This window comes from Helianthus annuus, chromosome 6, assembly GCF_002127325.2.
Source record: "Helianthus annuus cultivar XRQ/B chromosome 6, HanXRQr2.0-SUNRISE, whole genome shotgun sequence".
Lineage (NCBI taxonomy): Eukaryota > Viridiplantae > Streptophyta > Magnoliopsida > Asterales > Asteraceae > Helianthus > Helianthus annuus.
The window spans coordinates 104,030,976-104,103,064 of record NC_035438.2 but is presented as its reverse complement, the minus strand read 5'-3'; the positions used below and the strand labels follow the sequence as shown (position 1 = coordinate 104,103,064).

General features: G+C 39.8%; 2 protein-coding genes across 5 annotated transcripts; one reads left to right on the top strand and one right to left on the bottom strand.

Annotated features, from left to right (window-relative positions):
• The first annotated feature begins 38,535 nt into the window (after positions 1 to 38,535).
• Positions 38,536 to 47,054, top strand: LOC110865832. 4 transcript variants are annotated; one of them, XR_002551006.2, is made up of 4 exons: positions 38,539 to 39,801; positions 39,955 to 40,332; positions 40,876 to 40,961; positions 46,843 to 47,054. XR_002551006.2 is itself a non-coding variant. In XM_022115158.2 (3 exons), coding segments are annotated over exons 1-3 (1,611 nt in total). In that variant the 5' UTR covers positions 38,536 to 38,570; the 3' UTR covers positions 40,878 to 41,193. The 4 variants fall into 4 exon arrangements, 1 of the variants encoding a protein (XP_021970850.1); XR_002551007.2 differs by lacking the exon at positions 46,843 to 47,054 and adding an exon at positions 46,601 to 46,810; XR_004861000.1 differs by lacking the exon at positions 46,843 to 47,054 and adding an exon at positions 41,666 to 41,958.
• On the bottom strand, positions 42,434 to 49,184 carry LOC110944993. The gene is made up of 5 exons (XM_022186633.1): positions 49,053 to 49,184; positions 48,468 to 48,518; positions 43,474 to 45,333; positions 42,619 to 42,822; positions 42,434 to 42,439 (listed from the first exon to the last, which is right to left on the bottom strand). Exons 1-5 carry the CDS (start codon positions 49,182 to 49,184, stop codon positions 42,434 to 42,436), a joined length of 2,253 nt encoding a protein of 750 aa, XP_022042325.1.
• Between the last annotated feature and the right edge of the window lie 22,905 nt (positions 49,185 to 72,089).

The window sequence follows — 72,089 nt, the reverse complement described above, 5'->3', positions numbered from 1 at the left end:
AGAGAGGGGAAGTCGTCTAGGGTTTTAGTGTGTGTAGGTGTTTAGTAACAAATGAGAAACGACCCCCTCTAAGGTTGTGTGTATGTTGTACGTATAAGAGAAGTGGGCCGGCCCTTGCTTGGGCTGCCCCTTCTGGTCCGATATCAAGCTTTACAGCCCAAAGGGCTTGTGTGATTCGTGGGTGTTGTGCGGTTCAAGTATCATGCACGCCAGCATTTAATTCGCAACATATAACACATAACATTAAGTCAAATAATGTAGCACACATAAGCATGTAACGTTACAAGACAAGTCTAAAGTACGAGTTGTCACATTATCCCCAACTAAAAAGAAATTTCGTCCCAAAATTTGGTACGCACTCACTGAGGAAGCTAGGTAAGTTCAATCATTCACTGGTTTTCCTGGGGTGTCACATCCTCCCCCCGTTGATCTGGAATTTCGTCCCGAAATTCCGAAGTAGTAGCTTCAGCCTCAGTAGTAGTTGCATTGGTTCCGAATAACTGGGGGTACTTTTCTGTCATCCTGTCTTCGCGTTCCCAGGTGTACTCTGGGCCACGTTTGGAGTTCCAACGTACTCGAACAAGAGGGATTCTCTTGTTTTTGAGGACCTTCACATCCCGGTCCGTGATTTCAACTTGTTCCTCGACGAACTGCAACCGCTCATCGATAGTGAGTTCCTTAAAAGGAATGATAAGGGTCTCATCTGATAGGCACTTCTTCAGATTCGACACGTGAAAGACATTGTGAACTGCACCAAGTTCAGCTGGTAGGTTTAGCTTGTAGGCTACATTGCCTATTTTCTCTATGATCTCGAGCGGTCCGACATACCGCGGATTGAGTTTGCCCCGTTTGCCAAAATAAAACCCGGTCCCCGACCTGAAATTCCAAAGGCTTTCTACGCTTGTCCGCGTAGGCTTTCTGACGGTCGCGTGCTGCCGCCATGCGTTGTCGTATCTGTGAAATCTTTTCTGTGGCGTCCACTACAATATCTGGACCCGTAATCTGACTATCCCCCACCTCCGCCCAACAGAGAGGTGACCGGCATTTACGTCCGTACAATGCCTCGAATGGAGCGGCTTGTATGCTGGTGTGATAACTGTTATTGTATGAGAACTCCACTAAAGGGAGGTGCTTTTCCCAGCCGTTGCCGAAATCAATTACGCATGCCCTAAGCATGCCTTCAAGAGTTTGGATCGTTCGCTCAGACTGCCCATCCGTCTGAGGATGATACGCTGTGCTCATGTCTAAACGTGAGCCGAAAGATTTGTGCATCGCTTGCCATAGCTCTGACGTGAACCGTGCATCGTGATCCGAAATGATGGATGTGGGCACCCCGTGCCTCGATACAACTTCTTTGAGGTAGATGTCTGCGAGAGTGGAGAACTTATCCGTTTCCTTTATAGCTAGGAAGTGTGCAGACTTGGTGAGTCGATCCACGATCACCCATATAGTATCATTTCCCCGCTGGGATCTAGGTAGGCCTGTAACAAAATCCATGGAAATTTCTTCCCATTTCCATTGAGGTATCTTAGGCTGCTGAAGTAGGCCCGCTGGTTTCTGGTATTCGACCTTGCCTCTTGCACAGGTCAAGCATTTTCCAACGTACGTAGCGATGTGGGCCTTCATGCTAGGCCACCAATAAGTAGTTCTGATGTCGTGGTACATCTTGTCCGACCCTGGATGTACCGAGTAGCGAGACTTGTGAGCTTCATCCATTACAAGTTCGCGTAGACCGCCATAAAGTGGGACCCAAATACGCCCCGTTACATAGTAGGCGCCGTCTGCCTTCTGTTCTAACCGCTGTCGTGAGCCGCGTAGGGCTTCTGCCTTAACGTTTTCTGGTTTCAATGCTTCTACCTGAGCATCTCGTATCTGTGCAGGAAGGCTAGACTGAATCGTGAGCTGTAGCGCTCGCACGCGCCGAGGTAAAGTGTCTTTCCGACTGAGGGCGTCAGCCACAACGTTGGCTTTGCCTGGATGGTACTTGATAGCGCATTCGTAATCGTTCAGTAGTTCAACCCATCGTCGTTGACGCATGTTCAAATCCTTCTGCTTAAGGATATGCTCGAGACTCCTGTGATCGGTGTAAATCGTGCACCTGGTACCGTACAGGTAGTGTCGCCATATCTTAAGCGCGAAAACAACAGCTCCCAGCTCTAAATCGTGCGTCGTGTAGTTCCGTTCATGTATCTTAAGTTGGCGTGAAGCGTAAGCAATAGCCTTGTCGCGCTGCATCAATACACATCCAAGACCCTGGATGGATGCATCACAATATACTACGAAATCGTCTGTGCCCTCTGGCAGTGAGAGGATAGGTGCACTGCAAAGTCTATCCTTTAGGTGCTGGAAGGCAGTCTCCTGGGGTTCTCCCCAGCGATAGGTGACACCCTTCTGTGTCAGTAGCGTAAGCGGCTGAGCAATCTTTGAAAAGTCTTTAATAAACCGTCTGTAGTAACCCGCCAAACCCAAGAATTGGCGTATTTCCGTTGGCGTACGTGGTGCAGGCCAGTTTCTGATCGAATCTACCTTGGATGGATCGACATGGATCCCATCCTTGTTTACTACGTGGCCTAAGAAGTGGACTTCACGAAGCCAGAAGTCGCATTTCGAAAACTTAGCGTACAGCTGTTCCTTCCGTAGAAGTTCCAAAATAAGGCGTAGGTGCTGCTCGTGCTCCTCCTGACTCTTGGAGTAAATCAGAATGTCGTCGATGAATACTATGACGATCTTGTCAAGATAGGGTTTGCACACCCTGTTCATAAGGTCCATAAATACGGCAGGCGCGTTCGTTAACCCGAACGGCATGACAAGAAACTCGTAGTGACCGTAGCGAGTTCTAAATGCTGTCTTGGAGACGTCCTCCTCCCGGACTCTCAGCTGATGATAACCTGACCTCAGGTCTATCTTCGAATAGTAGTACGACCCTTGCAACTGGTCGAATAAGTCGTCAATGTGTGGAAGAGGATAACGGTTCTTCACCGTTACCTTGTTCAATTCGCGGTAGTCGATGCACATTCTGAACGTACCGTCTTTCTTTTTCACGAATAGTACTGGAGCTCCCCATGGCGAAGAGCTTGGACGAATGAAGCCCTTTTTCCAAGAGCTCTTGTAGCTGCTTTGACAATTCTTCCAATTCTGATGGGGCTAGACGATATGGTGCGCGAGCTATGGGTCCTGTCCAGATCTATAGGCAATGAGGTCGGTAGGGAACGTCTGACCAGCGTGGATAAGATTACAATCCTGAACTAAGTACAGCTTCTAGACCTTACCATTTAACTAACACTACGACACTTTGGGTGTTTAAGGGAGTTGGTGTATGTTTTATCACTCGACTAACTTCAAGGACATATGATTGGTATTCACACCCGAATCAAACAATATAGTAACATAGAAGTCGACAAGAAGGAACTTACTCATTATTACGTTAAGATCGTCCCTTGCATCACCCTGACCCATCCCGATCACACGGCCATGGGCGTCACTGTTGCCATTGATTCCCCCGTTGCTAACCCCATTGTCGTTCCTGCTTCCCTGGTCGTGGTTCTGATTCTGGTTCAACTGAGGACAATCGCGTTTAAAATGACCTTCAGTCCCACACTGGAAACATCCCCCGTTTCCATGTTGTGGCTGCTGCTGTGTGTTCTGTGGAGCTGGTAGTTGCAGTTGCTGGTTCTGTGAGGATTGAGGCGGTCGTTGTGGTTCTTGAGTTACAGGACGTGAGCTTCGACAATCCTTAGCTTCATGACCAATCTTGAGACATCTCTGACATCGTTCCTTGCGACACCGTCCACTGTGGTGTCTGTTGCACCTGTTACATAGTGGGTGAATTCCCCGATATCCACCCTGCCCCTGGTTGTCTGAAGAGTGCTGACTGGGACTCTGATAACTGTCAATCTTTCGCTGCTGAACCTGTGACTGAACTGAAGCTGATCCCTTGCTGAAATCCCCATCCCATTTTCTTTTGTTGTCACTGGGAGTAGCAGAAGCAGTGACAGCAGTAGTGGTAGCACTGATGCGTTTTGGCAGCTTGTTCTGATCCACTGCCTGATCTGTGAGACGATGAGCAAGACGAGTGACTTGCTGGATAGTACCAAGGTTGACTGCGGTCAAATGACTCTGAATTTCGGGCACCAGACCCCTGAGGTACAGTTCGATGCGTTTGGTGGGAGGGTCTACCATAGTAGGACAAAATGTGGCTAATTCATTCGATCTCTTCGTATAAGCTTCAATTTCAGACCCCACCATCTGTAGGTTGAGGAACTCTACCTCTAGTTTGTGGATGTCCTCTTGACTGCAAAACTCTTCCTTAATTAGGTCCTTGAACTCGTTCCAGAGAGTGGCGTTAGCAGCTGCCAGCCCTAACATCTGAACCTGTGCTTCCCACCAGGTTAATGCAGCACCTTCGAGTGTTCTAGTAGCAAACTTTACTCTACGAGACTCAGGGCAATCATGCACCTCGAAGTCAGTTTCGAGCCTTTCGAACCAATGGAGGAGTCCAACCGCTCCCTCCGTGCCGCTGAAGGTTCTTGGACGGCAGTCCATGAAATTCTTGAAAGTGCAGGCAGGTTGCTGCGCGTGTTGACCTCCTGCTTGTGCGGCTGCAAGTGCCGCAGCAACTTGAGCTTGAACGAGAGCCTCTAGCTGGGCTTGAGTCATATTAGTTAGTCCAGCCATGATCTTCATAGCAGATGTAACGTAAGTGAGAGTGGTTCGCGAATAGGGCGATGACAGAAAAGTGTAAGCACGTAGGTATTCTCATGTAATAAAGTCATGTGTATCTAAGCGTAATGCGAGCAAAGTTCTATATAGTTCTAGCATACAGGCAATAAACATAAACCATATTACCTAGGATGTCGAGTCTTGCACGTGGAGCGAAGCGTCGTTGTGGATCGTTGAGAGCACTGTACTGGTTATAGTCTGGTTTCAATAAAACATTTCCCATGTTAAAACCAAGTTCTCTATAACCAATGGCTCTGATACCAATCTGTCACACCCCCAAAATCCACCTGCGGAGTATCACCGCTTGGGAGCGTGACTGACCAGGATCAAGCAACCAATCATATTGAACATGTAAATAAATAGTAATAATTATCCAACAATACGATAGGTGTTTATCAAACCAACATAATAAGTGTGGCGGAAGCATTAATGTAAAAACCCAATCATAAGTATTAATGTATGTAATGACATAAGTAATCATGATCCATATGCCCACAACGACCTGCTCCTCCTTGTGCAAGCTCCATAATGTACCTAAGGTCCTGCAAGGCATGCAGCAGATAGTCAACAACTAGTTGAGCGAGTTCACAGAAAGTACGTTCATAACAGAAATGCGTAAGTTCGTCTAGTGGGGGGTTTCCCATGCAAGTATATACTACTGGTGAGGGATTCTCACATTTATTCTCTATAATGGGGGATTCCCATTATGGTACTTACTAGACTATTTGCAACCATGTGTTCTTCTTAATCCGAGAACAGGAATACGTACTAGGTCACGCAGGATTTACGTGAGTGCCCTTCCCCGAGGACAGTGGTACGCGTGGGGTTTACGTAGGATTTACGTAAGTGTCCTTCCGACCCGGAAGACAGTAGTGGGTGTTAGGTTACGCAGGATTTACGTAAGTGTCCTCCCGACCCGGGAGACAATGGTAGATACTAGTTTACGTAGGTTTTACGTAAGTGTCCTGACTATCCTGAGGACGATGGTCTATAGTCTAGTGATTGCGTAAGAACGAGTAATCATTCCATATCAAACATTCCAACCCAATTCCCAACCCGGGAATCCCATGCCTTGGCTGTGTGAACTCACCTTGGATTGCTCGGCAGATACACAAAGAGTACTGGTAAGCTAGTAAATGGTCAACCACGTCCTATCATGGTTATTGTACAAGTCAGGTTTTGACTTCATGTAATGCACGTATACAACATAGCAAACACGTATAGATCATGGCAACACTTAACAATCAAGTAACGAAAACAAGAAGCCCAATTACTATTGGCCCAACCCGTTGTGCGATCCGCCTACTTGTGCGGTCCACAATGGGTTGTGTGATTCCGTTAAAACAAGCCCAATTATCATAACGGATCAAATACTCATACTCGGCCCAATGTTTAACGTATATATATATATATGACATTGTGCGATCCAGCGTAACTTGTGCGATTAGCTGGGTTGTGCGATTGGCTTAGGGCTTGTGCGGTTCTATTTGGGCTGATCGGCCCAACTGCTTATCAACAGTTTGTACGTTTGTGTGTGGCCCAACATCTTGTGCGATCAGCACCAGCTTGTGCGATCCACAAGATGTTGTGCGATCATGCATATCTAAACATCTTGTGCGAATGGGACTTGTGTGATCAGATCCGATTGTGCGATTGGACACTTGGGCTGTCCGGCCCAACAGAATGGACCTGATTCAACTTGTGCGATCCAGTGAAGGCTTGTATGTGTGGGCCTCTTGTACGATCAAGAGACCTTGTGCGGTTTGTTAACATACCCGAATTATATGCAAGTTAGTTACAATTATCAATTATCATCAATAGTTTCCAAAAATTCACCAATCAATCAACAACTAAACAGTTTCAATCATGGCCATAATTCGATCAAAACAAGCATCTATTCTTTAATCCATAAGAACCCTAATCTAACATATGAACAATTTAACAAGCATGAAACCGATTTATGAACATTAACAATCCAAGACAGAACATAACAACGGATCAACATCATCACACAATTCTGATTTCATAATTATGTAACCGATTCACAAGAATATTATCATTAACATCATCAACAACCATGTATCTTGTTATCATCGATTTTACTAACATGAACTGTGACAACTCGAGTGTTTGACTTTCACTTTCGCATTTATTGCGCGTTGACTTTGACTTTGACTGTTTAGTTGTTGGATTGTGGACTTGAATTATACGAGTTGTTTGCCTATATGTTACTATTTGTGGTGATAGAAAATAATATTAGAATTGTTATTATTATAATATTAACTTTAACCTAGCCCTCGAAGGATGACATGTAGTTCGAAGGATTCGAAGGACCACGAAGGATAACCTTCGACCCCGAAACATATCCTTCGAGCACGAAACATATCCTTCGATATGTTTCGGCCCAGTCTTTCCAATGGGCTTGGCCCATTACTGTGATACGTATATATGGGAATGCATGAAATCAGTAGTTATTTTTCTAAAAACCCTAGAGCATCTTTACTTGTGACGGCAACCACAAACTTACGGAGACTTCTTGCTGATCAATTCCCTGTTTTCAATATCGGTTAGTGTTTAATGTATATGCTTTCATGATTTATCGATCGCCTTACAATATGTTGTTGATCGGACTTGTATGCTAATCGATTATGTATGTTAATGGGATATGAATGTTATAATTGCCTAATCGTTTTGCAATATGTGTTTTTATGATCGGTTAGTATGGATGTTTTGAAAGATACTAGGGTTGTATGTTAATCGGTTGTGCATATTGGTAGGATTTGGATGTTCATCGGATTTGTATGCAAATTGGATCTGTTGTGATTAGGGTTAATGATAAGGCTTGTGGATTGGTTGTGATGTATACACTACGGATTGTTATTGTTCACTGTTCTTGAAAACGGAATCGTATAGGATAAAGTGTTATGCTTGTTAATCAAATTAGGGTTCTTGAGTGAAACCTTGTGATTATGCTTGTTTGATCCTGTTGACAATAACTGATTAGTGAAATTGTGTTAATGGATAAAACGTAACTGCCATGACCGAAAGATATCAATGGCCCGAACCATGGTAGTTTGACCGAACCATAATCTGATCGAACCATAGTTGACCGAAGGATACTGGTTGACCGACAGATAGTTGGACCGAAGGATAGTTAGGACCGAAAGATGTCATGGTCCGAAACATGACATTCGGTCCGAAGGATCATTGTGACACTTGTTTTCGAAAGATGATAGTATGAGTCGAAGGATACTAGGGTTTTGAATAATGTTTGAACAGTGGAACATACGTTGATTTAATTGACATGCCATGCTTAGTGATGAACGTGCAATACTACGTGCCGTGCTGATATGCAAACTGACTGCAATGTGAACAATTAATTGCATGCGTATCATTTTGAACATGAACTGATTTGTTATACGTGCATACACTAGGACGTGATTAATTACTTGTGAGTGCATAACTTAGCATACCGAGCAAACCAAGGTGAGTTCACACAGCCAAGGCATGGGTTCCCAGGGTGGGAATGGGTTGGAAGATTACTTGTGCATACTTTGATACTGTAACGAACGATTAAACTGTTGATGCTTACGAACTACTCAACTGCCTTCGCACCCACCCTGGTCGGTAAAGACTATGGTCGCGAACGAACTGATAAATTGCCTTCGCACACACCCTGGTCGGTAAAGACTATGGTCGCGAACTAACGAACATAATCTTCGCACACATGCCGGTGAGGCCGCGATGGAACTGATACGATACGAAACTTAATTGAACAAACGCACTATTACTCAAACTAAACTATAAACTGTGAACTCGCTCAACTAGTTTGTTGATTATCTGCTGCATGCCTTGCAGGACCTTAGGTACTTATGGAGCTTGCACTGGAGGAGCGGGACGTTGTGGGCAGTGGGTTAAGAACGCTATGTTTAAACATTTCGAATAATTGAACTTATGGTTTACTTGGGTTATTTACTTATGCTTCCGCTACTGATACTATGATTGTTTTGAAACGTCAATTGTATTGAACGGGGTTTTACGAATTACTTTATTTATATTATGCTATGTTCAATATGATTGATGGCTTGATCCTGGTCAGTCACGCTCCCAAGCGGTGATACTCCGCAGGTGGATTTTGGGGGTGTGACAGATTGGTATCAGAGCCATTGGTTATAGAGAACTTGGTTTTAATATGGGAAAACGTTTTATTAAAACCAGACTATAACCAGAACAGTGCTCTCAACGATCCACAACGACGCTTCGCTCCACGTGCAAGACTCAACTTCCTAGGTAATAAGGTTTATGTTTATTGCCTACATGCTAGAATTTGCATAGAACTTTGCTCGTAGTATGCTTACATTACCTTGCTCACAACTTGACATTGCATGAGAATACTTATGTGCTTACACTCTTCTGTCATCGCACTACTCGCGAACCTTTCTCACTTATGTTGCCTTTGATGTGAAGATCAATGGCCGCACGAATTACCATGACTCAAGCCCAGCTAGAGGCTCTCGTTGCTGCGGCAGTTGCAGCCGCCCAAGCAGGTAGTGTACCCTGCAGTATAAACACTAGGATCTTTAGATCCTACATTAATTCTCGTACTTAACTTTGCCCTATTCGTACACAATAGGTCAACCCGCTCAGCAACAACCTGGGTGCACATTCAAGAATTTCATGGATTGTCGTCCTAGCTCGTTCAGTGGCACGGAGGGAGCAGTTGGACTCCTCCACTGGTTTGAAAAGCTCGAGTCGGTTTTCGAAATGTGTGAATGCCCTGAGGCTCGCAGGGTGAAGTTCGCCACTGGCACACTTGAAGGGATTGCGCTCACTTGGTGGAACGCACAAGTGCAGATTTTAGGGTTGGCAGCTGCTAACGCCACACCCTGGAATGAATTCAAAGAACTGATCAAGAGGGAATACTGCACTAGAGAAGACATTCACAAGTTGGAGGACGAGTTGTATAACTTGAAAATGGTTGGTTCGGAAATCGAAGCTTACACCAAAAGATCGAATGAGTTGGCTGTGCTGTGCCCAACTATGGTAGATCCTCCATACAAGCGAATTGAGTTGTATCTCAAAGGTTTGGCACCAGAAATACAGAGCCACGTTACGTCGGCTAACCTCAACAACATCCAAGAAATTCAGCGCCTCGCTCATCGCATCACAGATCAGGCAGTAGACCAGGGCAAACTGCCAAAGCGTGTCGGCGCTACTGCTACAGCTGTTACTTCAGTCACTCCAACAGCTGCTACTTCTGCCACACCCAGCGAGAATAAAAGAAAGTGGGACGGGGATTCCAGCAGGGGATCAGCGTCTGTTCAATCCCAAACTCAGCAACGTCGCACCAACGATTACCAGAGTCCGAGTCAGCAGTCATCGGGCAGTCAGGGACATAGTGGTTATAAGGGAAATCACCCGTGGTGTAACAGGTGCAACAAACACCACAGTGGAAGATGTCGCAGGAGTCAATGTCAAAGGTGCCACAAGATGGGCCATGAGGCCAAAGATTGTAGAAGCGCGCGACCAGTGAATCAGAACCAGCAACTTCCACCGCCAGCTCCACAGAATCAGCAGCAGCAGCCACAGCGTGGAAACCGGGGGTGTTTCCAGTGTGGGGCTGAAGGTCACTACAAACGCGATTGTCCCCAGTTGAACCAGAATCGCAATAACAACAACAACCAGGGCAACGGGAATAACAACAATCAGGGTAATGGTAACAACAACAACGGGGGAAACAACAACAACAACGGCAATGAAGCTCGTGGTCGTGCTTTTGTGTTGGGTCGAGGAGATGCAGTGAATGATCCCAATGTGGTTATGGGTAAGTTTCTTCTCGACGATATTTATGTTACTGTCTTATTTGATTCGGGTGCTGATACAAGCTATATGTCCTTGAAAATGAGTAAATTATTAAAACGTACACCAACACCTCTAGACACCAAACACGTCGTAGAACTAGCAAATGGTAAAAGTGTAGAAGCCGCACAGGTAGTCAAGGGTTGTAGTATTGTTCTAGCGGGTCAGACTTTCTCGATTGATCTCATACCCATAGTTTTGGGTAGTTTCGACGTCGTCATCGGTATGGATTGGTTATCCCAACATCATGCGGAGATCTTATGCAAAGAAAAAGTTATTCGTATTCCTCGCTCCAGTCAGGAACCTCTCGAAGTACAAGGTGACAAGAGTGGTGCTGTGGTTGGCATCATCTCTTACTTAAAGGCGCAGAAATGTTTACGAAAGGGACATACTGCCATTCTGGCACTTGTCACTGACGCATCAGCTAAGAAAAAGAAGCTGGAGGATATACCAGTTGTGCGTGATTTTCCCCAAGTGTTTCCTGAAGATTTACCTGGTTTACCTCCTCATCGTCAAGTCGAGTTTCAGATTGAGTTAGCTCCTGGAGCAGCACCAATAGCCCGCGCACCGTATCGTTTAGCTCCAACCGAACTGGAAGAACTGTCGAAGCAGCTACAAGAGCTCTTGGAAAAGGGCTTTATTCGTCCAAGCTCTTCGCCTTGGGGAGCTCCAGTGTTATTTGTGAAGAAGAAAGACGGTACGTTCAGGATGTGTATCGACTACCGTGAACTCAACAAGGTGACGGTGAAGAACCGTTATCCTCTTCCACGCATAGACGACTTATTCGACCAGTTGCAAGGGTCGTGTTACTATTCCAAGATCGATTTGAGGTCAGGGTATCATCAGCTGAGAGTCCGGGATGAGGACGTCTCCAAAACTGCTTTCAGAACTCGCTACGGTCACTACGAGTTTCTGGTCATGCCATTCGGGCTTACAAACGCACCTGCAGTCTTCATGGATCTCATGAACAGGGTGTGCAAACCGTATCTCGACAAGTTCGTCATCGTTTTCATCGACGACATTTTGATTTACTCCAAGAGTCAGGAGGAGCATGAGCAGCATCTACGTATTATCTTGGAACTTCTTCGAAAAGAGCAACTGTACGCAAAGTTTTCAAAATGCGACTTCTGGCTTCGTGAAGTCCACTTCTTAGGCCATGTGGTGAACAAGGATGGGATTCATGTCGATCCATCCAAGGTTGATTCGATCAGAAACTGGCCAGCACCACGTACACCGACGGAAATACGCCAATTCTTGGGTTTGGCGGGTTACTACAGGCGATTTATTAAAGACTTCTCCAAGATCGCGCAACCACTCACTATGCTTACACAGAAAGGTGTCGTTTACAGATGGGGTAATACACAGGAGACCGCTTTTCAGTACTTAAAGGATAGGCTTTGCAGCGCGCCTATTCTCTCACTGCCCGAGGGCACGGATGACTTCGTGGTTTATTGTGACGCATCGATACAAGGGCTTGGTTGTGTATTGATGCAACGGGATAAAGTTATCGCATACGCCTCTCGGCAACTCAAGGTTCATGAACGGAACTACACGACGCACGATTTAGAGCTGGGAGCTGTTGTTTTCGCGCTTAAGATATGGCGACACTACCTGTACGGTACCAGGTGCACGATTTACACCGATCACAGGAGTCTCGAGCATATCCTTAAGCAAAAAGATTTGAATATGCGTCAACGAAGATGGGTTGAACTACTGAACGACTACGAATGTGCCATCAAGTATCATCCAGGGAAGGCCAATGTTGTGGCTGATGCCCTCAGTCGGAAAGACACTCTACCTAAGCGCGTGCGAGCGCTACAGCTTACCATTCAGTCCAGTCTTCCTGCACAGATACGAGCTGCTCAGATAGAAGCACTAAAACCCGAAAACGTCAAGGCTGAAGCCTTGCGCGGTTCAAGGCAACAAATGGAACAAAAGGAAGACGGCGCCTACTATGTAACGGGGCGTATTTGGGTCCCACTTTATGGCGGTTTACGCGAACTTGTGATGGATGAAGCGCACAAGTCTCGCTACTCGGTACATCCAGGGTCGGATAAGATGTACCACGATATCAGAACAACTTATTGGTGGCCAAACATGAAAGCTCTTATCGCAACTTACGTCGGCAAGTGTTTAACTTGTGCAAGGGTTAAAATCGAGTACCAGAAACCATCAGGCCTACTTCAGCAACCAGAAATACCACAATGGAAATGGGAGCAAATTTCCATGGATTTTGTTACTGGCCTACCTAGATCCCAGCGTGGGAATGACACTATCTGGGTGGTCGTTGATCGGCTCACAAAGTCTGCTCACTTCTTGGCTATCAAAGAAAAGGATAAGTTTTCTACCCTAGCAGACATCTACATGAAAGAAGTTGTTTCGAGGCACGGAGTGCCCATCTCTATTATTTCGGATCGCGATGCACGATTCACGTCAGAACTTTGGCAAGCGATGCACAAATCTTTCGGCTCACGATTAGACATGAGCACAGCATATCATCCTCAGACGGATGGGCAGTCTGAGCGAACTATTCAAACTCTAGAAGACATGCTTCGAGCGTGTGTCATCGATTTCGGCAACGGCTGGGAAAAGCACCTCCCTTTGGTGGAGTTCTCGTATAATAACAGTTACCATACCAGCATTCAAGCCGCTCCATTCGAGGCATTGTACGGACGTAAATGCCGGTCACCTCTCTGTTGGGCAGAGGTGGGGGATAGTCAGATTACGGGTCCAGATATTGTTGTGGACGCCACAGAAAAGATAGCACAGATACGACAACGCATGGCGGCAGCACGCGACCGTCAGAAAGCCTACGCGGACAAGCGTAGAAAGCCATTGGAATTTGAGGTCGGGGACCGGGTTTTATTGAAAGTTTCACCCTGGAAGGGTGTGGTACGTTTTGGTAAACGGGGCAAACTCAATCCGCGGTACGTCGGACCGTTCGAAATCTTAGAAAAGATTGGCAAAGTAGCCTACAGATTAAACCTACCTCCTGAACTCGGTGCAGTTCACAATGTATTTCACGTGTCCAATCTGAAGAAATGCCTATCAGATGAGACCCTTATAGTTCCTTTTAAGGAACTCACTATCGACGAGCGGTTGCAGTTCGTCGAGGAACCAGTTGAAATCACGGACCGGGATGTTAAGGTCCTCAAACACAAGAGAATCCCTCTTGTTCGAGTTCGTTGGAACTCCCAGCGTGGCCCGGAGTATACATGGGAACGCGAAGACCAGATGAAAGAAAAGTACCCCCAGTTATTCGAAACCAATGCATCCACTTCTGAGGCTGAAGCTACTACTACTGAATTTCGGGACGAAATTCCAAATCAACGGGGGGATGATGTGACACCCCAGGAAAACCAGTGAACGATGTAACTTACCTAGCTCCCTCAGTAAGTGCGTACCAAATTTCGGGACGAAATTTCTTTCAAGTTGGGGATAATGTGACAACTCGAGTGTTTGACTTTCACTTTCGCATTTATTGCGCGTTGACTTTGACTTTGACTGTTTAGTTGTTGGATTGTGGACTTGAATTATACGAGTTGTTTGCCTATATGTTACTATTTGTGGTGATAGAAAATAATATTAGAATTGTTATTATTATAATATTAACTTTAACCTAGCCCTCGAAGGATGACATGTAGTTCGAAGGATTCGAAGGACCACGAAGGATAACCTTCGACCCCGAAACATATCCTTCGAGCACGAAACATATCCTTCGATATGTTTCGGCCCAGTCTTTCCAATGGGCTTGGCCCATTACTGTGATACGTATATATGGGAATGCATGAAATCAGTAGTTATTTTTCTAAAAACCCTAGAGCATCTTTACTTGTGACGGCAACCACAAACTTACGGAGACTTCTTGCTGATCAATTCCCTGTTTTCAATATCGGTTAGTGTTTAATGTATATGCTTTCATGATTTATCGATCGCCTTACAATATGTTGTTGATCGGACTTGTATGCTAATCGATTATGTATGTTAATGGGATATGAATGTTATAATTGCCTAATCGTTTTGCAATATGTGTTTTTATGATCGGTTAGTATGGATGTTTTGAAAGATACTAGGGTTGTATGTTAATCGGTTGTGCATATTGGTAGGATTTGGATGTTCATCGGATTTGTATGCAAATTGGATCTGTTGTGATTAGGGTTAATGATAAGGCTTGTGGATTGGTTGTGATGTATACACTACGGATTGTTATTGTTCACTGTTCTTGAAAACGGAATCGTATAGGATAAAGTGTTATGCTTGTTAATCAAATTAGGGTTCTTGAGTGAAACCTTGTGATTATGCTTGTTTGATCCTGTTGACAATAACTGATTAGTGAAATTGTGTTAATGGATAAAACGTAACTGCCATGACCGAAAGATATCAATGGCCCGAACCATGGTAGTTTGACCGAACCATAATCTGATCGAACCATAGTTGACCGAAGGATACTGGTTGACCGACAGATAGTTGGACCGAAGGATAGTTAGGACCGAAAGATGTCATGGTCCGAAACATGACATTCGGTCCGAAGGATCATTGTGACACTTGTTTTCGAAAGATGATAGTATGAGTCGAAGGATACTAGGGTTTTGAATAATGTTTGAACAGTGGAACATACGTTGATTTAATTGACATGCCATGCTTAGTGATGAACGTGCAATACTACGTGCCGTGCTGATATGCAAACTGACTGCAATGTGAACAATTAATTGCATGCGTATCATTTTGAACATGAACTGATTTGTTATACGTGCATACACTAGGACGTGATTAATTACTTGTGAGTGCATAACTTAGCATACCGAGCAAACCAAGGTGAGTTCACACAGCCAAGGCATGGGTTCCCAGGGTGGGAATGGGTTGGAAGATTACTTGTGCATACTTTGATACTGTAACGAACGATTAAACTGTTGATGCTTACGAACTACTCAACTGCCTTCGCACCCACCCTGGTCGGTAAAGACTATGGTCGCGAACGAACTGATAAATTGCCTTCGCACACACCCTGGTCGGTAAAGACTATGGTCGCGAACTAACGAACATAATCTTCGCACACATGCCGGTGAGGCCGCGATGGAACTGATACGATACGAAACTTAATTGAACAAACGCACTATTACTCAAACTAAACTATAAACTGTGAACTCGCTCAACTAGTTTGTTGATTATCTGCTGCATGCCTTGCAGGACCTTAGGTACTTATGTGTCACACCCCCAAAATCCACCTGCGGAGTATCACCGCTTGGGAGCGTGACTGACCAGGATCAAGCCACCAATCATACAGAACATTGTATAAAATAAAAGTAAATGCAATATAATCCAAACCATTTCCATATGAAAGGTGTTTCCAAAACATAAGTAAGTTGTCATTGTTTAGCGGAAGCGTATTATTGTAAAACCCATAGCAATTAAGTATCAAATATCAAAAGTGTTCAATAAGATGATCAAGATCCAAGCCCCACAACGACCAGCTCCTCCGTGTGCAAGCTCCATAAGTACCTAAGGTCCTGCAAGGCATGCAGCAGATAATCAACAAACTAGTTGAGCGAGTTCACAGTTTAAAGTTCAATATCGTATTGTGTGAGTAATGGTTTAATCGTTACGTTCCATATGATTAGTTCCATCGCGGCCTCCCAGGCAGGTGTGCGAAGATTGGGTTCGTATAGTTCGCGACCATAGTCTTTACCGACCAGGGTGTGTGCGAAGGCGGTTAATCAATTCGCGACCATAGTCTTTACCGACCAGGGTGTGTGCGAAGGCAGTTGAGTAGTTCGTTCGCGACCATAGTCTTTACCGACCAGGGTGTGTGCGAAGGCAGTTCGTAAGCATCAACAGTTTAATCGTTCGTTATAATATCAAAGTATGCACAAATAATCATCCAACCCATTCCCACCCTGGGAACCCATGCCTTGGCTGTGTGAACTCACCTTGGTTTGCTCGGTATGCTAGGTTATGCACTCACAAGTGATTAATCACGTCCTATTGTATGCACGTATAACAAATCAGTTCATGTTCACAATGATACGCATGCAATTTAATGTTCACATAACAGTCAGTTTGCATATCGGCACATCACGTATCATTTCGCATTTAATCATTAACTATCATTCGATTCACATTTACCCATCCTTCGATATATTGCTCATCCTTCGGTCTAACAATTATCACAACCATCACAAATATGTTTCGACACATCTATCGATACACAGTTAGCATCTTACGATTCATGGTTATCTTTCGACACATCAGCTATGTTTCGACATAGTTATCCTTCGGCACACAGATTATGTTTCGGTCAACACACTATCTTTCGGTCAAAGCTATCCTTCGGTCAACACTACTATGGTTCGGTCAATGCTATCCTTCGGTCAACACCTATGTTTCGAAGGACAGGTATCTTTCGGTCACAGCTATGTTTCGATTACTAATATCTTTCGATGAACATCAGTTACGGAATGTCAGTTACGTTTTTTCTCAAAGTTTCCAAGTTTTTCCTAACTGATTATCAATTAACACCAATTTCACAAATCAATTAGCATCAACAAGATCAAACAAGCATGATTCCCATGTTTATCAAGAACCCTAATCTGAATAACAAAATCATTCAAACTATCCGATTTACACATAGGTGCCGATTACATAAACATGTCCGATTACAATATGATCAATTCGATTAACCTACATCCAATTAACATACATATTCCGGTTAACACGCAAACGACATATTGCAATACCAACATACATATCCGGTTATCATGGCCAATCCACAAGACATCATCATTGAACATCATCAAAACAGATCCGATTAACATACTAACAATATATTGCAAGACAATTTATAAATCATGAAATCAAAGCATCATAAACAACATCACACTAACCGGAAATCTGGATTACGGTATGGAATCCTTCGAACAGAGAGTAGGTTTGCTATATGCCGTCACACACACACAATAGCACTAGGGTTTTGAAAAATAACTGCCGGTTTGCATGTATCACGTATATAAACGTATCACAGAAATGGGCCAAGCCCATCAGAAAGGCTGGGCCGAAAGATGTCGAAGGATAGGGTCCTTGGTCGAAGGATATGTTTCGAGATCCTTCGAACCGAAAGCTGATCCTTCGAATCGAAGGATATCTTTCGTGGTCCTTCGAATCCTTCGAACAGTATGCCATGTTTCGTGATCTAGACTAAGTGTAATAAATAATAATTCCAATATTATCTTTTACAACCACAAGTAGTTACATGTATGCACAATGACAACACGTTTCATTAAAACACAACGCGTACAATTACAAATCCAACAAGTCAACTACTAAACAGTCAAAGTCAACGCGCATTTAATGCGAAAGTGAAAGTCAGAAACTCGAGTTGTCACATTATCCCCAACTTAAAAGAAATTTCGTCCCGAAATTTGGTACGCACTCACTGAGGAAGCTAGGTAAGTTACATCGTTCACTGGTTTTCCTGGGGTGTCACATCATCCCCCCGTTGATTTGGAATTTCGTCCCGAAATTCAGTAGTAGTAGCTTCAGCCTCAGAAGTGGATGCATTGGTTTCGAATAACTGGGGATACTTTTCTTTCATCCGATCTTCGCGTTCCCAGGTATACTCTGGACCACGCTGGGAGTTCCAACGAACTCGAACAAGGGGGATTCTCTTGTGTTTGAGGACCTTAACATCCCGGTCCGTGATTTCAACTGGTTCCTCGACGAACTGCAACCGCTCGTCGATAGTGAGTTCTTTAAAAGGAATGATGAGGTTTTCATCTGATAGGCACTTCTTTAAGTTCGATATGTGAAAGACATTGTGAACTGCTCCGAGTTCAGCTGGTAGTTTTAATCTGTAGGCTACCTTGCCAATCTTTTCTGTAATTTCGAATGGTCCGACGTACCGCGGATTTAGTTTGCCCCGTTTGCCAAAACGTACCACACCCTTCCAGGGTGAAACTTTCAATAAAACCCGGTCCCCGACCTCAAATTCCAATGGTTTTCTACGCTTATCCGCGTAGGCTTTCTGACGGTCGCGTGCTGCCGCCATGCGTTGACGTATCTGTGCTATCTTTTCTGTGGCGTCCACAACAATATCTGGACCCGTAATCTGACTATCCCCCACCTCTGCCCAACAGAGAGGTGACCGGCATTTACGTCCGTACAATGCCTCAAATGGAGCGGCTTGAATGCTGGTATGATAACTGTTATTGTACGAGAACTCCACCAGAGGGAGATGTTTTTCCCAGCCGTTGCCGAAGTCTATGACACACGCTCGAAGCATGTCTTCTAGAGTTTGGATAGTTCGCTCAGACTGCCCATCCGTCTGAGGATGATATGCTGTGCTCATGTCTAATCGTGAGCCGAAAGATTTGTGCATCGCTTGCCAAAGCTCTGACGTGAATCGTGCATCGCGATCCGAAATAATAGAAGTGGGCACTCCGTGCCTCGAAACAACTTCTTTCATGTAGATGTCTGCTAGGGTAGAAAACTTATCCGTTTCTTTGATAGCCAAGAAGTGAGCAGACTTTGTGAGCCGATCAACGACCACCCAGATAGTGTCATTCCCACGCTGGGATCTAGGCAGGCCAGTAACAAAATCCATGGAAATTTGCTCCCATTTCCATTGTGGTATTTCTGGTTGCTGAAGTAGGCCTGATGGTTTCTGGTACTCGATTTTAACCCTTGCACAAGTTAAACACTTGCCGACGTAAGTTGCGATAAGAGCTTTCATGTTTGGCCACCAGTAAGTTGTTCTGATATCGTGGTACATCTTATCCGTCCCTGGATGTATCGAGTAGCGAGACTTGTGCGCTTCATCCATCACAAGTTCGCGTAAGCCGCCATAAAGTGGGACCCAAATACGCCCCGTTACATAGTAGGCGCCGTCTTCCTTTTGTTCCATATGTTGCCTTGAACCGCGCAAGGCTTCAGCCTTGACGTTTTCGGGTTTTAGTGCTTCTATCTGAGCAGCTCGTATCTGTGCAGGAAGACTGGACTGAATAGTAAGTTGTAGCGCTCGCACGCGCTTAGGTAGAGTGTCTTTCCGACTGAGGGCATCAGCCACAACATTGGCCTTGCCTGGATGATACTTGATGGCGCATTCATAGTCGTTTAGAAGTTCAACCCATCTCCGTTGACGCATATTCAAATCCTTTTGCTTAAGAATATGCTCGAGACTCCTGTGATCGGTGTAAATCGTGCACCTGGTACCGTACAGGTAGTGTCGCCATATCTTAAGCGCGAAAACAACAGCTCCCAGCTCTAAATCGTGCGTCGTGTAGTTCCGTTCATGAACCTTGAGTTGCCGAGAGGCGTAGGCAATAACTTTATCCCGTTGCATCAATACACAACCAAGCCCTTGTATTGATGCGTCACAATAAACCACGAAGTCATCCGTGCCCTCGGGCAGTGAGAGAATAGGCGCGCTGCAAAGCCTATCCTTTAAGTACTGAAAAGCGGTCTCTTGCGTATTACCCCATCTGTAAACGACACCTTTCTGTGTAAGCATAGTAAGTGGTTGCGCGATCTTTGAGAAGTCTTTAATAAATCGCCTGTAGTAACCTGCCAAACCCAAAAATTGGCGTATCTCTGTCGGTGTACGTGGTGCTGGCCAGTTTCTGATCGAATCAACCTTGGATGGATCGACATGAATCCCATCCTTGTTTACCACATGACCTAAGAAGTGGACTTCACGAAGCCAGAAGTCGCATTTTGAAAACTTTGCGTACAATTGCTCTTTTCGAAGAAGTTCCAAGATAAGGCGTAAGTGCTGCTCGTGCTCCTCCTGACTCTTGGAGTAGATCAAAATGTCGTCGATGAAGACGATAACAAACTTGTCAAGATAAGGTTTGCACACCCTGTTCATCAGATCCATGAAGACTGCTGGCGCGTTCGTAAGCCCGAATGGCATGACAAGAAACTCGTAGTGACCATAACGAGTTCTGAAAGCAGTTTTGGAGACGTCCTCATCCCGGACTCTCAGCTGATGATACCCTGACCTCAAATCAATCTTGGAATAGTAACACGACCCTTGCAATTGGTCAAATAAGTCGTCTATGCGCGGAAGAGGATAACGGTTCTTCACCGTCACCTTGTTGTGTTCACGGTAGTCGATGCACATTCTAACTTACCGTCTTTCTTCTTTACTAACAACACTGGAGCTCCCCAAGGCGAAGAGCTAGGTCGGATAAATCCCTTATCCAAGATTCCTGGTAGTTGCGTCGATAGTTCTTCCGATTCTGGTGGAGTTAAGCGATACGGTGCTCGAGCTATGGGTGCTGCTCCTGGAGCGAGCTCGATTTGAAATTCGTCCTGATGATGCGGCGGTAGACCAGGTAAATCCTTGCGAGACACCTGAGGAAAGTCGTGTACAACTGAATGGTCTTCCAACTTCTTTTCTTTCGCTGATGAGTCAGTAACGAGAGCCAAAGTTGCGGTGTGGCCCTTCCGCAAACATTTCTGAGCCTTCAAGAAAGAGGTGATGCCAACCACGGCACCACTCTTGTCGCCTTGAGCTTCGAGAGGTTCTTGACCAGAACGAGGAATGCGAACAATCTTTTCTTTGTATAGGATTCCTGCTTGCTGTTGCTGCTGGCGATTCCGGTGTGCAAGCCGTGGGCTCCTGAATTCCTTAGCTTCTGCTGTGCTCAGGCGATCACTATTCTTGTGCTGCTGTTGTGCTTGAGACCGAGCGGTAGCTGAACCCTTGCTGGAATACCCATCCCATTTCCGCTTGTTGTCACTAGGAGTAGCGGGAGTAGCAGAAGTGGTAGCGGTAGTAATAGCGCTGATACAACTAGGTAGCCTGTTCTGTTCCACTGCCTGATCCGTGAGGCGATGAGCAAGACACTGAATGTCTTGGATTTTGTCGAGGTTAGCCGATGTAGCTTGGCTCTGAATCTCTGAGGCTAGACCCTTGAGGTACAATTCGATACGCTTGTTTGGAGGGTCCACCATGGTTGGACACAAGATGGCCAGTCCGTTCTATCGTTTCGTATGAGCTTCAATTTCTGACCCCCATCATTTTCAAATGGTAAGGCTCCACTTCCAACTTGTGGATGCCATCACGCGTGTAGTATTCCCTTTTAATGTGTTCTTTGAATTCGTTCCAGGGGGTGGCGTTAGCAGCTGCCAACCCTAGTATCTGTACTTGCGCGTTCCACCTGGTTAGCGCGATTCCTACCAAAGTACCAGTGGCGTACTTGACCCCTGCGAGCCTCAGGGCGTTCACACATGAAGTTCTTGAATGTGCCACTGAATGTGCTTGGGCGACAGTCCATGATGTTCTGGAATGTGTGCGTTCTGACCCGTTGCGCGAGAAAGATAGATCAAGGTTAAGCGCGAAAGTTGGGTCACGAGAGTAGGATCTAACATCCTAGAATAGGTCTGGGATAGCAGGTTATACCTCCTGCTTGTGCGGCTGCAAGTGCCGCAGCAACTTGTTCGTTAATGAGAGCCGTCAACTGGGCTTGAGTCATGTCAACACGTCCAGACATGATCGAACAGTAAAGGTAGCATAAGTAAGAATGGTTCACGAATAGTGCGATGACAGAAGAGTGTAAGCACGTATGTGTTCTCAAGCAATAACAAGTTGTGAGCAAAGTAATGTAAGCATACTACGAGCAAAGTTCTATGCAGTTCTAGCAAGCAGGTAATAAACATAAACCTTATTACCTAGGATGTCGAGTCTTGCACGTGGAGCGAAGCGTCGTTGTGGATCGTTGAGAGCACTGTTCTGGTTATAGTCTGGTTTTAATAAAAACGTTTTCCCATATTAAAACCAAGTTCTCTATAACCAATGGCTCTGATACCAATCTGTCACACCCCCAAAATCCACCTGCGGAGTATCACCGCTTGGGAGCGTGACTGACCAGGATCAAGCCACCAATCATACAGAACATTGTATAAAATAAAAGTAAATGCAATATAATCCAAACCATTTCCATATGAAAGGTGTTTCCAAAACATAAGTAAGTTGTCATTGTTTAGCGGAAGCGTATTATTGTAAAACCCATAGCAATTAAGTATCAAATATCAAAAGTGTTCAATAAGATGATCAAGATCCAAGCCCCACAACGACCAGCTCCTCCGTGTGCAAGCTCCATAAGTACCTAAGGTCCTGCAAGGCATGCAGCAGATAATCAACAAACTAGTTGAGCGAGTTCACAGTTTAAAGTTCAATATCGTATTGTGTGAGTAATGGTTTAATCGTTACGTTCCATATGATTAGTTCCATCGCGGCCTCCCAGGCAGGTGTGCGAAGATTGGGTTCGTATAGTTCGCGACCATAGTCTTTACCGACCAGGGTGTGTGCGAAGGCGGTTAATCAATTCGCGACCATAGTCTTTACCGACCAGGGTGTGTGCGAAGGCAGTTGAGTAGTTCGTTCGCGACCATAGTCTTTACCGACCAGGGTGTGTGCGAAGGCAGTTCGTAAGCATCAACAGTTTAATCGTTCGTTATAATATCAAAGTATGCACAAATAATCATCCAACCCATTCCCACCCTGGGAACCCATGCCTTGGCTGTGTGAACTCACCTTGGTTTGCTCGGTATGCTAGGTTATGCACTCACAAGTGATTAATCACGTCCTATTGTATGCACGTATAACAAATCAGTTCATGTTCACAATGATACGCATGCAATTTAATGTTCACATAACAGTCAGTTTGCATATCGGCACATCACGTATCATTTCGCATTTAATCATTAACTATCATTCGATTCACATTTACCCATCCTTCGATATATTGCTCATCCTTCGGTCTAACAATTATCACAACCATCACAAATATGTTTCGACACATCTATCGATACACAGTTAGCATCTTACGATTCATGGTTATCTTTCGACACATCAGCTATGTTTCGACATAGTTATCCTTCGGCACACAGATTATGTTTCGGTCAACACACTATCTTTCGGTCAAAGCTATCCTTCGGTCAACACTACTATGGTTCGGTCAATGCTATCCTTCGGTCAACACCTATGTTTCGAAGGACAGGTATCTTTCGGTCACAGCTATGTTTCGATTACTAATATCTTTCGATGAACATCAGTTACGGAATGTCAGTTACGTTTTTTCTCAAAGTTTCCAAGTTTTTCCTAACTGATTATCAATTAACACCAATTTCACAAATCAATTAGCATCAACAAGATCAAACAAGCATGATTCCCATGTTTATCAAGAACCCTAATCTGAATAACAAAATCATTCAAACTATCCGATTTACACATAGGTGCCGATTACATAAACATGTCCGATTACAATATGATCAATTCGATTAACCTACATCCGATTAACATACATATTCCGGTTAACACGCAAACGACATATTGCAATACCAACATACATATCCGGTTATCATGGCCAATCCACAAGACATCATCATTGAACATCATCAAAACAGATCCGATTAACATACTAACAATATATTGCAAGACAATTTATAAATCATGAAATCAAAGCATCATAAACAACATCACACTAACCGGAAATCTGGATTACGGTATGGAATCCTTCGAACAGAGAGTAGGTTTGCTATATGCCGTCACACACACACAATAGCACTAGGGTTTTGAAAAATAACTGCCGGTTTGCATGTATCACGTATATAAACGTATCACAGAAATGGGCCAAGCCCATCAGAAAGGCTGGGCCGAAAGATGTCGAAGGATAGGGTCCTTGGTCGAAGGATATGTTTCGAGATCCTTCGAACCGAAAGCTGATCCTTCGAATCGAAGGATATCTTTCGTGGTCCTTCGAATCCTTCGAACAGTATGCCATGTTTCGTGATCTAGACTAAGTGTAATAAATAATAATTCCAATATTATCTTTTACAACCACAAGTAGTTACATGTATGCACAATGACAACACGTTTCATTAAAACACAACGCGTACAATTACAAATCCAACAAGTCAACTACTAAACAGTCAAAGTCAACGCGCATTTAATGCGAAAGTGAAAGTCAGAAACTCGAGTTGTCACATTATGGAGCTTGCACTGGAGGAGCGGGACGTTGTGGGCAGTGGGTTAAGAACGCTATGTTTAAACATTTCGAATAATTGAACTTATGGTTTACTTGGGTTATTTACTTATGCTTCCGCTACTGATACTATGATTGTTTTGAAACGTCAATTGTATTGAACGGGGTTTTACGAATTACTTTATTTATATTATGCTATGTTCAATATGATTGATGGCTTGATCCTGGTCAGTCACGCTCCCAAGCGGTGATACTCCGCAGGTGGATTTTGGGGGTGTGACATGAACCCTAAACAGATTTTACTTAATCATATACAATCAACACATCATTCGATAAGATATCACATCAAAACACTAACCGATTACGAGTAGAGAAGTGTGATCCGAACAAGGGAATGATCTTGTGCCGTCGGGTTCCAAGCAAAACGAGAGAGAGAGGAAGTCGTCTAGGGTTTTAGTGTGTGTAGGTGTTTAGTAACAAATGAGAAACGACCCCCTCTAAGGTTGTGTGTATGTTGTACGTATAAGAGAAGTGGGCCGGCCCTTGCTTGGGCTGCCCCTTCTGGTCCGATATCAAGCTTTACGGCCCAAAGGGCTTGTGTGATTCGTGGGTGTTGTGCGGTTCAAGTATCATGCACGCCAGCATTTAATTCGCAACATATAACACATAACATTAAGTCATATAATGTAGCACACATAAGCATGTAACGTTACAAGACAAGTCTAAAGTACGAGTTGTCACATTATCCCCAACTAAAAAGAAATTTCGTCCCGAAATTTGGTACGCACTCACTGAGGAAGCTAGGTAAGTTCAATCGTTCACTGGTTTTCCTGGGGTGTCACATCACGTGGCTTTGAATTTCTGGTGCCAACCCCTTGAGATACAACTCAATGCGTCTGATAGGAGGGTCTACCATAGTTGGACACAGAACGCCCAGCTCGTTTGACCTTTTAGTATATGCCTCAATTTCCGACCCAGTCATCTTCAAATGAAAGAACTCCACTTCTAACTTGTGGATGTCGTCGCGTGTGCAGTATTCCCGTTTAATCAGCTCCTTGAAATCATTCCAAGGAGTGGCGTTAGCAGCTGCCAATCCTAAAAGTTGGACTTGCGCATTCCACCAAGTCAGCGCGATTCCTTCCAGTGTGCCAGTGGCGTACTTCACTCTGCGAGCCTCAGGGCATTCACACATTTCAAACACAGACTCGAGCTTTTCAAACCAGTGGAGGAGTCCCACTGCCCCCTCCGTGCCACTGAACGTGCTTGGACGACAGTCCATGAAATTGTTGAAAGTGCAAACAGGTGGCTGAGCGTGTTCTGTTGTGTATATAAGAACAGGACAAGGTTAAACACAAGAGTTGGTTTAGGAATGTAGGATCTAAAGATCCTAGTGTGAGTTACGACTGCAGGGTATACCTCCTGCTTGTGCGGCTGCAAGTGTCGCAGCAACTTGTTCGTTGATGAGAGCCGTCAACTGGGCTTGTGTCAAGTTAATACGTCCGGTCATGATCTTCATAGCAAATATAACATATGTGAGAGAGGTTCGCGAATAGTGCGACGACAGAAGAGAGTAAGCACATAAGTGTTCTCAAGCAATAATGACTAGTAGGCAATGTAATTCTAAACATACCACGAGCAAAGTTCTATGTAATTCTAGCATGTAGGAAATAAACATAAACCTTATTACCTAGGATGTTGAGTCTTGCACGTGGAGCGAGGCGTCGTTGTGGATCGTTGAGCACTATACTGGTTATAGTCTGGTTTTAATAAAAACGTTTTCCCCATATTAAAACCAAGTTTTCTATAACGAATGGCTCTGATACCAATCTGTCACACCCCCAAAATCCACCCACGGAGTATCACCGCTTGGTAGCGTGACTGACCAGGATCAAGCCACCAATCATATTGAACATGCAAGTAATAATTAAAAGTGTTTGTAATTCAACCAAACCAATATGAAAGGTGTTCAAAACATAAGTGTAATATCAATGTTTAGCGGAAGCATATGCGTAAAAGCCCAACATAAATAAAGTATGTAATGTCATAATGTTTAATTAAAGCATTCACGATCCTTGTCCACGACGACCGCGCCTCCCAGTGCAAGCTCCATGTATACCTAACGACCTGCAAGGCATGTAACAGAGAGTCAACAACTAGTTGAGCGAGTTCACAGTAAGTAAGTTCGTAATAGTAAGTATGTTTCGTAACGTGTGGCTCTACTAGGCCGATAGTATGTTCTATTAGTGGGGGCTTCCCATAGTTGCATATACACTAGACTATTTGTAACCATAAGTGTCCTTCTTAACCCGACAACAGTAGTACGTACAAGGTTTATGTAGGTTTTACGTAAGTGTCCTTCACAAACCGAGGACAGTGGTACGCGGGGGTTTACGTAGGTTTTACGTAAGTGCCTGTCGCAATCCGAGGCAGTAGTGAGTATAAGTTTACGTAGGTTTTACGTAAGTGTCCTTCGCAACCTGAGGACAGTGATGAGTACAAGTATACGTAGGTTTTAGTATGTATCCTTCGCATCCGAGGACGATGGTAGATAGTCAAGTAATAGTGTAAGTACAATCCCATTCCTTCGATCCCATTCCCAACCCCGGGAATCCCATGCCTTGGTTAGAGTGTGAACTCACCTCGGTTTGCTCGGTATGTTATTGCTTCTAGTGTTAATTAATGATTAGGTCCGTTACACACGACCTAGGGTACATTGCACATAAACTCGATGTAAGTGTTTACGTTCAATTAGGGTTTACAATTCCTTGATGTCCAAACAACTGTGATTCGTGTGATAATTGTGTACAGAATGACATGGCATAGATTGTTCATACATACAGTATCATCCAGTAATATACAGTATCATATAGTCACATACAGTAGCATACAGTAGCATGTTGTTCCTCATACAGGGTTTTGAACTTGGCAATATAAGTAAGCTCGGATCATGTATTATTCATAAAAACTCAGATCATGTATCACATACAAACTCGGACCATACATATCATATAAAATTCGGACAAGGCATCAAGCATAAAATTCAGACAAACAACCCCTAGTGAAACTCGGACCATGTAAATCAAAATCAAAAGGTCAGACCATGTGTATATCATAAAATTCGGACCAAGTCTTCCCCATAAACTCGGACCACTCATCCCCCTTTACCAAGTTCGGACCATGATCACCCTTTACAAAAATTCGGACTCTTCATGTGTGTTACAAGAAATTCGGACCCTTATACTCATTCTAAAAGTCGGACTAGGCAACAAAGCATAAAACTCGGGCTCAAGAGTCCCTATAAAATTCAGACCTTTGTTCCTTACAAAAATTCGGACTATATACTCTTCACAAAATTCGGACCATTAACAAATCAAAGGTCGGACTAAACAATCATCAAAAGGTTGGACTTGTGACTTCACAAAGTCCTAGCACTTAACTCCGAGTTATCAATCATGCGTGAATTCCAAAACCATTTTACAGAATCAATGGAACAATTACATTTACAGACTACGATCAAAAACCCTAATTTTCATACATTCTCAATGCAGTAATCTAATCAACAATCAAACATCTCTATCATATCAGGCATCTCATTGTCAAGCATTTGATTAAGCAACTATTCACAAACCATTTCACCATAATCAGGAGGATCAATAAACATAGAGCCATTATATGTAGAACTAGGGTTTTGCATGAATCACATAATCAAGGATTAACAACAAATAATCATTAAACATTTACCTTAGATTGATTCTAGATGAAGAGAGATCAAAAGTGATACAGAGCTTGTGCCACCAAGAATGATGAAGAAGATGATTGTAGAGAGAATGATTTGAAGTGCCGTATAATGAAAATTAGTGAGAATGATTAGGGTTAAGGGGTTTTGTTTTATTTTCATTACTATCACTAAACACCCCTAAGTATCATCCTTTACACAAAACACACACACCACATATAATTTACAGTTTCATCACCAAGTTCATGTATTTGTCAAATCATTCGTAACATAACACATAACCATGCAACAATCACAATACACTTTATCAAATCACAACGTATACAGTTACAAAGCAACAAATTGTGTAAGCAAGCAACTAGACAAACAGTTAACGTGCAATAAATGTGAAAGTGGAATCTCGGAAACTCGAGTTGTCACATATACATATAACTGAAATCAAGTGCATAAATTCAAATCATGTTTACTAGCATGGCGCCTAATAAATCACATGATAGAACAATATTTAAAACATGGTAATAAACACTAACCGGATTAGAAGTTTGGAATGAAGAAGACTTCGAGTGAAGAAGGGGCTGCCGTCGGCCTTCGATGGAGAGGAGGAGAGAGTAGGGTTTTTGATGTGTATAGAGTGTTAACAAATAATGGGGAAGCAAAACCTCACAAGGGTTTTGTATTGGTTTATATAGGAGAGTGGTTGAACCCTCTTAATGGGCTGCCCATTCGGTTCAATTACAAAAGGGTGTGGGCCGAGAATGGTAAGGAACCAAAGCCCAAAAGCTTGTGCGATCGGGTTGTTGTTGTGCGATCGGTTCATTTTGTGTGATCTTATTACATACATACATGCCCAACACATATTCACATAACATAATAACACATATTTCATTAATCATCATAGTTCACATAATCACATAGGGTCCACATACGTTACATTAAACACAAAGATGTGTTCTGAAATACGAGTTGTCACAGTTTGGGTGGAAGGAATGACCGAATCCGAAAACATTTTTCTTTGATAACCTTCACTCTAAGGTTATCCGTCTGTCTCAAGGCTTGAATGTAGGCGTTTAACATTACCGCATAAATGGTTGTATCAGTAAAGCATGCATTATCTTACAAAACATAACTTTTGATTATATTTTATCAAATGCATTGTTTTATACATTACTTTCTTATAGGGTTGAATAAATGCTTTTAATCAATAAATGCTTTTATTCACTCTACATAACATTTGTTTACACATTACATGATTTACATATGATGGTTTTTACATAAACATTTGACATTTGACTATACATAAACATTTTTACATTGATGGTTTGTTTTGGTAAGTGATTTAAATAACGAGGCGTGTGTAATAAGATAAAAGCATGGTGGATACGCCGCTGGTACTTCCTATATATAAGTGCTTTTATAGTATTACATATCGTAGCGTTATTTAAACCATTTCAGTATTTGACTTATTACATTTTACACAAATAACATATTTTCACTAAACATTTGTTTTACAAAACAACTTATTTCATACAAACTCATTTTTACTTGGTTATTCATTTAACCTTACGGTATTCTTTACATATCATCTATTTTAATCATCGCTTTTCAAATGACTTTTAAAAGAAAACATTTTACAAGGATCATGACTAGCTTTTCTTAAACATTTTTCTTTAAACTTATATGTCATGAATCCTAAATCAACAAAACCTATGTATCTCACAGGCATTTTTATGCTGACGTACCTATTTTCACATGTGTTTCAGGAAATGATGCATAGGATTGATCAAGATACACTTAGGTGGACTTGGGCCTTAGTGACATTAAAAGATGCAAGACTAGTTAATTTTGTTATGTTTCATTGTAACTCTTTTAATCAATAAAACAAAAATTCAAATTTCCATGTGTTATGAAACAATGATTCTGTTACGACACTCCCAGACGTTTCCGCCACGATTTGTTGTTTTACGTGGTCGGGGTGTGACATCGGCCCAATCACAAAACTCAATTTTGTTGAACAATTAAAGTTGTCATGTGCTTCGACTGAATACAAAATAGCGGCCCAATCAGTTTTGTTGAACAATTAAAGTTGTCGGCAAAAGTGTTTTGTTAATAACATTTTGCATGTGATTCAAATTCATAGGTCCAATCAAATCATTCATTAAAAGGAATTGTCAGCCCATGTGAATTTGTGGAAATCGAATATCACGGCCCAGCTATTAATCCATTAAAAGTAGATATTAGCGGCCCAATGAGAATTTAGAAGTTAAAAACTTGTCGGCCAGTATATTTTGATTGCATGTGAAATTGTGTCAGCCATATTCAGTTGTGTGGTGAATTAGAATTGTCGGCTACTTTATATGTCATGAGAATTGGCTTGACTTCATATTGACGGCTCATATATGTTCAATAAATATGAAATTGCATGATTGGGAAGCCCAATACTCATCGGTCCAATGAGGGCATAAATCACCGGCCCATGTGATTGAGATCAGTTTGTGATTGAGATTTGCATGTTAAATCGGTCCAATGAAATTGAATTGAGTATTATAGTTGTCGTCCACTTCAACAACAAATTTATTAATTGTTGACGGACATACATGAAGACCATCGGCCCAATATAGTATCTCGAAATCTACGGCCCATTTAAAGTTGGAGTATAGAGTTAAGACCATTTGAAGCCCATATTTCGTGGCCCATTTGATCTAATCCATTCATTCAGTGATTTCACTTGAACAACATTGAAACGAGTCCGCGAATCTTTGACATGAGTCCTAGATCGATTCAACCGTCACACATTTTCACATATTCAGTTCGTTTTTAAACTGATCGTTTGTTTGTTTGTTTGCAGGTGATTCAAGATATACAAGGTGCAAATATCAAGAAGTTGAAATTTTGTGGACTTTGAGCTAAAAAACAATTTTTGAACCAAGTCATTTAACAAAGAAATTGTGGTTAAAATGTTTGACGAATACGAAAACGATGATCTTGAAAGATTAAATAATTGGTATGAGGGATATTGGAGTAGTAGGTATAGAGATGTGAAAAAAGATGATTGGGGTGTAAGAAAGATGAAACAGTGAATGAGTTGGAAAATCGGTATGAAAGCTTGCTTGACAATTTAAAAAGGTTTGAGATAAGAATGTCAAATGATGAACAAAAATCAAAATTTGCAGACACGTTACCTGCAGAGTGGAATGAATTTTTGATTAAACTGAAAAAGGAGTCTAAATTTTTGAAATTTTATCCAAAAGAATTTATCAGTGAGCTGAAAACATTCAAGTATGAAAATGATAAGAAAAAGAAGGAGGTGATAAATGAAATAGAAAAGAACATAGAAAAAATAAGTTTGGATGTGATGTTTGAAATGAGAAGAAGAGTATATATGTGTCTTGCAGCAAAAAAATGTTATAAAATATGATATTAAGAGGGGTTGTTATATTGATGAAAATATGAATCCTCTTGATTTTGTTAAAAAACTTTTGTGCAGGTACATACAAGACAGAGACAGAAGTAATTTCAAAGAATGAAGAATCCGAGAAAAATGAAGTTTCAAGATCTGAACCAGAGTGCTCAAAATGTGATAAATCTGAATCAGACAATGTCAAACTCCTGAAAGATGTAGAGAGTTTAACATTGGAAAACAAAAATTTAAAAGAAAATGAAAAAGAACTTCAAAATAAAATAAAAATTTTAGAAAAAGAAGATGTTTTTTGGATAAAACTAGAAAACAAAGTTTTAAAAGAAACAGAATTTCAAAGTCAAATAAAAGTTTCAGAAAATGAAAAATCTGTTTTAGATAAAAATAAAATTGAAAATGAAAATGCAATAAGTTCTCATCTTGAGAAAATCACTCAACTTGAAAATGAAGTTGAGGTTGCTAAAAATAAAATTGGTGAGTTAGAAAAGAAATTGAAAGGTTTTGTGACCTCGTCAGTATTGCTAGATCAGATATGTCCAAAACCTGTCAATGAAATTCCAATAAGTGACAATGTCACAAATTATAACAAAGTCATAATTGAAGATTGTGATGATAAATCTGATGATGAAAATGATAAAAAGAAAATATTTTTGAAATTAAAAGAAAAATTTCAAGAAACTGTTTTACAATCTACTGAAAAAAGGTGAATGCTCAATGCAAAAATCTTTTAAGAAGAATGTAGAACAAAAACAAAATGTTAAAAATTCGAAAAATTTTCAAAACAACAATAAAAGTTCATCAGTTCAATCATCCAATCATTATAAAAAACCACAAAAAGTTGAAAATCAAAACTCACAAAAAGTTGGTAATAAGTGGTGCAAGTTTGACCACAGTGCTCAAAAGTCAAATCAAGATTACAGGAGAAGATGGAATGAAGATTTTTCAGAGACTAATCATTATGATGATAGAAAAAGGAGAAGTCATGATTACCACAAGGTAAATCAATGTTACGATCTAAGTGTGTGGTTTGAAAGTGGAGAATGGTACGATAACATGGTGTGTTACAAATGTGGGTTTGAAGGACACATTGTTGTTAACTGCCAGAGTCAGAGATTTGAGACGAGAAGATGCTATGAATGTCAAATCAGAGGTCATATTTCCAGAGATTGCCCAATGAGATCAAAGAGAAGATCGAGGGTCGAATCTCATAGAATGGTGAAGGAAACAGTCAAAATTGAAGAAAAGCCCAAAGAACAGAAAGTGAAATTATCACAAAGGCAGAAAGATAGACTGAGAAAGAAAGCGAGAGAGTATTTAGAAAAGATTTTGTCCTCGGATATATCCTCAATAAAGAAAAGAAAGAAAGCGAGAGAGTATTTAGAAAAGATTTTGTCCTCGGGTACAACTGGTGATTCAGATAAAAGTTCTGATGAATCGATTTGCTCAACAAAAAATGGTCAGTCAAGTAAAACGAATTCATCAGATACAAATCTGAGGACAAAAGAGGGAATAAAGAAAGAAAAAGTGGTTAATCAAACAGTTCAAAAATCAAAGAAAGTTAAATTTTTCAGATAAAATTTTTATAAAAGTGTTTAAATATAAAAGAAAATGTGAAAGGTCGTTCATGTCATATGTTGATGAATTTGGTAAACCTAAATCCAGTATGGATTGGGTTCCAATTCAAAACTAATCAAATTCATTTGCATGTGCAGGTGTTCAGGGGCCAATTCAAGTTCAGCATGAATAACAGAACAGCCTGGCACACAAGGAGAAAACCGGTGTTATAATGTTAAATTTTTTTGAAAATTTAAAAGGAATATGCCGAAACCCTCACGGCGAAACAAACATGATTAATATCACAAGATTGAAAAACGGTTTTCAAACTGTAAAAAAATCAATGTGTTGTAAATCATAGGGGTAATTTCTGCTTCTCATGTTATACTTTCTGCAATTCAGTGCAAGAAAAGCAGAAAATGGATGGCGAGACAAAGCTGTCAGTGTCGATTTGTCAAATTTTCTTTAAATGATTTTGCATTTTAGGGGGAGTAAGAAATTGTCAGAAAATCCAAAAACATTAGAAAATTTGAAAAAAGCCAAAAACATGATAAAATTCAAAATTTGAGTTTTGTGTAAAAGAGGAAATGATAGTACATCAGTAGACAATCATAGTACGCTAAAGAATTGGAATGTTTTAATGTGATAAACGATCTCACTGATGATATGCCAGTATGTTTTTACATGCTTAGTAGATTGTTTTCGAGATATAAACCTAAATATCAAATACTTGCTTATCTCGTGGGGAACATCTCTCGGATATATGGGTAACCTAAATATCAAATACTTGTTTGATAAACCTAAATATCAAATACTTGCTTTACGCGCTTTTAAAGCTCACCTTCTGCATAAAATTGAAAAATATCGAAAGATATGAATCAATTGCAGTTGAAGAAAAGATTCTCTAAAGAGAACACACCTTAAGTCGAGCCTTCATCTCTTTGACTAAACGGAAGTTCATACCTGAACTCTCAAGGCCTCGCACGAACCCAGAGAACAGATATCAAATTGGTATACTCACCTGTAAGACTGAATCTAGGGAATTTTGATACGGGAGTATATTCTGAGGTGGGACACGCGAATAAGTTTAAGTCCTTAAAACATTAATCTCGTATCTCGAATCAATTGAACTTTGTGTGAAAATTTAAGTGGATCAGTATACTGACAATCTAAGTGAATCGTTTAGAAGTTAAAGTCTAAAGAGGTCAACGGTGCTAGTGATTTGTCATAAACTGATATGATCCTCTGACACGAACTCAAACAAAAATATTGTCTGTAAATATTTCTTTACTGCTTTTCATTAAAGAAAAAATTCAAAAAGATTTTCAGAGTGTTTTAGCATAAACTTTGTAAAATACAAAAAGATTTTGTTTCCACTTTATTTTCGACAACCGATCATGGAAAGCTGAATTTCAAAATCTGAAGATGCTGAACATAAACAAGTTCATTAATTTGAAACTTGAATTTCAAAATGAAAATTTAAAAAAAACGATAAGTTGGATAATCAAGGTCATTAATTTGAACTTGATCATCTGTGAGGGTTACTAAATTTGATCATGCTTAAAAGTCAAATATGATAATAGACATTTATATGTTTAGAAAACTCTCACCAGTCAAATCTAAACGTTTGATTAATGATAAGATTTGATAGGAAGTTAAATGAAAGGGGGAGCAAGATTAATTGTCAAATATAAGATTCAGAGCATTATTCAAGGGGGAGCTTACAGTTTTACTTTGTTTGCTTGAATATGCAATCCGAGGCATATCTAGACTAAACTTCGCAGATTTCTAAGCTATGTCCAAGAGGGAGTCTGCGGTTGCTGATGATATCAAACCTTCAAGAAGACTCAAGAGAGAGAGAAAGACAAGACGCTACGAGATTGACTGCGGCAATATCCAAGGGGGAGTCTGTTGGTGCAGTAATGTCTATCGCCTCCGTCAATACAAGTTGTAGCTGAAACAGTTTAAATCTAGTGCTTATATTGTAATATGTAGTAAAAGGCAAGGTGGCAATTCTATAAATAATGAGTTCTCTCATTATATCCCTTGGCCTATAAATAGAGGGGTTAGTGTTAGAGATTAAGACTTTTTGCTCATTTGACATTTTGGAGAGCTAGAGATCTAGAGAGAGATTCTAGAGAGAGAAAGTGATTTAAGGTGCTGTACAATTTCGGATTTCTAATAGAATCACAGTTATATTACATCTCGTGTGTTCGATCACGTTCGTGTACAGATTCCGCACGTCACACGTTCGTTTCGCAATCGTTTTGGAGTCAAAACCGGTCCTAACAGTTTCCATGCTTTCAAGCATATCATTTTCTTTTGCAAAAATCATCACAATCAATCCACAATTAACAATAAACAACCTTTACTTACCAATTTTGCCAAAATCAAGTAATAATCTACTACTTCATGAACTTGAATATTTGTAAAAATTTGTAGGAACTTACTAGTGTTCTTAGTAAGCCTTGTTACCTTCTAAAGTGTAATTAGTTCTTAAAACTTCATTTTTAAAGAATATAGATGTTTACAACTTGTGATCATCATTTCTAAAGATACTCCTTTGTGAAATCTTTTTGTTACACAAGTGTTTCTACACTTGTTTAACCACCAAAAACAATGTTTGTTTATGTAAGAACCAAGATTTAGTAAAACTTATATTTTTAACTTGGTTTCTTTGAAAACTCATCCATAAATCTTTAGATCTATGTGACTAACAACTTACTTTGATCACTATTTTTCAAAAAGTCCATGTATTCTTTCAAGTTCATGATCTTTGTGTGGATGATCCATCATCCTACAATATTTCTACTTTCTCATCTTGCTAGATTATGTTTTTAATCATGATCTAGCAAGATCATATGATGATCTATATCATATACATGAACAAACAACATTCAACAAGTAAATCATCACATAAACAACTTAGTTTCATCATTAAACATGCTTATGTTCATGTTTACTTCTTATGTATCTTAGTGTTCTTCAAGATTATGGTTATGTTTCTCCTTTTAACCACTTAAAATAGAAGTAAACTAGTAAGATTAAGATTCTTACCACTAGCACAAGGCTAGGGATGATCAAGTGAAGAAATGAGATGGATAAAAGCAAATAAGAGAGGTTCTTGAACTTCCACAAGCTCCTAGCTTCTTTGTATGATCTCTTGCACCTTTGTATAAGCTTGGAATGGTTGAGAATGGATGAATAACGGTGGTGATGGTGGTGCTTGGGGTCGGCCGAGAGCAAGACAAGAGGGAGAGAGAGTTGTGTGTTTTTCTAGTGTGTGTGAAATGAACTCATGGTCTTGCATATTCTTTTATAAACCAAGTTCATCATTCTAACTCTTGTGTAATGTGTCATTAGAGAGGGAACAATATCCATTTTAATATTGAAATAAAATCTTAAGGTATGGGGTGAGGCATGGGCCGATTACTAGGTGAGGGGGGATGGGGTATGTAGAGTAGGTTTAATCATATAGTTAGTTTAGGGTAAAAATTCAAGTATGTAGTTAGTTACTTAGTTACTTGATATTTTATAGGGTGTTATGATGTTCAGGGACCATAACTAGTTTGGTAATGTTAAAACCGTGCTTCTAGTGTGAATTTGATGTTCCGGGTAGAGTCCAGTTGTTCGGTTGGTTACTGGTTCGTTAAAGTGCTAAACTTTGCAGTTTAGTGTGCTTTATGTACCTTTTTGTAACACTTTTGATTCCCGACACTTAGGAAAGCATTCAGGACCATTTAACCATATTTCTGCATGATATTAGATTGTTAAAATGTTGATTTTTGCTGAATTCAGCACTTTGGGTGAGTTTTAGGCACTTTCCGGCACTTAAACTATCACTTAGAAACACACTATACTAGTGTAGTACTTAGTTTCTGGCTCATTCTGTGTCTCAATGCACTGTCTGTCTATGTGCTGAGTTCTGTCAGCATTTTCCTGATTTATTAGATAATTGTGCTAACTGTACTTAATGAATCATCTGAATTAATAAGCTATCATGCAATAATGATATGACATCAAGCAATATGTGATGCACATGTATGTATATGGCAGAAATCAGAAAGCAGTTAATTGCAATTCAACACAGTCATTAATCAATAATCATGGTTAATTAATTGAACAGATACCTGAATTTTTGACAGTTGTCATAATTCTAGTGTAACTCTTGGTTCCGGGGCTCATTTTGTGTCTTAACAGCATGTCTGTCTGAGTACTGAACTCCCATCAGTACTTCTAGTTTGTCTGATCACTGCGCTAGTTTCGTTCTGTGCACTAATTCAACCATACCGGGTTGCATGTAATAATGATAAGCAATCATGCAACATGTAATGCATTTGTATGTCTATGTCAGAAATCAGAAAACCATTCATTTCATTAGTTTAATCATGCACAGTCATTAAGGTACAAATTACTATTTCTGTTGTACGGAATACATGGTTAAGTGCCAGTTGTCACAACCAGCACCACCGCCACTAACACACACCACCAACAGTTACTTCTGCCCCACCTCTGACGACCCCTACCTCCCCTTACCCTCGACAACCCTTGTCACCCTCCCACCAGCACCTACAACCCTTACCGACGATTTCTTTTTTTTTTTCCGGCAAGTCCATCACCGGAAGCTGAAGCATCACAACCGCACCTCCATTATCGCCATGGATCTCCCTATCCTCATTAACGATTCGTCAGTTTTTTTTTCAAATCCGAAACACTATGTTCTGATTCACGATTTTCCCACGATTTGATCTTTATTACAATGAAGGAATCCTATCTAAGGCAGAGGGAACAGATGTTTATGTTAACTGCCACTGTGTTTATGTTAACGGATTACAAATTCAGATTCAAATTAACATGTGATGAAGAATGAAAACATGTGATGAAGAAGGAAGAGATAGAACTGGATCTGAAACTAGTTTTGAAGAAATCATACTTGTTAACTAGACGATCGCCGGTGATGGACTCGCCAGATGCTTCAGCGAAAAGAAAAAGGGATTCTTACGGTGGGTCACACTAGGATTTGATTTTTGGCATTTTAGTGGGTCCTACTTAATTTATTAAACCATAGTTATATTTTTTAGATGTAAGTTATTGTTTTTCAAAGATAAGAGCATTTTAGTCAATTTACATTTACTTAATACCAAAACTAACCTCCATCCGCTTTAAGTACTATCCGAATAACAATTTATCAAACTACAGGAACTAAGAGTGTAATTTACAAAAGTTTGAGGATTATAGGTGAAATTTTGACGAGGCATTTTACTCCTACCCAAAAAAAAAAAAAAAAAAACCAATCGTCTCCTGTATGTTCGTTCCAACCCTAGTCTTTCCCGATTGGCTTCAATGGAGATCATCGTCATCGTATTCGTTGCTCGGTTCATCTGATTATTTCAGTTACGATTCAGGTTCTTCTTCCTTCAACTTGTTCCCTGTTTGGTATACTAGAAGTATTGGAAGAAATATATATATATATATTCAGGTTCAACTTCCTTCAACTCGCTCGCAATTGATGGCTGGCAATGGGCTGTCAAACTTAGGCCGTGTGAAGCTTACAGATCTAGTAGCTTCTGAAGGTCTTCCCTCTGACACATACAAGCTCTCCGTTTCCACTTTGTCACAATCTCTTGCTCAATATTCTGCTGCCATCATCCAGTTTCCAGCAAATGAGGCTGCTCTTCTAAGATGTTGCCTGGAATCTGCTCGACCCTACTTTAATCAAAAACCCTCATACCCATCTGCTGCTGACATTAATGATTCCCGCGAATGGTGCAAAACCTCAGGATACTCAGCAGATCCCCAAATGTGGCAAGAAAGTTATGATTACAGACCCGGAATGACTCCCAACAATGACATTGAATTCCCCCCTGCTGGATTGCTTGATGTATTCCCCCTCCTTGGAAAAGCAGCCCGTGCTATCCTCGATGCTGTCAGTTTCTATTTGAACCTGCGCAGCTGTGCCTTCACCGAGATACTTGACAGTTTCCCGTTACGAAATCGAGAAATATCATCTTCGGTTTTATCTGTTACTTGTCATGCAAGGCCCTCCTTTCACCATAACTTAGCAACACAAGAAGAAGAAGAAGACGACGTTGTTGTTATGTTCTCGGACCATGATCATCAAGTCGACAAAAGTGTATTGTCTATTATAAAATCAGACAAGGCTGGCTTTCATATTAGAGATTTTAGTGGTCGTTGGGTGCTTGTGGATGGTGATCTTGGTCCTCAAGAAGCGGTTGTCTACCCTGGACTTGCTTTGTACCATGCTACTGCTGGCTATGTTAGCCCTGCATTGCATAGAACTGATATTAGTAGTAGTGGTAACAACATGTATGGGCGGTCTTCTCTTTCTTTTAAACTCATGCCTAAATCCATGACTAGTCTTAGTTGTTCAGAGATGAGAGCTGCTGGTCATGGTGTTGAACCTCAGTTCCAGATTCCAGTATCTGTTGATGACTTCATGCAGAGATCTCATCCGTTGGATCAACTCTTCAACAGAAACAGTTTCCCAGCTTTCAGTTTTCCTACCGCCCAACAAGGTCAGTGCATAATAATACGGGAATTGTGCAATGATAAAATATAGTTTTTCACTAGACATTTAAAATTTTTGTGCAATAGTAAAATATACTTTTATTCTTAGAAAGAAGTTTGTTAACAACAGGTCCTTAGCCGATGCTATACTACTAATACAGGATCTATGAAACCGTTAATGAAGAGAAAGAAGAACAATTCTAGGCTAAAACCGTTGCCTCCTTCGAAAAGGTTACGGCTGGAAGCTCAAAGAGTTCTTAAAGAGAGAGTTCAGGACATAGCTGATAAGAAAGGCATCAAGCTCAGATTCTGCACATTGAAGGAGTGTGAGAGCCACATTCATACACTTGACAGTCCATGTGGCAACATACGACTGGAGATCGGGTGGCCCCCAGGAGTGCCGTTTGTACATCCCCATGACCTGCCTAACAAAGCAAAGATTGGATTTCTTGAAACATATGAACCTGGTTGGTCAGCCAATCATGATATGGAGCTCAGTTTGATTGAAACTGGACAGCCAAGTCAACCTGCCGATAACTGTAACCATCTGTTCTGTTGTTGACAGTACTTTATTAAATACATAAATTATAATTCAAGTTTTACATATAGTAAGGGGGGAGAGGGTGGTCATCACTCATCACTCGCTCATCACTCACAACATCCAATCAAGTTCCGCCATGTCATCAACCATTATTCCATCACTCACAACCTTTTTTAGTGGAAATGGTCATCACTCACAACACCCAACAATAAACCCTCACACCCCCTCACATGGTTCCCTTTATCAGCGTGAATTTTTTCATGGAAATTCTTTTTCACACGTTAAGATTGTATGGTGGCGGTGGTTTGTTGCATTGTATCACGCGTTGAACATCTCTATCACGGGGAAAAAGAAGACCACCCCGCCTGCCCTAAGTATAAACAACAATTATTTGATAGTGTACTGCAATTTATTTACCTTAACAATCTTTGTCACATCAAGTAATTTCAATTCTTAACAATATACTTACTTACATTCCTATAGAAACCAACCAAACAGACCCTTGTACTCAACTAATAGCTGTTGTTTTTCCACTGAACAGAGGGGTTGGCTTGTGTTGCAAGAAACGGCGCACGGTCTGAGATTAAGCTGTCCTGAAGTCACCCTCCTTTATTCGTTTACTGAACGGTAAGTTGCTTGTGTGTGTCATGTTGGGGTTGTAGTATAGATAAGAGGTGTCTGGATTTTACAGTGCATAAGTTCCTTTTTTTCCGAGTGCTTTTGGTTTTCTTTTCTTTAAACCTTTATGGTTTTTCATCTCTGCTTGCCAAAAGATATACTAGATGGTTGGGTGAATTGCTAATAGCAATATATGCAGAAACAAATTGAATCATCTCATAAAGTCAATTTCACTGCTTCATTACTTATGTATGAAAATAGCCGGGTCTTGGGTAGGCTAAGGTAACTTGCTGGTCAACCCGAACATGACTTGTTTGATAAAAAGGTTGACCCTTTAACCCATTTAAGTTTTAAAGGGTTTTTTAAAAAGTTCATATTCAGATTTTAGAAGTGTTTAGATTAAAACTTTGATTTGTAATGTCCCTCTAACTAGGCATTTTTAGAGATGAAATTATTTTTTTTTCTCTTGAACTCTTTAATAACTTGTCATTGTCAACAATTTTATTTATTATCCTTGACTATCTATCTATACTTATTTCCCAATCCTTTAATCCTTTCAATTCGGTTCATCTAATGTTGAGCTAATATTATAAATCAAAACTTGTTAATTGGGAATGAGACGAGGAACAAAAACAATAAAAAAAAACACCACTTACAAAAAGAATGTTGAGTAAATTACAAGTTTTGTAATTTATGTTTACACCAAATTGTAGGCGCTATCTTTTAGCACAAAAGTTGACAGACAATATACTTAAAGTTGAGAGGCGTGGTCCTTCAGCTCCCAGGGACTATTGACTAAATAACTTGTATTAAGCAATGTTTTAAAAACCGGTAAATACCGGCCGGTTATACCGGTATTACCGTTTTTTGATGTAAATCCGGTACGAAACACCCCGGTAAATAAGTGAAACAGGATAAGTTTTGTACCGGCGGTAAAATCCGGTATACCGGTTTGAAAGTAATACCGATACTGGCCCATGTTGTTTTAGTTTGGGTTGTTACTTATTTTTATTATATATGTTACTTATCTTACGTAATTTTTATCTATTATGATTATTCCTAACTAAAAGTTCTTATTTAATATTGTATGAAACGAAAATAGTTATCCTCTAGTTGATGAGGATGACGATACTAGTGAATTTCATATTTTATGCGATCGTGAACTTGATGTATTTAACACTCAAATGGCTTAAACATATCGTACACTTTCATTTAAAAAAGCTTGTTGGAAAATTGAATGATTTTCGATTATCTTTTGAATTATTTTTTATTATAGATTTACTTTTGGATCATCTTTTAATATGTAATCATGAATTTTTTGATTAACTTTTGAGTTGATGTTGTAATTTATGAAATTATAGAGTTAGCTAGTCAACCCGGTTGAACCGCTCGGTACAACCTGGTTCAACCGGTTGAACCATTTTTTAGCATAATCTGGTTTGATTTAAAAACCGATTTTTTAAAACATTGGTATTTAGAGACTATTTCTGTAAAAATAAAAAAAAAGTAAAGTATAGATAAAGAAAATCTCTGCACGCATCTCTCATTCTCTATACCACTTGCCGCCAACACTCACCACAACCCACCGTCACCATCTGCCACCTACCACTAAAAACCTACCACCACCACCACCACCATCGGAAACCTACCACCACCGGAAACCTACCACCACCTTCAAACCGTTGCCACCGCCATAACCCACCCCACGCCACCACCACTTGCTACGGCAACCACCCATCACCACCATTCCCGTCAACCACAACCACCACTGTACCTTTGCAACTAAAAGCCCTAGCCGCACCACCACTATACCATTCCCACACATAAGAACCACCACCATCACCACCCAATTCACCCCCCCCCCCCCTTTCTGTCAACACCATCACACACAAACAATCAAAACCACAAACCCTTCGCAATTCCAATTCTTCTTCACTAAAAACCCCACGATTGACTGTTCATATTCCAGAAAAAACCCTAATCAATTCAGTATTATTTAACCTAAACAATGCCAAATTCAAAGTTCAAATTCAATCAAATCACAATTTAACAAACAAAACCTAATCAATAAACTGAAATCAACAAATAACCGTAGCCTGGGGATTTGTGCGAGGGTCGGTCTCTGTAAACACGAACTGAACTCACTGATCCGATCATGGAGAAAATCTGATGGAGATCGTTGTCCAATGTTGCAGAAATCGGCCTAGGCGGCCGATTAATCGGCGCCTAGACGCTAGGCGGTGAGTTTTTTTTTTGGGTAAAGGGTTACCCCGGTGATTTTATATCAAAATTAAAACCAAGTAGAAAGGCTAACAAATGCCTTCTAGTTCTCTTAGTGGCATACCACTAAAGAGTATAACAAGAAAACCATACAAAACAACCAATTCTAGAATAACACACAATCTAGACTATATGGTCTTCAATCTTCAATAAGATCTTCCTTGTTCAACTTTCACTCCTCCAAAAATCTCTTCACATTGCATGTTTGCTTGTACTTGAAGGATATTAATTTCGTTCTCACCATGTGAATAATAATGTCAACAATCTTTTCCGGCGGCCTGAGCTTGTTACTAAAGAATCTCGAGTTCCTTTCATTCCAAATGGTATACGCTGTCGCTGCAACAAGCAATCTGCTACCCACCGCGTAAATAGCTTTTGACTTTGCTCTCTGAACCAGCAAACTCGTGATCTCGTCCCACGATCGTTGAACCGAGCTCATATCAACTTTGTTCCGCACACTATGCCACACTGATCTGGAATAACTACACTGAAAAAACAGATGGTCATGTGTTTCTATATCCGCATAGCACAATAAACAACACATCTGGTTCATAGAACCCGTAACTCTATGCTGCCATTGTATTATACGGTCTTGTGTCCAGAGTTTCCTCCTGAAAATAAGCCAACATAAGAATGCATGTTTTGGGATATTAAATGCCGACCACACCACGTTAGCCCAAGCTACTGGCTCTCTGCTAGTACGGATAGATTCCCAAGCCTCCCTAGACGAAAAAGGGAGTAATTTACCCTCCGAGTTCCTCCACAAGACTTTATCTTGAGCCTCCGAGAGGTTCAAAGGCCGAAGCTGAAACAAGGATGGGTACCTCGTCCTCCATTCGTCTGGCCATGCCCATACACCATTTTGAATCGCGTCCGCAACCTTAGATTTAATAGAATACCCATATCTGGCCATTTGACGAGGGGTAACAGTATTTGCAAGCGGACATTCATCACTCCATTTGTCAAACCAAAGAAAGGCGTTCTGGCCGTTGCCAACTTTACACCACAAAAACTCCCGAAAAATATGCCTGCATTTCATTAGCTTTTTCCAACCCCAAGGGGAGTTGGCTTGAATAGGAACATCCCATATACTTCGGCCACAAAGACGATAATTTCGAACCCAGTTAGTCCACAAAGACTCTCTACCCGCTATTAGACTATAAATATGATACGCCATCAAGGACTTGTTAACTTCTGAAATTCGCCGAATCCCCAATCCACCCTCGATTTTTGGAATGCAAACCTCTTTCCACGCCACTTTTGCTCTTCCTTTAGAACCATTACCATTACCCCAAAGGAACCATTTCATTTTGCATTCAAGCTCCTTTATTATACTGACCGGAATAATGAACACTGATGCCCAGTAGACATGTATAGATGAAAGCACCGAAACCACAAGTTGAAGCCTACCAGCAAACGACAGAAACCTGTTTTTCCAATCATCAATCCGTTTACTCATGCGCTCCACCAAAACCTTGCAATCTTTGACCAAAAGCCTCGATGCCAGCAAAGGAACACCAAGATACTTAATTGGAAGTTTCCCCTCATAAAAAGGCACAAGATTAGCAATCCTGGCCTTAACCGAGTTAGAAACATTACAATAAAAAATTGTGCTCTTCGCATTACTAGGGATCAGACCTGAAACTTCCTGAAACTCCTTCAATGACTTCACAATAACTTTGACCGAACTTACCTCACCCCTAGCGAAAAGGAAGAGGTCGTCGGCAAAACATAAGTTAATGATCATTTGCTTCTCACACTTGTTATGGAATCTAAAGGTTGCATCCAACATAGCAGTTTTAGCTAGAATCAGCGTTAACACCTCCATCACCATAGTAAATAGATAGGGAGACATTGGGTCTCCTTGTCGTAGACCACGTTTACCTTTAAAATAGCCATGAATATTTCCATTGATACTTAAAGAAAACGAAGATGTCGTAACGCATTCCATAATCCATGAAATAAAAAGAGACCTAAAACCAAACCCGTGAAGAATATCCCGAAGAAACCTCCAATCAACTGTATCGTAGGCTTTTTGAATATCCACTTTCATAGCACACCTAGGAGGACCAGTTGAACGATGATAGTTATGCATAAGCTCCTGCGTTAACAGAATGTTGTCAGAAATTCTCCTACCCGGAACAAATGCCGATTGATTGATGCTTATAATATCCTTTAACCCTTCAAGGATCCGACTTGTAATTATCTTACTAGTCGGCCCAATTAGGCGGTGAGTTACTGACTAATTTTAGCTAGTCGGTCCAATTAGGCGGATATGGTCAAAATCGGTCTTAGGCGGTCAAAATCGGTCTTAGGCGGTCAAAATCGGACTAATCGGGTCCATGTTTTACAGCCCATTAAACACAAAATTTGCCCATTAAACACAAAATTTGACCCATTTTTGAATCTGGCCCATTGTTTTACAGCCCAAATATTACTTATAAACCTATTTTAACATTTAATTTTAGGTATTTTAACATTTAACCCCCTCTATCTTTCACTAGTTTACATATTGTTCCTAAACTTTTAAATTTATTAATAAAAAGTATAAAGTTATCTCCTAAACTTGTAAATTTATTAATAAAAAGTATAAAGTTATCTATATATATAAAAAAATTTGTAAAATTATACTTAAAAGGTCCAATCCGATTAATCCCGATTAATCCCTAGGCGGTAGGTACCTCACCGCCCGACTAACGCCTAGCACCTTCTACAACATTGTCGTTGTCTGTGGTGTGAGGGTGGAGATCTCCGACGTAGAGGGCAGAGCGTGGGGGTTGATGGCCAGAAGAGGCGACGACGGTGGTGGTGGTGGTGGTAGGGTTGTTGAAGATCTTGTGTTCATTCATTAGTGTAATGGATGAAAGTAAATTGTGAGAGATTGTTAAAAGGAATGTGAAGTTGCAGAGTATGTATCAATGGCATATAGTCTGTAAACTTATACATAGAGACAGAGAGAAATGGATGAAAGAAAATTGTGAGAGATTGTTAAAAGGAATGTGAAGTTGCAGAGTATGTATCAAAGGCATATAGTCTGTAAACATATACATAGAGAGAGAGAGAGAGATATGGGTTTTTTATTATATACATAATCATAGGGATTGGGTAAATGAGAACCAGCTTGAGTTGTGAGAACCGTAGGAACCAATATAAGTCATTGATCAAAAGTGTTTTAATGGATAAGATTAAAAGACAATAAAATAGTTGTAAACATTGTGCTTTAATTAATGAGTTTTTGTTTTTAGTAGGATAAGCGTAAATTAGTACTTTTACCATGCTCTTCAGTGATTGGTAATTAATGTTGTAATCATTGTGCTTTAATCAATTTTGTGATTTAATTAATGTTATTTTTGAATCATTGAGGCTAGGGGGTATCGAGTTCGTCCCCACCCCGTCGAGGAACGGCGACGGCCGTCAAACCATGTCGCCCCCCACGTCCCGTCCTCAACGCCGAGATCTTGCCGTTTGCGACGAACCAATTATGGTGGGCCCCCAGTCAAATGTAGCCGTTAAAAAAATAATAAAATAAACAACCACCCACCACCACCACAAATTCGCCGCTGGTTGAGAGAGAGAGACTTTTTATGGTGGTTTTTTTCCAATCTTGCAGATCTGGTGAAAGAGATGACTTTTTATGGTGGTTTTTTTCTTGTGGAAGCACAAAGATTTTAGAGAGTGAAGAGGATGATGGAGATGAAGAAGTAGTTGTAAATTTTAGAGAGAGTGAAGAGAATGATGGAGTGACGAGGATGATGATGATGTATATGTGGGGGTTTTGACTGTCTATTTCTATAATGGAAAATATTTGTTTATTTATATGTTTATTATTGTTTTTTTTTTGTTGGTGGAGTACATTTGTTAAATGAAAATATTATTTATAAGTTTAATTTTTTTTAAGTTTATCTTTTTTTTTTTAAGTTTATGTAATGTGTTTTTAAAATTAATAAAAATATTTTGTTAGTTTATTTGTTAAATGTTAAAAAAAAAGTAGAAGATTAAAAAAAACATAAAAGTGGTGGGGAGGACTATGACTATGACCATCCTCCATACCCTCTAGTTTTGTGGGATGGACCATCCTTGGGAGGACTATGACGTGGCGCCTACGTGGCGGATCATCCTCCCTTGGAGGACCATCACCATACCCTCTAGTCTGATAAGAAAATTTTACAATAAATCACAAAAAATTAATGTGATTTAGTTTTGTACTGTATTGTATTGTTTTTTTATGCTCCTTGCTTAGCATGAGAATTCAAGAAATTTGAACTCAAATTTCAACTATGTCCAATAATAAATTACAAATAATATTGTCGGTAAATCACCAAAAAAGTAAACTAAAAATAAATTGTACAATAAACATAAATACATAAAGCGAAGTCGTCGTTTTCCGTTTCTTGTAAATGATAGTTTGCACCTCCATCATCGTCTGAGATCTGCACGGACACAACACAAAAGTTGTAAAAATCGCAAACTATTAAAAAAATTATTTTTTTACACTTTACGCTAAAAAAGATTTTTAAAGCTTTACGCTACACGTACAACTATACACTAAAACTTTTTTACATCCATGTACAAAGATTTTTTTTATATCGAGTTTTTCGAAAATCTGTGACAACCCGTAAAAATTTTTTTACACCAAATGTAAATTACGGTACACGTAAAAAACTATACGCTAACAGTTTTTCACATTCATGTAAACTTTTTTTTTTAAATCAATTGTTTAAAATTAAAAAAAAACCTTTTAACCCACGCGTAAAAGCTATATTAAAAGTCTACGTTAACCGTAAATATACGTATTCTCGAAGTTTTTTTTTTATTTAGAGTTTGGCGGAAACCTGTAACCACTCGTAAAAAACTTTTAACACCAAAGTGTTAGAATTAAAAATAATATACAAGCCTTTAAAAAAAAGATTTTTAAAGCTTTACGCTACATGTAAAACTATACACTAAAACTTTTTTACATCCATGTAAAAAGTTTTTTTTTATGTAGAGTTTTTCGGAAACCTATGACCACCCGTAAAAAAACTTTTTACACCCAAGGTAAAATTTAAAAAAAAATTTACAAGCATTTAAGCAAACCCCCTAAAAATAAGTTTATTAAACCTTTACGCTACACGTAAAAAAGTGTACGCTAACACCAAAATAAAATGACAACCAAAATTTTTTACCTTGGGTCCCATTGTGACCTTTACAGCTTTAGCAAGTTGGTAGCTTTAGTGCAAAGGTGAAACCAAATACATCATAGGCGTAGTTGATGAACTCTAACACACTCTTCACTTCCTCTTTTATCTATAAAAAGTAAATTAAAATTAAACAATGCAAGAAAGAAGCCTTGGACGACAAGTATTAGCTGATCGAATATATTCCATCTTACCTGTGATTCTCTACAAAAATATGATTGTCTACAAAAATATGAGCATCATCCTAAGACAAGAAAACACACACGATTAGATTGTAAGAATAACAAAATGATAAAAAAAATACTACTGCATTACCTGCTGAAATCTTCTAACACGGGTCAAACCAGTCAAGCACCACTGGCTTCATTACGATGCAAAACTCCATAGTCAGCTATACGAAGTGGAAGTTTTGTAAAATGAAAATCATGAGAGTTGTTGTAATAGCTGCCTTATAGTTTTAACAACAGTATTAAATAAAACTAACCCCTGTAAGAACGAACTTTGTTATCAAATATCAAACAATGTCCTGGACAATTCATTGGCTTAAGACCAAACTCTTTTTTTTTCTATCTGCATAAATATAACATGCAACAAGATTATTTTTTATTATTTTTTAAATATAACATGTATGAAAATTACTTACATCAAATACAAACATGTTCTCCTTGTAATTGGCAGCATGGCCTGAGGTTTCCCAGAGTTGCATGTTGTACATATTTGGGGTGGTAACCTCCAGATAACCTCGTTTACGGTACTCTGTTCGGATAAATGCCATTAATTTCTCGGTTATTCGAGTACCATGGTGAAGAAAGAAGCAGCTTCCTGGGCTGAAACGTAGCATATAAATCTTTAGTCGCTTTTGGTCAGGATAAGATATCCCGTAAACTCTTTGTAAGCTTTCACGATCTTTGTTTCCCCTCCAGTAAGCCGCTGATGTCACACCCCAACCGATGGCAGAAACATCGGGGGTGAGACACTGAGCGAAATAGATTGTCCAACAGAATCCATAACACTATTAGTGACAATATATTTAACGTTCATGTGCCATACCATAAACATATAAAGCATAAATAGTTATTACAGACATTGTTTTCAAAGACAAATAATTGTTCCGATAACTCAAATTTTATTGAATGACGTTTCTAGACCGCCTACTTCGTTCATCAAGCAAAGTATAGCATAGCATCCTAAACACCTGTCACATACGTTAAAATAAAGTCAATACACATAGTGTAAAGGTGAGTACACAAGTTTAATAGCATATAGTATAGCGAAAGCGATTTACGCATAACTAGCATGTAACACGTAGACATGTGAAGCACATAAGCTATCGACAATGACATATGCACAGACATGACTGCGAGTTGTAGAATGCGCAACACATTATCACCAATGTGACCATGTGAAGTAAAACCCTTAACAACCCCTGTCCATGACAGGTGCTGTCCAAACTATAGTACTATCGTTGCTAAGGTGTCAGGCAACAATCACTGTGTAAAAATAACATACAAGCATTCATCGAAAACATGTATAACAAGCGAGAGCGGTTAGCCTATAAAAGTGTTGCGTTGTGTGTTGATGTGATTTGATAACGTATGTAACCCCTAAAAGTGCGTTAAGCAAAAAGGGATCGAGTATACTCACTGTCAGTGTTTAGTAAATAAACACGATCTTGGATTGAAGGGAGCGCGCGAGAGATTAGCCTAATCAGATAACGATAGTGTAAGCATTGAACAGCGTATAACGGTGCGTCGAGTGAGATGAGTGATCGGATGGTGGTTCGATCAGATGACCATCCGAACGGATGGTCATTCGATTGAGGAAGTGTGTTGTAAAATGTTTTGGACTTTTGAAGTTTTCGTTGTAGTATAAATAAAGTCATTCGATCAGATGGTCATCCGGACGGATGGCCGTTTGATCGGATGGCTATTCGATTGAAAGGCTGATATTCTTTGAAGTTTTGAAAATTTGTTTAAGCAAGTTCAACACTTTTGAAGTTCAACACCTGGTCGAATAGTCGTTCGATCGGATCCGATCGGACGGCTATTCGATCGGTGATTCGATGTTTTGCAAATTTTGTAAAATCAGCTAAGTTGATAAGTTTTGCAGTTTAACCGAGACGGCGTGATGACGTGTCAACAACGGAAATCACATCAAGTCCAACTCATTCGATCGGACGGGAATCACCCCGTTCGATCAAACTCAAGTGTTCTTGACGGAGTTTCATGTTTAACCCGTGAATCGGTCGTCTCTTCGGTAGAAATCCGTTCTCAGATCGGTTCTCCACTAGAGAATGAGTAGAGAGACTGAACAAGTCCAGATTCTAACAGTTTTTGAGTGAAAAGTGAAAGATGTTGAAGAAAAATTTGAAAACAGTGAAAAGTGTTTAGATCTTGTTGAAATCAGTGTAAAAACATGTAGAAATCCTTTAGATCCGAACCGTTCTTGAAGAGATGAGGTCATTCAACAGTGTTCATCGGAACCCGGGATGACGTCGCCTTAGAACAACCTAAATCCGGTGATTTCACAGTGAAAATGTAAGATTTGTTGGTGAAAATGATGTGAAAGTGTGTAATAAAGATGGAAGTACATGATTTAGGAAGAAAACTTACAAGAATCATGAGGAATCGAGGGAAAAGAGCTTGAGAGTGCGTGGGTCGGACGGAGCTGTCACATCCATTAACAGTTGATGTGACAGGGGGATATTTATTGTAATATACGAAATTTCTAGACCCTAAAATAATTAATGCTATAAGTATTACAAAAGGTTTATATACATCTAAAACATTTATTGTAAAAACATAATTGTTACAAAAAAATGATATCGTACCATTATATGGGTACAAATACATAATCAATTTTATATCTTAAGCTTAAAAAAAATGTCTTGCAAATTGGTTCCATAACAACTACAACTGAAATATACAATAATATTTTAAACAAAATTTTGAATGAAACAAATGCATGAATAAAGTCAATTATATAGTTACCATCTTCATCTCTTTCCAAATCTCCGATTCAATCATCATCGCATTCCCTTTTCGTATTCAATCACTGAATCACTTGTGATCTTTTCTAAACTTGTGGGCTCAATCACAATATTAACCATTCTACAAACCTGTAGGAGCATAATCAAATTTTAAATCAATCCAAAATCACAATTGTTACGCTAACGAGAAGTCGTTGTTTAGTCCCCCAGCACCAAAACTACACCACATTACAGCAACCTCTGCAGCCGTCGGCCACTGTGGAACACGGAGAATTGTCGGAGGAGCCTACCGGTCTCGGATTTCTGTCGACTAGCCCTTGAAGTGTTTGAACCATCCCCTTCAAGCACACGTTCCTGTCCATGCCCGATTGTTACGCAAGCCGCCGTACATTGCTTTGATACCCATCTCGCTTGACGACTGCGGTAACCATTTTAAACATTTCGCTAGTTGTATTGTTTTACTGTCCATAAGTTATCTAAACTAAAGCATCTACATCCACTGTAAACTTCTTTTGGGTAACCAAACATAGATGAAGTGGTCCATAAGATAAGAAAATCATCTTCTGTCATTTCAATCTTGGATGACTAGTTCTACTTTCTTAATTTGAAACCAGCAAATTTAGAATGTTAAATGATCATGCTTTTGAACCGTTCTCGATCACCGGAGATGATAACTGGTCCGTGACTGTCTCTTCCATGCAAATTAAGAGTAGTCCATTTAAATGTTTATTATTGTGTTTGGAATAATAATAATAATAATAATAATAATAATAATAATAATAATAATAATAATAATAATTTGACACCTACTGTTGATCTTAAATATATATCTATATATATATTATATATATAAGACTAAATCCATATATATGTATATATTTATATTTTTTGTAATATAAGGTTAAAACCAAAACTCTTCTGAATGTTCAAAAAAAGAAAATCTTTTTTTAAAGGTTTCAAAAATGATTTGAAGGTCCTTGACATTTGTATTAATGTATGAAGTATTTAAAGATTTATTATGGAGACATGAGTTTCTTGCTGTGATCCATTCTCTCAACATTTCAATAATACTATGATTATTTTATTTCTGTATATATATATATATATATATATATATATATATATATATATATCCACACATAGTTTCACGTACACACTTAGTATAATGGTTTCCAAAGAATTTTAATCCCAACTCATATATTTTAGGTCACCATATTATTCAAGAGAGACGCTAGTGTCACATTAGTTGGAAGCTACGGTTATTGTTATTTGCAACTTAAGGTACGGATTTTGTGGTCTCTTGCTTTTAGCATAATATTGTTTCATAGTGCACGGATATTCGGTCCGTCACTCGTAGCGTAAAGTGCTTACTCGATTTATAATATGGTAGTATCCATCGTTGCCGTTCTATGATTTATTGTTACACATCTCATATTGAATTATTGCCTTTAATACGCATGCGATAGGTTACATTTTTTTTTACTCATTGTCGCATGTTCCCACAAGTTTTTATTATTCGTTATTGATTATTGGCTAGATGTGATATAGCCTTAGTGTATCCTTAGTGTATTTGCATTGACTTGAGTGAATCGTTTTATTGACCTCAATACCCGAGCATAACCACCTATGGGGACATAGGGCGTCATCATAGGCACAGTTGACATGCACCATCCGTGGCGGTGCGAAAGGCCCACGGCGTCTCTATATTGTATTGTGTGCTAAGTGATTGCACTTATTGATTATTGAGAGGCGTATGGATCGATCCTAGGAGTGTAAGTGTAAGTGTTAGTGGTAGTGGGATAGGTGTGAGTGCCCACACCCCCTCTACGTAATGGTGCATTGGAACTGCAGCTAATGTACAAAGTGTTAATGTTATTGTTAGTGGCTCACATGGGTATTTCTAATATACATTTATGGTATTCATCAGTGATCATTCAGCGTATTGTATTGTTTGCATCGTTAAAGTGTTTAGTGTATTGCTTCTATCATTTATGTGTTAGTGCTATTGTTTCTCCGTTACTGGGCAATTTTTTTGGCTCAACCGTTTCTTTTTGTGTTGTTTTCTTTTATTATGTCTTAAACAGGTACTCAGGGAAACCGGGGAAATGTGTGAAGAGTGATAATAAAAAAAAATCTAGAGTTGGAACAAGGAGTTCGATAAAACTTTATATTCAATAAATTTAGACACTTATGTTTTTTTTCTGTTGAGACCGTTATGCCATTTTGGGGATTTTTGTTTTTAAACCTATGGAATTTATGTTTTAACTAAGTTATTAATTGTCTCTGATTACCGAATTGTGTAACACGTCAGCCCTAATCGGGGCGGGGTGTTACAGTTATGGTATCAGAGCATAGGCTCTATCCTGTAGAAAACTTTAACTAAATAATTAAGACATGTGAGGATTGGGTAGACATTGGGTTAGGTATCTCGTTATGCGATAAGTCCTTATTGTTTGTTTTATCTAAATTCTTAATGTGTTTTTTTTTAGATGCCTCCTCGTCGTGAGACACGCAACTCTGGTCGTCGTAATGGTGGTGGACCAAATGAGCCTGATCCAAATATCGTAGCTGCTATCACTCAGGCCTTTACTGCTATGTTGCCTGCACTTGTTCAGGCCGTACGTGGTCCTGATCCGAATCCTAATCCAAACCCTAACCCCAATCCTAATCCGAACCCTAACCCTAATCCTAATCCGAACCCTAACCCCAATCCTAATCCGAACCCTAATCCCAACCCAAATCCAAACCCAAACGATGCAATTGGGGATTGGCTAGATAAGTTCATAAAACAGAAACCGAGATCTTTCACAAAGGCAACCACTCCAATTGTAGCAAGGGATTGGATTGCTCATATCGAGAAAATATTTCGGGCGTTAGGAGTTGGCGATGAACTTAAATCGAGATTAGCATCGTATAAACTAGAAGAAGATGCACAAACTTGGTGGGAAGGTGTATTGGAGGAAAGAGGAGGAGACCCATTTGTGGAGAATTTACCTTGGGCAGATTTTCGTACTATTTTCTTCGAGAAATATTTTAACAGCGTGGATAAGAGTTCTTACACACGAGAGTATCACAATATCCGTCAGAGGAATGACGAACCACTTTCTGACTTCACTGATCGATTTTATCGACTAGTTGGATTTCTTGGGTCAGCTGCTGGAACACCAGAGGAACAAGCAGAGAAATATCAATGGGCAGTTTGTGATCGGATTCGTAGAGCAATCATTCAGTCAGCGTTCCCCACTGTTGCAGAGGCCGCTAAGGCTGCCAAAAAGGTTGATATGGAGAACAAAGAATTTTTGGGTGGTTCCAATAATAGTAGGAAGAGAAACAGAGACGAATATCGCACTCCGTTCACTAGTGAGTCGTCTCAAGCACCTACTCGAAATAATCAAAACAATATGGGGAATAGGTCATCAGGGAAGAATACTAGACCATGGCATGGAAGGAACCAAAATCAGGGTCAGATCAAACCCTACCAGCCACCAACCCAAGCTCAACCCGTAAACCAGAGGGGTAACTCAAACCCTACCCAGCTTCCAGTGTGTAACCATTGCAACAAGCGTCACCCAGGCGTCTGTCGTCGACTTACTGGGGCTTGCCTTAAGTGTGGAGATATGGGGCATAAGATTAGTGAGTGCCCAAAGGCTGGTAACCGACCAACTGATACCACTAAGGGAGCTACGGTGCCACCTACTACTGGAGGGCGTGTTTTCTCATTGACTGCAGGGGAAGCTGCTAATGCTCCAGGTACCGTCTCTGATAAATGTTCCTTTTATTATTATCATTTTGCTTGCTTAGTTATTTATTGGTCTTCATACAATCGTTTGTGTCTTATTGTTTATGGATTCACTAGGTACCGTTTCGGGTAGTATTTATTTGGGTGAGCGTGACTTGTATGTGTTATTTGATACTGGGGCAACCCACTCGATTGTCTCACAACTAATTACCCGACATCTTAAAATTCTACCTTCCCCATTGGATCAAGCTTTAGTTATTTCTACACCAATGGGAAATCCTTCAGTTATTACTCACGTCTATAAAGATTGCCCGCTTGTGATTGGAAATGTTATTCGTATAGCGAATCTTTATCCCATGCAAATGGGAGATTTTGATGTCATACTAGGCATGGATTGGTTATCCACGCATCACGCTACCATCGATTGTCACTCCAAACGAGTCATTTTTGGTGATATTCTGAATCCTGAATGTATCTATCAAGGATCTCAACCTCGAAAATCCATTAAAATCATCTCTGCTCTTAAAGCTCAAAAACTTATATCCCATGGATGCGTGGGATTCTTAGCTGCTATTAAAGATACCTCAGTGGATACACCACGTGTCGAAGACGTTCCCATTGTTCGAGACTTCTCTGATGTCTTTCCAGAAGAATTGCCAGGGATACCACCTGAACGGGAAGTAGAGTTCACTATTGATTTGATTCCCGGAGCTGAACCTATTTCTAAAGCACCCTATCGTATGGCCCCATTGGAGTTGAAGGAATTGAAAGAATAGCTGCAAGAACTTTTGGAACTTAGATTCATTAGACCTAGTGTTTCACCTTGGGGAGCACCGGTTTTGTTTGTGAAAAAGAAGGATGGTAGCATGCGTTTATGCATCGACTACAGGGAGTTGAATAAGATCACCATTCGTAATCGCTACCCCTTACCACGTATCGATAACCTTTTTGACCAACTCCAAGGAGCGAAGTTTTTCTCGACGATTGATCTTAGATCAGGGTACCATCAGTTGAGGGTCCGAGATCAAGATGTTCCTAAGACAGCGTTTCGTACCCGGTACGGTCACTATGAGTTTCTAGTCATGCCTTTTGGTTTGACAAATGCTCCTGCTGTTTTCATGGATCTTATGAACCGAGTATTTCATGAGTACTTGGATCGGTTCGTGATCGTATTCATCGATGACATCTTGGTGTTTTCTAAAAGTAGAGGAGAGCATGAGGACCATCTTCGCACTATTCTAGGAACTTTACGCCAAGAGAAGCTATACGCAAAATTTTCTAAGTGCGACTTTTGGCTTGAACAAGTGGCGTTTCTAGGTCACATTGTATCAGCGGAAGGTATCACAATGGATCCATCAAAGGTGGAAGCTATCACTAAATGGCCCAGACCAACGTCAGTTACCGAAGTTCGAAGTTTTCTTGGTCTAGCGGGTTATTACCGACGTTTCATAGAGGGATTTTCTATTTTGGCCTTACCTCTCACTCAACTCTTGAGGAAAGGGGTAAAATTTACTTGGAACGATGATCGAGAAAAGAGTTTTGAGGCATTGAAGCAGAAGTTAGTATCTGCTCCTATTCTTACTCTACCTTCTGGTGCAGGCGGATTCGATATATACAGTGATGCATCGAAGAAAGGGCTTGGTTGTGTTCTCATGCAGCATGGAAAGGTTATTGCTTATGCCTCGCGTCAGCTTAAACCCTACGAGGTGAATTATCCAACGCATGATCTAGAGTTAGCGGCAGTCGTTTTTGCACTTAAGATTTGGAGGCATTATTTATATGGGGAGACATGTAACAAATTCACCGACCATAAGAGCCTCAAGTATATTTTCACTCAGAAGGAGCTTAACATGAGGCAGAGAAGATGGTTAGAGCTTCTCAAGGATTATGATGCCAACATTCAGTACCACCCAGGTAAAGCAAATGTTGTTGCAGATGCACTAAGTAGGAAGAATTCTGGGGGTTTGGCATGCTTGACTGTTCAGCCTCAAATTCAATCAGACTTGAGACGCATGGAGATTGGTATACAAGTTGGTGAGTCTGGTGGTTATTTGGCTAGACTGAAGATCGAACCGAACCTCATCACTCAGATAAAGGAAGCTCAAAAAGAAGATGGTGAGCTTTGGGCGGTCTTACAAAATTTGGGAGTAGGAAAACAATCTGAATTTCGAGTGGATGAACATGGAACAATATGGTGTGGGAAGCGTTTATGTGTGCCAGATGATTCCGCTCTTCGTGAATCATTACTGATTGAGGCACACAGTTCACCTTATTCTATACACCCTGGATCTACAAAGATGTATAGGGATTTGAGGCAACATTTTTGGTGGAGTGGTATGAAAGAAGATGTAGCTAGACATGTGAGCCAGTGTTTGATTTGTCAACAAGTGAAGATTGAACATCAACGGGCTAGTGGATTATTACAGCCTTTAGATATTCCTGTCTGGAAGTGGGATGATATTTCTATGGACTTTGTAACTGGTCTACCAAGAACCCGTATGAAGAACGATGCTATTTGGGTTGTGGTAGATAGACTTACAAAATCTGCTCATTTCTTACCCATTCAAAAAGGGTACTTGGTGAGTAAGCTATCAGAGATATTCCTTCGTGAGATTGTTCGATTGCATGGTACTCCATCTTCTATAGTGTGTGATAGAGATCCCCGTTTCACATCACGGTTCTGGAAGGGTTTCCAAAATGCTTGGGATACGAAGATAAGATTTAGCACTGCTTTCCATCCTCAAACTGATGGACAGTCTGAACGTACTATTCAGACTTTGGAGGATATGCTTAGATCGTGTGCACTTGAGTGGACGGGAAACTGGGATGAATACGTGTGCTTGGTGGAGTTTGCCTACAATAATAGTTGGCAAGCTAGCATTGACATGGCGCCTTTTGAATTGTTATATGGGCGTAAATGTCGAGCTCCCACATGTTGGGACGAGGTTGGAGAAAAGATGATTGAGGGTCCTGAATTGGTACAGATCACGAATGAAAAGGTTGCTATTGCTCGTGAGAAACTTAAGGAAGCCCAGAGTAGACAGAAGAGTTATGCTGATCGCCACCGAAGGGCTTTGGAATTTAATATTGGTGAAAAAGTATTCTTAAAAGTCTCACCATGCAGGGGTGTCCGACGTTTTGGCATAAAGGGAAAGTTGAGTCCTCGCTTTATCGGGCCATTTGAAATTTTGGAAAGAGTCGGCGAAGTTTCTTATCGGTTAGCTCTACCGCCACAATTGTCGCACGTGCATAATGTGTTTCACATTTCACTATTACGTGGGTATAATTACCATCCTCTCCATGTTGTGAACTATTCTCTACACGAGATTCGTGAGGACTTATCGTACGAAGAGGAACCAGAGGCTATCTTGGACCGACAAGAACGTGTGATGCGTAAGAAGTCTTTTCCGTTTGTTAAAATCTTGTGGAAGAATCATCCAGAACGTGAAGCCACTTGGGAATCGGAGGAAGCGATCCGTTCTCAATATCCATATCTATTCGAAACCTAAGGTTAGTGTTCCTAATGGTTAAATTTCGTGTATCAAACTCATTTGTGTGTCTGCTCGACTCTTTTGCTAATTGTGCTTGCAACTTTGTTATTGTTATTCGCATGGTTAATGTGTAACATGAATAGTATACCATATTCGTCATCACTAATTTCGTGGACGAAATTATTTTAAGGGGTAGGGAGTTGAAATACCCGTACTGTGTAGTGTAATATAACGTTAATTTCGAGGACGAAATTTCTTTTAAGGGAGGTAGAATTGTAATATACGAAATTTCTAGACCCTAAAATAATTAATGCTATAAGTATTACAAAAGGTTTATATACATCTAAAACATTTATTGTAAAAACATAATTGTTACAAAAAAATGATATCGTACCATTATATGGGTACAAATACATAATCAATTTTATATCTTAAGCTTAAAAAAAAATGTCTTGCAAATTGGTTCCATAACAACTACAACTGAAATATACAATAATATTTTAAACAAAATTTTGAATGAAACAAATGCATGAATAAAGTCAATTATATAGTTACCATCTTCATCTCTTTCCAAATCTCCGATTCAATCATCATCGCATTCCCTTTTCGTATTCAATCACCGAATCACTTGTGATCTTTTCTAAACTTGTGGGCTCAATCACAATATTAACCATTCTACAAACCTGTAGGAGCATAATCAAATTTTAAATCAATCCAAAATCACAATTGTTACGCTAACGAGAAGTCGTTGTTTAGTCCCCCAGCACCAAAACTACACCACATTACAGCAACCTCTGCAGCCGTCGGCCACTGTGGAACACGGAGAATTGTCGGAGGAGCCTACCGGTCTCGGATTTCTGCCGACTAGCCCTTGAAGCGTTTGAACCATCCCCTTCAAGCACACGTTCCTGTCCATGCCCGATTGTTCCGCAAGCCGCCGTACATTGCTTTGATACCCATCTCGCTTGACGACTGCGGTAACCATTTTAAACATTTCGCTAATTGTATTGTTTTACTGTCCATAAGTTATCTAAACTAAAGCATCTACATCCACTGTAAACTTCTTTTGGGTAACCAAACATAGATGAAGTGGTCCATAAGATAAGAAAATCATCTTCTGTCATTTCAATCTTGGATGACTAGTTCTACTTTCTTAATTTGAAACCAACAAATTTAGAATGTTAAATGATCATGCTTTTGAACCGTTCTCGATCACCGGAGATGATAACTGGTCCGTGACTGTCTCTTCCATGCAAATTAAGAGTAGTCCATTTAAATGTTTATTATTGTGTTTGGAATAATAATAATAATAATAATAATAATAATAATAATAATAATAATAATAATAATTTGACACCTACTGTTGATCTTAAATATATATATATATATATATTATATATAAGACTAAATCCATATATATGTATATATTTATATTTTTTGTAATATAAGGTTAAAACCAAAACTCTTCTGAATGTTCAAAAAAAAAAAAATCTTTTTTTAAAGGTTTCAAAAATGATTTGAAGGTCCTTGACATTTGTATTAATGTATGAAGTATTTAAAGATTTATTATGGAGACATGAGTTTCTTGCTGTGATCCATTCTCTCAACATTTCAATAATACTATGATTATTTTATTTCTGTATATATATATATATATATATATATATATATATATATATATATATATATATATATATATATATATATATATATATATATATATATATATATATATATATATATATATATATATATATATCCACACATAGTTTCACGTACACACTTAGTATAATGGTTTCCAAAGAATTTTAATCCCAACTCATATATTTTAGGTCACCATATTATTCAAGAGAGACGCTAGTGTCACATTAGTTGGAAGCTACGGTTATTGTTATTTGCAACTTAAGGTACGGATTTTGTGGTCTCTTGCTTTTAGCATAATATTGTTTCATAGTGCACGGATATTCGGTCCGTCACTCGTAGCGTAAAGTGCTTACTCGATTTATAATATGGTAGTATCCATCGTTGCCGTTCTATGATTTATTGTTACACATCTCATATTGAATTATTGCCTTTAATACGCATGCGATAGGTTACATTTTTTTTTACTCATTGTCGCATGTTCCCACAAGTTTTTATTATTCGTTATTGATTATTGGCTAGATGTGATATAGCCTTAGTGTATCCTTAGTGTATTTGCATTGACTTGAGTGAATCGTTTTATTGACCTCAATACCCGAGCATAACCACCTATGGGGACATAGGGCGTCATCATAGGCACAGTTGACATGCACCATCCGTGGCGGTGCGAAAGGCCCACGGCGTCTCTATATTGTATTGTGTGCTAAGTGATTGCACTTATTGATTATTGAGAGGCGTATGGATCGATCCTAGGAGTGTAAGTGTAAGTGTTAGTGGTAGTGGGATAGGTGTGAGTGCCCACACCCCCTCTACGTAATGGTGCATTGGAACTGCAGCTAATGTACAAAGTGTTAATGTTATTGTTAGTGGCTCACATGGGTATTTCTAATATACATTTATGGTATTCATCAGTGATCATTCAGCGTATTGTATTGTTTGCATCGTTAAAGTGTTTAGTGTATTGCTTCTATCATTTATGTGTTAGTGCTATTGTTTCTCCGTTACTGGGCAATTTTTTTGGCTCAATCGTTTCTTTTTGTGTTGTTTTCTTTTATTATGTCTTAAACAGGTACTCAGGGAAACCGGGGAAATGTGTGAAGAGTGATAATAAAAAAAAAAAGCTAGAGTTGGAACAAGGAGTTCGATAAAACTTTATATTCAATAAATTTAGACACTTATGTTTTTTTTCTGTTGAGACCGTTATGCCATTTTGGGGATTTTTGTTTTTAAACCTATGGAATTTATGTTTTAACTAAGTTATTAATTGTCTCTGATTACCGAATTGTGTAACACGTCAGCCCTAATCGGGGCGGGGTGTTACATTTATAGTGAGAGGTGAGAAAGGCGGTGTAAAGTGAATGGGTCGGACGGCTGTTCGATCGAATGGCCATCCGATCGGATGGTCATCCGGTCGGATGTCCATTCGATCGAACGGTCGTTCGATCGGTTGGCTCGTGCGGGTTAGTTTTCCAACTTTCGTTTCGTGTTTTGAGCGTTGCGTTGTGTTTAAGCGAGTTGCAAGTAAGCGATGCGATAGTATTAAACAACAGTTACACAAATAACAAAACTAAAACATAATAGCATAAAAGTAAGTAAATCTGCGTTTAGAGTTTGTGATGAGATTACGTTGCGATAGAGTTGCGATTGCGTTTGCGAATATCATCCCAAAACGTATATAAGACACACACAAGTAAGGCACATAATAACACACACACATAGAACAACATCAATAATTGCGATTAGATTGCGATGCGATAGCGATGGCGTTTAGACCAACATGCGATGCGATAAAATGCGTGAAATAGTATGCGTTGTAAGTAAGCGTTATAAAATGGGATGTATAGATTATCGAGTTACGAGAGTACAAGACAATAATTAAGCAAGAAAAGACAGATCTGAATAACAACCTGACTTTGACTTTGACTTGTACTTTGACTTTCTGAAAAGTCGGGTTGTTACAACTGAAGCCTAATATTTATTTATAAAAACAAAGATAAATATACATACATATTTGCCAAGGAACATTTAATCTTAACAAACCCCACATTTAAGCAAGCAATTGCTTTGACAAATGCCGTATTTGGTATATGGGGACCAAACACAGATCGATTAGTGCCCCACACCTTCGTCTTGCCTTCAGGTAGGTCGCTAATGATCTCAACCTGATCATCACAATAACAATAATATAATCCAATGCACTCATCAGTATAATAAAACTCCAAAATATGTTAGATAGAAATTCACCTTAAACTTACAAATCTAAGAGAACCTAAATTAAATCAAAACAATTAAAATTTCTACAGTATTTGTAGCAGATTTTGACTTGACAAAATCTGTCATGACCCAATGACTTTAAGCATAAGAATAGGAGGATAATGATGTGTGGCTGACTCTTTATTGTGTACGCTCAGATTTGACATCCAGTCATCCATCATAAGGGACCCAATCCACCAAACAAAACCCATCCAAGATCCACACATCTAGCTTATATTCACCACAAAACATATGCACAAAATGACCTCAAATTTAATAGTGAATCTCCAATAAATTGATCAAAGATCCAAAGATCTAGGTTATACCCAAAAAAAAAAAAAATATATGTACAAACTCCATTTTATCCTACAAGAACCCATATACCTCATGAAAAAGACCAAATTGCCCTCAAATTCAACGAAAAAACTCAAACAAACATAATGTCGAACACCTGGTATGCAGAACTCCAATTTCTGTTTTCTCTTAACAGAAGTCAAACTCTTCTCCCCCTGACTGTGCTTCCAACTGGGTAATCTCTGGTGAGCGGAATCGACACCGATATCGGCATCAGAGACATCGCCACCGTCGTTTTGAGTCCCATCCGCTGCCAGATCTGTCGACCAAATAGGGTTTTACAAGTTGTGGTGTTGCACGAAGAGTGGAGATTTGAGGGGTGGTGGTGGGGGCGGCGGTGGTGGCCAGAAAAGATTTGAGGGGTGGTGGTAAAGATTGAATTTTGAATGATTATGAGTGGGTTCTGGGGTTGGAGGGGGAATGAGGTGGGAGGTACGCCGGCGTTTGAATGGGGAGAAGGTGACGGCAACGGAGATATTAGGAGATGTTGATGGTGGTAGTGGTGGTGGTGGGGGAGAAGAGGGCTTGGGTTTTTGAGCGAAAAGGGGGAGAAGATCTGTGAATTTGATTTTGAAATGAATTTGAAAAGGAGAGAGAGACATCAATCAGTGCTTTAAAAACAGAAAATGACATGTTAACAGTGGAGAAAGAATGTTATGTAAAATGTCCAAAATGCCCCTTCAGTTTAAAAGGTTGGATTGATTAGGTGTCAAAAAACTATTGGTTTAGAGTGGTTCCTACGGTTCTCGCAATTCGGCTTGGTTCTCGATTGATCCGAAGCCTATAATCATAATATATTATTTTGTTTAATTTGATTTTTGTTTTATTTATTGGAATATATTAAATAAATGGGTAAAAAGACCAAATTACCCTTGTGTAATCTAAATTAACAGAAATATCTAACTGTGTTAGGGCTAAAGGACATAACATGTAGGATTTTGAAACGTTAAGGACATAACTTGCCAATTTTTGCGCCAAAGGACAACGCCTGAAAAATAGTGTTAACATAAAGGACAAAACTTGTAATTTGCTCAAGAATCTTTCATTTGATTGAGTTTTTGGTTGTTTAGTGTTGGTTTAATGCTCTAAGTCGTGTGAAATGAACTTTGAGAGTTTTAGTTATATGATGATTGCTTCTATTTATTGTTGGGAAGACTTCTCTTCAAATGGGGAAAAAACACTTAGGAAGAAGCTAGAACTTTGGAAGATAAAGTTGAGAAGTTGATGAGCTGATTGTGAAACAACATCTTAATTTCTATAGGACAAAGAATAGTGCTAGCTTATTCTGTCATATCTGCTGTAACATGGAGCTTGTGCCCCGCCCCCAATATGATTAGGTTACGATCTCATAGCAGCAGTGGAGTAATATAGTAAAACTGAGATTATTCTTTTTTAATAATTAATAATAATAATAATAATAATAATAATAATAATAATAATATTAATATTAATATTAATATTAATATTAATATTATATACATGGAGAATTGTCTAGAAATATTTGCTTAGCTCTTTTACTTCATTGTTCTTCACTGTTCTTTCATGAATTTAATCTTTCGACACACGTCTATATGGAAAAACTATTTTCCCGAATTAGTTATTGTTTAGGGTGGGTGGAGTGGGTTCGGTGACTCAATCGGTGATAAGAGTTTGTCGCGCGGTGATGTTTTGCCGCCCCAAATTCGGTGATCGGTGAGAGGCTTGGGAGGTGACTACTCCCAGAGTGTTTGACTGAACTAGCTGTTGAACTAGCCGTTTTATAAAAAATTACAACTTTTCTTTATAAACAACATCATTTTCACCATTCTCTTCTCTATCCAACTCCATTTTTCACGTCTATTAACCTAAAAATCCATTTTTCACTTCTATTTTCTAAATAATGGCGGATGACATACCACCGCTATTCATTCCATTTGATATTAGTGAAGATTATGATTCTTCCTCAAGCGATAGTAGTTAAATTTTTTTCTAAAATCTTATCAAGGAAGCCGCCGCACTAGAAGACACGGGTACTTCTAGAAAAAAGGAAATTTGTCCGTCGAGATCGAGAGAAAAGTCACGAAACCCTTATGAGAGATTATTTTGTCGAGGAGCCCAAATTCAACGAAGAGGTTTTTCGTCATTTTCGTATGCGAAAAGGTTGTTTTTAAAATTGTGAGTGACGTGCAAGCGAATAACTCGTGGTTTCAAGAGACCGTGGATGCGAGAATGAAGAAGAGTTTTACACCGATGCAAAAAGTTACGTCAGTGATTAAGCAACTTGCAACCGGTAACCCTCCAGACGAGACGAGTATTTAAATATGACCTAAAGGACTTCCCGTGATTGTCTAGATAATTTTTGCGAATCGGTATGTAATTTATACGCTTCTGAGTTCTTACGTAGACCTACTAGCCACGGCGTTGCGCTTTTGTATCAAGCTCATGAGAATATATATCACCTTTCTAGGATGTTGGGCAGTCTTGATTGAGGGGAGATCACAGGTACCCGACAGTTATGCTCGAAGCAGTGGCGTCTCAAGATTTGTGGAACGTGTTTGTGAAATCATTTCTGTATCCTACTTGGTCCGTATTTGTGAAATCATTTCCGTATCCTCACGTTGTGAAAAAAAGAAGTTCAAGAGGCAAAACGAGGCGGCAAGAAAAGACGTGGAACGGGCTTTTGGTGTTTTAAAGGCAAAACGGGGTGTACTTAATCGACCGATGCGTGCTATGAGTGAAAAAAAATCAGGAATGTCGTATATGCGTGTATTATTATTATACATAATATGATTCTAAAAGACGACGGAAACGCGATTGCACCGGTACATATTTGGGATACTCTAGTCGAGCCCGTTTTCGATGACACATTTTGTAATATGCCAAATTTAAGTAAAAAAAAAAGAATCTGATTATCATGAAACTTTTATAATTTATAAATAAACATATAATTATGCTATTAATAATAACGATGAGGATTAGAATAATGAAAAATTATATGATGATTTCATATGTTTACATCCTAATTTCCGTACCCACATGTTCCTCATTATCTGCTCATCTTAACCATCACCAACACACGTTCATAATCAACGAACTTGCCGAGGTTTCTGGATGCGATACTCATCACCTTTGCTTTTAAAACCATTCATAATCAACTCTGAATTGGATATTTTGTTCCGTTCATAACTCCGTCGTTGCGCCACCGCCTAAACTACTTGTGATCACCTAGTCGTTGGAGCTTTTCATCGTACCACCGTTTCCCGTCAATTTAGTTCTCCGATCCCAACCAGGTATCAAGTTATTATCACCCTCTTCGCCTTGTTTCTGTCACAGTACCACGTTGTTCCTTGGTGATGTTTCTGTTCTCTTGAATGTTTTAATCACATATCATGAAGTAAACTATTTTAAGAATAAAATAGAATTAATATGGAACACTAGAAATGTTATGTATTTTGTTTACATATATGAGGGTATCATTAAATTGTTTTTTTTTAAACATGTCTTCACAGTAAAGAAAATCAAGGATTTAAGACATGACTATAAATAATGGCTTACATCAGTAGAATAATGTTGGCCGGTTGTTTTGCAATAATGATATGTTATGTATATTCAATTAATTGGGATTAAGGGTCTGATATATTTTTGGTACAATTATATAAAATATTTATTTAACATCACTAGGTTATTGATATGAAAATCCTAAGTTAAGTTGTATACTAATAAATGAATGAAACCAATATTCGATCTAATAAGCGAATAATCTAATAAAGTTTATAATCGATTCGATTATATTACACTGTAGGTGTGACAACCCTCATAATTACAGGTATCCGTACAATTAATTAATATTAAATTTGTGCTTCATGATTGTGCTTAATTACAACTGATGACGTAAACTGCTTTTTGATTTCTATATCATACATACATGTGCATCACATTTCATACTGTCACACCATTTATTACATACAAACTTTAGTGACATACTTGATGCACAAAGCACAGTTAGCACAGTGAGCGGATAACTCAGAAATATACTGACAATGCCAGTACATAGACAGACAATGTTTTGAGGCCCAGAATGAGCCAGAGAAAAGGTACTACACTAGTATGGAGTGTAGGGAGGTGAGGACCATAAGACTGCGTCACTAGGTGATAGTTTAAGTGCCGGAAAGTGCCTAAAACACACTCAAAGTGCAGAATTCTGCATTTATCATCAAAATTCAGCATTTTAACATGCTAGTAATGTGCAAAAACATGGCAAAATGGTCCTGTATGCTTTCCTAAGTGTCGGGGATTAAAAGTGTCACAAAAAGTTACATAAAGGACACTATACGTTATAAATAGCACTTTAACGGAACGGTATCTAATCGAACAACCGGATATTACCCGGAACACTAAAATATTGCAAGAAGCATTGTTTTTATTTTTCTGAGCTAGTATTGGTTCCCGAACACTTAAACATACTACATAAAACATGATACACATAAACACAAGACACTTTTACCTTAATCTTCCACTAATTAACCTTTTACCATCAAAAATTACAATTTACCCCCCTCCCCCCGGTAACTTACGGCCCACCTAGTGGCCCCACACCCAAGATTTGTAAATCTTCCTAAAATCTCTAGTAATCTTCATTTGGATTTTGATTAGATATGTAGTGTACTTTGGGAAACACTATATAACCATTGGACAATAAAATTTGAAGCTTATATGTACCATCATCTTCTTCACATTTCATCACAACAACTCTCTTCTCTCCCTCTCCATAAAGCTCGGTCGAAAACCCCCCTTACACCACCAAAAATTTCGATAATCAAGCATCCATTCCAAGGCCTTCTCAAGGTGTAACAAGGTGATTTAGGAGGCTCGGTGTTCACGGAACTTGAAGGACCTCTCTTGTGTGCTATTAACCACTCCATTTTCACTTGTGATCTTCCCTAGCTTCAAGCTTGTAGTAAGACTGTCACACCCCCCAAAATCCACACGCGGAGTATCACCGCTTGGGAGCGTGACTGACCAGGATCAAGCCACCAATCATATCGAACATGTAATTAATACCAAATATAATAAATGTAAACCAGTCATTCAATATGATAGGTGTTCAAACATAATCATAGTTTTAAAGTATAGCGGAAGCATAAGTACGAAAACCCAAATGTGTAACATAAGTTCAATAAGTTTCAAAACATAATCCATGCTCCACAACGACCTGCTCCTCCCTGTGCAAGCTCCATAGGTAACTAACGACCTGCAAGGCATGTAACAGATGATCAACAACTAGTTGAGCGAGTTCACAGTTTACAGTTCAGTAATAGTTTAGTGTGAGTAGCAGTATGTTCGTTCGTTAAGTCATGTATCGTATCAGTTCCATCGCGGCCTCCCAGGCAGGTATGCGAAGATATTAGGGGGATGTTCATCCCGAGTATTCTAGACTAGGTTTATCTGTATCGCGGCCTACCAGGCAGGTGTGCGAAGATTAGTAAATTACAGTTCGCGGCCTTCCAAAGGCAGGTGTGCGAAGTCAGTCATAATATCGCGGCCAACCCTTGGCATGTGTGCGAAGATCAGTTCAATAAGTGTTACTAGTCTAGTCGTATCCTTATCGTTATGTTCTATCAACTGAGTACGTGCAATAAAGTAATCCAATCCCATTCCCACCCTGGGAACCCCATGCCTTGGCTGTGTGAACTCACCTTGGTTTGCTCGGTATGCTAGGTTATGCACTCACAAGTAATCAATCAACGCCTAGATTATGCATGTGCTCACAGTCAGTTCATGTTTGTATTGTATGGTTTTACAATCAAAGTTCATCACAAAACGTGTGTAACGGTTAACATCATGCATTACAACCAGTTAATCATCTTCATACATTTCATGCTTGACGGGAAAAAACATGAAACTAACATACTTTACCAAGTAAACACGTTTAACAGGATTCACGTACTAACAATGTTATATGTCTACTGAGTTAACATCTTTACAGTCATAACAGAATCAACGTGTTTAACTGAATTACACCCTAACACAGTTTACTTACTAATAGAGTTAATAAGGTTAACAACCTAGCCAATAATCAGATCATGTGCTTAGCAAACAATTGAGCTACTTCATTTTACCATCAAACATCAAACGTTCAGGCAAGGCTTTCTAGTTATTACTCGGACAATCAACCATGTTAACAAGTTCGGACAAGAGGTAACACCCCCACAAGCTTATAAACTCGGACAAGAAGTGAGGGGGCATAAAGTTCGGACCTTACTTTGTGTAAAGGTCGGACAAGAGTAGCTTCATAACACATTAATAAAACTAGGATATGATATCACATTAATAAAAGTCGGACAGGTTTTGGTTGCCAAAACTCGGACCTTCTTTGTGTTGTTTGAAAGCTCGGACCCTTTACAAGGGTTTAAAGATCGGACAAGGGTCATGGGGGAGGGTTAAAAGTCGGACCATGGGGAGCTCACATATATTAATTCATAAATTTCTTGAGAATACCCACACACTAAAGACAATAATGGCCGCTTCTTACATGCATAAAAGCCGACAACTAAAAGAACCTCATGTATGCATAATTTTACTCTTGATATGTTTATGTATATAGTGACCCTCTATTTGCTTTGATTGGACCCAGCCTCCATTTTTACCCAATGGTCATACAAGGCCATCACATGCTCATCATCATTGTTATTATTATTTTTTTTTTTATAATTTCCCTCATAATGGCTGACAAATGATTAGTTGGTCTCCTAATACTATTTGACCGATTACAAGATTAGTCAAATCAAAATGAGAGGTCCAATTACATTTATCACCTACAATTGTGTGGTGCAATTGAATATATGACACCATTTTTAATGGCCTTAGTGGCCGGCACCTATCCCAACCGCCAATGACTTCCTTTTGCCGTCCACCCTTACCAATCGAATAGGTTGATAAATAAAAGTCATTCACAAGCACCCCCACTGACAACCCACATGCAACAATTATTACTACTTACTAACAGATCATAAAATGATTTGGTTTTGCACATGAATTACATATATTGGTCAAAGTAAGATCACATAAAAGCCGACCACTTTTATAAATCGGTTCCCTAGCACCGTTTGGCCGAACCCCACAGCCAATGACTTTGGTTTGACCGCCCAACCCACTAATAAATCATCTCACACATGCAAAAATTAATTATTAACTTAATAGTCCATCATATGATTTCCCTTTGACTTGGCTGCACATGAATCTCATCAATTTATCACTCTGACAATCCATTAACAAGCATATTGCCCAAATAATATATGTATGATTTGTTAATATATTCGGTCAAATCAAAATATCCGAATTATGTATACAATGATCATATCACGTGATCTAAAATCAACTAAATCATGAAATCTATCAATAACATCACAAGGAATTCAATGCATATAATGAAAAGTATATCATTATTACTGGTGAGAATTGCCAAATCGGACAACAACCTTAAATATATAATATGCACTTAACCGACCATCCATACCAATTAGCATAAACAACACAAACAAGAGAAATCACTAACCAATAATTCGATTTGCTAGGTTGATGTCACGAGAGAGGGGTGGGGGTCTTTTACTACTGCCGTCGCACAACAGATGTAGATGTAGGGTTTTTTTTTGGTTTTTCCTTCCTAATCATTTATGTACAAGTAATTATATGATTAAAAGACTTGGGCCGGTTACAAGGGCTAGTCAAACTGTGATTTTTGGGCCAAGACTACATAACCATGCAGTTCAATATTTAGGCCAAGTCTAAAGGTTTAATTATTGGTGTTCAATGTCGTGTTTGGGCCGAGTTCGACTAATTACGCTGATGGGTTTCAAGATCAAATAAACACACACACATATAATACACCTACACTTAATACACACCATATAAATCATATAAATCACAATACGTGTACAGTTGTGAACAAACAAGTCGTGAAAACAAACAATCCAAACAATTAACGTGCAATAAATGCGAAGATGGAAATCGTGGAAATTCGAGTTGTCACATTATCCCCAACTTGAAAGAAATTTCGTCCCGAAATTTAGCATGCGGTTACTGAGGAAGCTAGGTAGTTGTATTGTTCACTGGTTTTCCTGGGGTGTCACATCATCCCCCCGTTGATTTGGAATTTCGTCCCGAAATTCAGTAGTAGTAGCTTCAGCCTCAGTAGTGGTTGCATTGTTTTCGAATAACTGGGGGTACTTTTCTGTCATCTGGTCTTCGCGTTCCCAGGTGTACTCTGGGCCACGACGGGAGTTCCAACGAACTCGAAAAAGAGGGATTCTCTTGTTTTTGAGGACCTTAACATCCCGGTCCGTGATTTCAAATGGCTCCTCGACGAACTGCAACCGCTCGTCGATAGTGAGTTCCTTAAAAGGAACTATGAGGGTCTCATCTGACAGGCACTTCTTCAGATTCGACACATGAAATACATTGTGAACTGCACCGAGTTCAGCTGGTAGGTTTAGCTTGTAGGCCACTTTGCCTATTTTCTCAATGATCTCGAGCGGTCCGACATACCGCGGATTTAGTTTGCCCCGTTTGCCAAAACGAACCACACCCTTCCAGGGTGAGACTTTAAGTAAAACCCGGTCCCCGACCTGAAATTCCAATGGCCTCTTACGCTTATCTGCGTAGCTTTTCTGGCGATCGCGTGCTGCCGCCATGCGTTGTCGTATCTGTGAAATCTTTTCTGTGGCGTCCACTACAATCTCTGGACCCGTAATCTGACTATCCCCCACCTCTGCCCAACAGAGAGGTGACCGGCATTTACGCCCGTACAATGCCTCGAATGGAGCGGCTTGTCTGCTGGTGTGATAACTATTATTGTAAGAAAACTCCACCAAAGGGAGGTGCTTTTCCCAGCCGTTGCCGAAATCGATAACACATGCTCGAAACATGTCTTCAAGAGTTTGGATTGTTCGCTCAGACTGCCCATCGGTCTGAGGATGGTACGCTGTGCTCATGTCCAATCGTGAGCCAAAGGATTTGTGCATCGCTTGCCATAGCTCTGACGTGAATCGCGCATCTCGATCCGAAATGATGGAGGCGGGCACCCCGTGCCTCGAAACAACTTCTTTAAGATAGACGTCTGCGAGAGTGGAGAACTTATCCGTTTCCTTTATAGCTAGGAAGTGTGCAGACTTGGTGAGTCGATCCACGATTACCCATATTGTATCGTTCCCACGCTGAGATCTAGGTAGGCCTGTA

Excerpts from the sequence above, each read along its gene's own strand:
- LOC110865832 (XM_022115158.2), top strand. The coding sequence starts at position 38,571 with ATGTTCGTTCCAACCCTAGTCTTTCCCGATTGGCTTCAATGGAGATCA. Across the intron at positions 39,802-39,954 it reads TTTTCCTACCGCCCAACAAG|GATCTATGAAACCGTTAATG; the intron begins GTCAGTGCATAA and ends CTACTAATACAG.
- LOC110944993 (XM_022186633.1), bottom strand. The coding sequence starts at position 49,184 with ATGGCATTTATCCGAACAGAGTACCGTAAACGAGGTTATCTGGAGGTT. Across the intron at positions 48,519-49,052 it reads AGAACATGTTTGTATTTGAT|ATAAAAGAGGAAGTGAAGAG; the intron begins GTAAGTAATTTT and ends TACTTTTTATAG. Across the intron at positions 42,823-43,473 it reads TTGACATTATTATTCACATG|AAAGGGGGGGGGGGGGTGAA; the intron begins GTGAGAACGAAA and ends TGGTGTTGACAG.